Raw genomic sequence first — 71,696 nt, forward strand, 5'->3', positions numbered from 1 at the left:
ACAATATGAACGCGAGGAGAGGTGGCGGGCTGAATCGCGGGCTGAAGAGAGCAAGTGGCGGGCTGAAGAGGATAGGTGGCATCAGATTGCTGTTAGAAGGCAAGAGTCGATGCTCCAGCTGCTGGAGCATCAAACTGATATGCTCCAGCGTATGGTTGAGCTGCAGGAAAGGCAGCAGGAGCACAGACCGCCACTACAGCCCCTGTGTAACCAAAAGCCCTCCTCCCCAAGTTCCATTGCCTCCTCACCCAGACGCCCAAGAACGTGGGGGGGGGGGGCCCTCCAGCCACCCAGCCACTCCACCCCAGAGGATTGCCCAAGCCACACAAGGCTGGCCTTCAATAAGTTTTAAAGTGCAGTGTGTCCTTGTCCTTATCTCCTCCCCCACCCCACTGGCGCTTCCCTCCTCCTCCACCCCTCCCGGGCTACCTTGGCAGTTATCCCCCTATTTGTGTGATGAATTAATAAAGAATGCATGAATGTGAAGTAATAATGACTTTATTGCCTCTGCAAGCAGTGATCGAAGGGGGGAGGGAAGGGTGGTTAGCTTACAGGGAAGTAGAGTGAATGGAGGGGGGGTTCATCAAGGAGAAACAAACAACTTTCACACCGTAGCCTGGCCAATCATGAAACTGGGTTTCAAAGCTTCTCTGATGCGCACCGCACCCTGCTGTGCTCTTCTAACCGCCCTGGTTTCTGGCTGCGCGTAATCAGTGGCCAGGCTATTTGCCTCAACCTCCCACCCCGCCATAAATGTCTCCCCCTTACTCTCACAGATATTGTGGAGCGCACAGCAAGCAGTAATAACAATGGGAATATTGGTTCCGCTGAGGTCTATCCGAGTCAGTAAACTGCGCCAGCGCGCTTTTAAATGTCTACCACCATTCTGCACTTGCTCAGCCTATAGTTGAACAGGTCCTGACTACTGTCCAGGCTGCCTGTGTATGGCTTCATGAGCCATGGCATTAAGGGGTAGGCTGGGTCCCCAAGGATAACTATAGGCATTTCAACATCCCCAACAGTTATTTTCTGGTCTGGGAAGAAAGTACCTTCCTGCAGCTTTTGAAACAGACCAGAGTTCCTGAAGACGCGAGCATCATGTACCTTTCCCGGCCATCCCACGTTGATGTTAGTGAAACGTCCCTTGTGATCCACCAGTGCTTGCAGCAGCATTGAAAAGTACCCCTTGCGGTTTATGTACTCGCTGGCTTGGTGCCCCGGTGCCAAGATAGGGATATGGGTTCCGTCTATCACCCCACCACAGTTAGGGAATCCCATTGTAGCAAAGCCATCCACTATGACCTGCACGTTTCCCAGAGTCACTACCCTTGATACCAGCAGCTATTTGATTGCGTTGGCTACTTGGATCACAGCAGCCCCCACAGTAGATTTACCCACTCCAAATTGATTCCCGACTGACCGGTAGCTGTCTGGCGTTGCAAGCTTCCACAGGGCTATCACCACTCGCTTCTCAACTGTGAGGGCTGCTCTCATCTTGGTATTCTGGCGCTTCAGGGCAGGGGAAAGCAACTCACAAAGTTCCATGAAAGTGCCCTTACGCATGCGAAAGTTTCGCAGCCACTTGGAATCGTCCCACACCTGCAACACTATGCGGTCCCACCAGTCTGTGCTTGTTTCCCTGGCCCAGAATCGGCGTTCCACGGCATGAACCTGCCCCATTAACACCATGCTTTGCACATTGCTGAGGCCCATACTTTGTGAGAGGTCTATGTCCATGTCTATTTCCTCATCACTCTCGTCGCCGCGCTGCTGTCGCCTCCTTGCCTGGTTTTGCCTTGGCAGGTTCTGGTCCTGCATATACTCCAGGATAATGTGCGTGGTGTTTAAAGTGCTCATAATTGCCGCGGTGATCTGAGCGGGCTCCATGATCCCAGTGCTATGGCGTCTGGGCTCAAAAAAGGCATGAAACGATTGTCTGCCATTGCTTTCACGGCAGGGAGGGAGAGAGGGTGGGGCCTGATGACATGTACCCAGAATCACCCGCGACACTGTTTTTGCCCCATCAGGCATTGGGATCTCAACCCAGAATTCCAATGGGCGGCAGAGACTGCGGGAACTGTGGGATAGCTACCACAGTGCAACGCTCCGGAAGTCGAACGCAGTCCGCCGACTTAATGCACTTAGAGCATTTTATGTGGGGACACACACAATCGACCTTATAAAAATGATTTCTAAACAATCGACTTCTATAAATTCGACCTAATTTCGTAGTGTAGACATACCCTTTGTCTCATGTAGATAAGGGGTTAAATTTTCAAAAGTGCCTAAGTAACTTTGGAGTCTAAGTCTCAGCGAAAGTCAGTGGGACTCCCAAGGTTCCTAAGTCATTTAAAACATGACTAGGCATAATTCTAGCACAACTTTGTTCAGGGGGTCAGAAGGTTCAGAGAAGCATCTGAACTTTTGAGGCTTATTTTTAAATCAAATGGTCAAGTCTGTTCTTGAAATTCTTTTCATGTACGTAGGACCAGCTCACAAAGCATTCTAGGCACTTTATAGAGAGGTAAAAAGACAAGGGCTGTGATTCTTCGGCCCTTATTCGCATAAACAGTCTCAGCAGTAAGGGTTACAGGTCCCTGCCCTGAGAGACTTGCAGTCTATATAGAGAAGGTCCAAGTGAAGAAAGGGAATGGAATACAGCACAAGGAAAGCAACTCACTGGCAAAGTTTGGCACACATCTTTTCAGGTGTTTCCCCCCTCCCCACCCCCTGCTTTTTTTTTTTTTTTTTTTTGGCAAGATTTTCCTTACTGGTGTGTTTTATTTTTCTATTTTACCTCTTGAGTGTCACTCGTCACAAGTGCTCATCGCAGTGGAAGTGCAAACTGCATCAAATTGATTAGTGAGAGCGGCAGTCATAAGAATAATTAATATTTTCTTTGACACAATCAAGTACTCTTGAGGTTCTCAGTGCTGGTTTGGCAGAACACAAATCAGAGACACAATCATCAGTAGACTCTATTGAGACCTTCTGTTTGTATTCCTAGCCATATACAAGTCCTTTGCGATTTGGGATTTCTAAGTTCTTTACTGTGTTTGTCCACTGCCAGCCTTACTGCTTTAATCACTAAAATAGCTTTGCAGTACAGGAGCTTTTGAGAACCTGGCAGACCATAATTCAAAGTGAAAAAATTGCTCGGGTCCCAAAGAAGAACTCCAGTCACAAAGAATGCTTGGCAAACTCTACTATGACAAGCCAGTACAGAATCCCAGGGATGTCTATGGAGACTCTTTCATGTTCTGCATTACATTTTTGATTCAGTCATTACTGGAATATTGGCCTACTTCACTCATAGTTCTTTGGCCCTTTTGTTAAAATCTGCCACCAATGCACACACCCATTGGAGCAGCTCCACCCATGTTAGCAACATAAATGCAGCATTGCTCACTCACTTCACGCATTCACAGTACTCACCTGACCTTTCCCTTAGACCTTGTGCATTCTAGAGTATTGAACTGGTTGTATTAAAACAGTTTAAACACAAGTGCTTCATTCAGTACATCCACACTAGTCAGGGTGAATCTGTTGAAGTTTTGTTCTGTGCCTATGTTAGCACTGTCCTAAACTTTTCACTTGCAATGCCTTCGGGGTACCTGCCCCACAAATTTCAGCTCAGCTCCCAGAAGCAGTGCATTCTTTAAGATTTTGCAAGGCCACTATTGAACAGTAGCAGGACAACTAGTTGAACCATTTCGGCTCCTCTACATCAACCATGGCACTATACCAGTTTCAATTGGACCAGTTAAGCTTTAACCTGTTAGACCTGATGAAAAGCAATCTGTTTTTATGGGTTATTTCAACTAGAAGACAGACAGAAAGTTGCAGAAAAGGAGCAAAGCCATTTGATTGCCGCTAAGATGAGGGAATGAATCAACACACTGGAAAACAAACATGACATTCTTCAGAGGAAGATCTGAGTTAGCCTCCAAGAAGCCCTGCAGTTAAAGAGGAAGCTCCAGTAGCGGTGCAACCAGATGAAGACTGAGATGGTCCAAATGCCACATTTATCATCTGTAAGTTTCTCCTGCAAGTGCCAGGCACTGCACGACACGGATGGTCTGATGGCTGGGGTGGCCAGTTCTTAGGGTCAAAGACCTAGAGAAGAAGCAAGGCTAGGCTCAGCTGGAAGAGGAGCAGAACAACAACCAGATAGTGAATAACTAGCCTGAGAAAATAAACCTGCAGGTCAGCTAAGTAAATATGGACTTGACGACCAAATTTCAGGAATTGGAAAGAACAATGACGCCCGGGTACCAGTCTTCCCTTTGCAGCCATGGAATCAAGGATAGCCTGCTTGGAAAAGCCACTGGACTCCGAGTCCAAGAAATGCCAGGCCACCTGCCCCCAGGAAGCCAAGGTGGAAAAGGAGTTATACCAGGGGAGAACCTCCCCAAGAGTTGGAATTGGAAGGGTTTGGACAAGCCCAGAGCTTGAGAATGAGCAAACCCAGAATGAGCTGCAGGACATGAGTAGTGCAGTTAAAAGACTAGAAGAATGTGTACCAAAACTTACAGGCCTGCAGGTCCAGTTAGAGGAAAGTAACTGTGAAAATCAAGTAGCAAAACACTCAGCTCCTGGAACAATTTAGACACTGGAGGACTAAAGATGATGACTCTGGAGAGGACAGAGGTACACAACAAGAACACTAGTATGTGCAATGAGATGGAAAGCCCAGCAATAGCTTGCCAGGAGGCTGGTGTCCTTGCATAGATGAATACCATACAAGTTCAAAAATAAGAGGCCTTGCAAGAAAAGGAAGAGAGACGCTTCTCCAGGAACAATGTTTTGTCTCAGGCCATAAAAAAGAAGCAGGAGTTGGCCCACCTGAGGGTAAAAAAAAAAGAAAATGGTGAGGAAAAGTGTTTGCTGTTGGAGAGAGACCTGGAAGAGCTTCACAAGGAAATCCTCAGGCAGTACCAGATCATTGAGACCCAAGCTCAAAAGGTGGAACTCCTGGAGACAGAGAGGTCAGCCCTGAAGAAAAGTTTACATTCTGGGGAATGTCCAGTGAGAGGCTGTGTGAGGAAGTGTTTCAATTCACTGAAGGGAAAAGATACCATGTTAGTAATGTAGAAACACCCATGTAGGAAGAAACCAAAGTAGACAAGAAAAAGACAAGGGTCCACTCCCCAGCTGCAGGTCCAGACCAGCATCATGGGGCCCTAATCAGTGCCCAGTGTTAGAACATAAGAACGGCCGTACCGGGTCAGACCAAAGGTCCATCTAGCCCAGTATCCTGTCTACCAACAGTGGCCAATGCCAGGTGCCCCAGAGGGAATGGACCTAACAGGCAATGATCAAGTGATCTCTCTCCTGCCATCCATCTCCATCCTCTGACAACCAGAGGCTAGGGACACCATTCCTTACCCATCCTGGCTAATAGCCATTAATGGACTTAACCACCATGAATTTATCCAGTTCTCTTTTAAACGCTGTTATAGTCCTAGCCTTCACAACCTCCTCAGGCAAGGAGTTCCACACGTTGACTGTGCGCGGCGTGAAGAAGAACTTCCTTGTATTTGTTTTAAACCTGCTGCCTATTAATTTCATTTGATGGCCCCTAGTTCTTGTATTATGGGTATAAGTAAATAACTTTTCCTTATCCTTTCTCCACATCACTCATGATTTTATATACCTCTATCATATCCCCCCTTAGTCTCCTCTTTTCCAAGCTGAAGAGTCCTAGCCTCTTTAATCTCTCCTCATATGGGACCCGTTCCAAACCCCTAATCATTTAGTGTTCCCCAAATAAGTCCATCTCGAAAGAAAAGATGACTCCATAAGGGGAGGAGAATAAAGGTGGTTCCTTAGCTGATACCATCACTCTGATTCAAAAGGATCAGAAAGGGGCTGGCTCGCTTCAGTACTTTCCTGAAGCCTTCAGGAAAAAAGATGCAGTCAGTAGTGACTGGAAATCCTCACAGGGAGTTAAGCTGGATGAAAGACGATCATAACTCTGAAGGATTTGCCTGTGAGTGTATCTGGGGAGGCTGTGCTCGAAAAGCCTGGGAGGCAGCCTTATGCGGATCTACCAATGGTGCGAGCCTGGTGTTCTTAATTACCTCCAATGTGGCCTGACAGGATGGCTGGCCTTATAAGCTGTTCAGTTTGTTTTGAAGTATGACACATTAAAGACTGCGGAGCAAATTGTTTGCCAAACAAATTACAGAGGACATTGGGGAGCACAATTCCAGGTCTCTCTCTATATTGTAGTGATGAGAAAAAAATATGGCCAGGGTTTTTGCAGACATTCTTGGGGCTTCCAAGCAGGATGTGCCCCTTTGGTTGGAGGATATGGTTATGGGGAAGTGGCTAGACCAGCATCCCTGTTCCATCAGCTAGGAAGATTGTCTTGTTGGAGTGCACATATAGGCATGGACAAACAGTAGAACTTTCCCTAGGACTGAGCAAGTTTCTAGGGCAGGTGTGTGAAGGAGTGTACGCCCCCTTTACAGGACAGGCTGGAGCCTACAGCTGGGACAGCCTGGGGGTAATCAAGGAGGCTCTGCCCCACCCTAGGGCTGGGCTATACACACAGAAAGAGGAAGCTGAACCAGAGAGAAGGGGGTAGAAGCTATGTAGGCTGCAGTGGGTGGTGGTTGTTTCCTATCAGGCTCTAGGAGACCGTCCTAATCCGAGGCTTTGTTTGTGGGCTTTGGGAGCTGATCCAAAGCTCTGAGAGGAGAACCTTATGAACTGTTTATTTGAGCTGGTCCTGGCCTGAAGCCTTATATAAAAAGGACATGCTATTGTATTAGCATGTGTTGGCTTCTTCTCCCATCCCCTCAAGTTGTCAAAGCGAACCTGTTACCACCCCAACCAGGAGAAATTAAGGTGAGGCACACCTGCAGCACCACACCGGGCTGCAAGGGGGTGTGCCTGGATTGTCTGCACCTTTACATGCAAATAAATAACCATTTATATCATATGTTTGATTAGCACCTTTGTGCTGGGTATTTGTGCATGAACATCGGTGAGAGGTAACTGCACATACACATGTAAGCACAAACTCTTGTGCTCATTTTTTTGCACATGTAAGAAAGTCAGGGTTTGGGGCCTTGTGTGCACATGGACCTTTCCGCAGCTTAAGTGTGCCACACAAACGAGCACAAATACTGCGCCTAATTAGGGTACAGACACCCAGGCAAACATGACTACTATGCAGGCTCTAACAATATGGAACACATACCATGTATGCCGCCACAGTATGGTCTGTTGTCCTTGGAGGTGGAATGATTGCAGAAGCAGCTTCTTAAAGAAGGAGCAGCCCTAGTGTATGTTTATGGAAGTCTGTCCAAGACTCAAGGGGTTGAGGCTGCATTCAAGGTGGTAAAGAACTTTGAGTTCCCCATCTGGAAGACACCTTTGCACCCTTATTATTCCCCACCTCGTGGAGCGGGGCTATGGCTACACTAAAGAGACTATGCCATAGCCTGCTAGTGTAGATGCAGTGTATGTTGACAGAAGGGCTTTTTCTGCCAGTATAGGACCACCACCTCCCCAGATGAGTCTCTCAGTGAAGGTTGTGCACCAGTACCAGTAGATCGCGTGCCCATAATTTGTGCTGCATAGTCAGTAGATATGAATGTATGTGCTTTCCTAAGGTAATGTTTGTCCTTTTGTACATACAATGTAGCATCTAGTCTGCCTGGTAGAAGGTTTTAATTTGTGATTGCCAATGCATGCAGTACTCGCCTTTGAAATATTCTAGAAACTAGCTTTTTAATTCAATAACACTTATGCACAGGTCATTATTAGTGTTAGAGATGACAATACACAACTTCATATTATGAATAGCAAAAGCTCTGAAAGATGTGGCCTATCAAGAAGTAGTGAAGACAAAAATCCACAAACAAGTCCTTGCCCCTGCACCGAAGAGTGTGTTACAGCTCTTACCAACCATGTCATCAACAATATGACAAACCCATTTGACCCTGATCACCTCACATCAACATATCTATTGGACTGTATGTAATATCAGATGTACAAGAGTCTCTGCTTAAAATAGCAGATTGTTGGAGAAATTTGTGAGAGGTGTATTTGATTGTGATGGGACATGTAGCTTCTTCAGCCCAGACAAGAAATCTGGCATCAAAACATTTGCTGACATCAGCAAGAAACCAAATTTAAGTCTGACAAGGGAGGGACAATCACAGCAGCCAGCAATATAGAATTTGTTTTCCTCAGAGCCCTGTTCTTAGCAAAATGCAGAGATGATGTTTCAATGGCAACTCCTATTAGTCACCCAATTTATGTCCCTCTTCCATGCTGATGGAACAACAAGAAGAACAGACAACGCTGAATTAGAGCATCATCTGGAAACTCAATCTAAAAAAAATCCATGAGCTAAGAGCATGCAACAAAGAAACCATAGCGTAGATCAGAGATGCCATAACTGTCATACCAATGATGCCTGGAGATGAATTCCACACGTTGAATGAATTGTCTGCCGTGTATTTGAGGCAGATCCTAAAAAGATTTGGCAAAGCTAATGCTGTAATCAAAGTCTATGACAGATACGACAACAGTAACACTGCGAAAACTTCAGAAAGGCAGGGCCGGACAGGTTCTAAGGTCTGATGCAAGAAATACCAGCTCATCAGTGGATGCCTTGTGCCTCCATGGAAAGCTTCTTAAACATGGCATCTAACCAGCAGTCACTTGTAAAATTCCTCTGTGAATATATAGTTCAAAATGCACCCAGGAGTGTGCATTTTGCAAATGCACCCAGCATAAACACTCCTCCTTGCTGGAGGCTTTTCCAGTGGTGAAGTAGCAAAGTCCATCACAGTAGAGGTGTGGAAGAAGCCCAAGACTTGCATAATACTCAAGAGGAAGCAGACACAAGAATGTTTCTGCATGCTGTATGTGCCAATGTGGCTTTGGGGTCTCTTGGTGGCAAAGGAACCATAGTAATTAGATCACTTGATATAGATGTTCTGGTCCTTTCTGTTCACTACTTTCCAAAAATTGAACACGCAGAGAACATGTGAATTGAAAAGGGCACCCTTACAGGCACAATTGACAAGCATCTCATCATACCTGTGCACGCAACTTGTGACATGCTCACTCCTGACTTCTGCACCATACTTCCTGTTGTACGCGCATTAACAGTATATGACTCTGTATCATCCCTATTTGGTGGTGGTCGGGGGAGGGAGAATCTGTGTTGTCAAAACAAAGGGAGTTTACCGCTTCAGGGATCTTGGCAAATTGGGAGACAGTAATGGAGAAGCCGCAATTTCTGCAGCTAGGAAGCTGGTAGCTTGGTGAGATCACCATTGCAACCTGGATGGAAAAATGTGGATGATGAACTACTTCTTGTATTCTTTGAGGGCCCAATGGCATTTTAGCTTGTACAAGACATTATTTGTACCTGTACCAGTAGAGGTTGCCGCACAGTTAACTCTGTCAGTAGTCAGAACAATCTTCCCTGCTCAGAATTGTGTACATGCCAAGGCAATGAAGACTGTGGTAACCCATGCACTCTTGACAAAGTTCATAATGATGAACAAGATGATGATGATGATGTTGACTAAAAATGTCACCAGCCCTATTACATTTAAATTACACCTGTACAAATTTATTACTAGATTTTTTGTTGCTTTGAGGTCACAAAGCAATCCAGTTTGTATGTCTTGAAATAATGCATAGAGTCGTTAAACTAACAGAAACAAACGCAAATATTTCAAAGTGGCCATTTTAATGTGCTGATTGTCATTGTTTGTCCCTGTTTCTATGGTAACAGCAGCACTTGACAGCGCCACGTCATATCTCATCTTAAAGTAGCCATAATAAGCTTTCAAATAATCTCTGATGTCCGTGTGTTGAGAGAAAGAGAGTACATTGTTGACCAAATTGGTGCTGGCTGCCTGGCTTTTCCCTGAAGCACCTCCCATTAGCCACCCAAAGGCTGTGTTCACATGGAAGGGCTTCTCAGTGGTGTGGGAGGAATGGGAGGGTTACGTTGTAGACCCACTGCTCTCTGCCTGAACGCTTTCCATCCTTTTCCCCCTGCTCCTGTGCTCCCTTCCATGCCTTGGGACCAGCCCCCTCCCCCCCACCCCCCGTATGTGGCATAAGTCTGGCTGCCATCCCCTCCCCATAAAAAAGCTTACAAGCGCAGCAAGCAATGGATGAGCAGCTGGAACCAATTATTCCGGGAATTTGGTATCTGAGCCGAACTCTAAATGCATCTGGGTGGTTTGAATTGTATTGTTTTCATTGTGAGCAGAGCTCTTCCACTCCTGCTCTGTACCTCTTGCGCACGCTCCCTTTCTGCTGTGCATTTTCTCTTCCTCCAGTCTGGGATAATTGCTGCTCTTTGTGATGTGCTTGTGATTCTAATTTTTTATCATTGCTGCTGCTTTCCCTCTGCTCCCTGCTTTTGATTATTTGGTTATGTCATTCTCATTTGTCCTGACATTTCTATAAATGCATGCTTCATTATCTTTGTCCCTAGAGCTGTGCTTTAATCCCTCTTGTCTAATGTCTCTGCCGCAAAGCCTGATAATCTGTTTATTTTTCCTAATAGCTTTCCTTTTGGGCTGAGAGACAGACAGCAGAAAATGTCCTTGCCACCATAAATTGACCTAGTTGATGGCATTCCTTGTGGTAGAGTGCCCCCTTGTGGAGATCACTGGAAACATCATGTCTCCTTTTTTCCAGCTATAAAGAAAGTTGTTAAAATAGGATGTTGGATGTGTATTAGTTCCCTTGCATGGAGGGTGAGGCTTTACAAGAGGACTGTATTTAAAGGTTAGTGGGGAACCAGTTATCACAGTGGACATTTTAAGGTTTAGAATGCAAAGGGCTTCAATCTAGCCATTATCTTTGTGCAAACAACTTTGCGCACACACTTTGTCTGCCCGCACAGTGGATGGATTCTAACACTGGCTCCTGGGCAGTGGGCTGTATCTGTGTACTTTCTGTTTGGGGAAAATGGGTTCTGTGCCAGTGAATTCTAGTTAGTGCTCAAAAAAATGTATGCAGCGCATTTGGCCCCAACTGTGAAAACAAGGTTATCCTTTGCAATGGCTTATTAAAAGCCTAACGTTGACATTTTCTAGGTACTTGGTCCAGACTGTGTCTGCAATAATATGCTAAAGCATAGATAGATTCCTGCACCATCGAACTGCCTGAGAATTTGAGTTATGGTGTGACCTGTGACTTCAGTACAGGGACCCTCTGCCAAACAGGCTCTTTGAGATATTTATCCCATGGAAACTAGAATGTGAGCAATATAATTCTGAACTAGTCTTCATGCAAAGGGACAATATAGAAGGACTGTGTTAAGGGTAATATAAATTACCTGGGATCCTGAAAGCATCATTACATTGTTCCTGCTAATTCCAAGGCACTGTGGATAAGGTAAAGTGAGAAAATTACAGAGCGTGTTGTGTTGTTTTTTTAATGTTGTGCTTAATTATGACTTTCTTCATGTAAGAAAACAATATTATCTCTGTAGTACACTTTTATACAGCGTATCACAGCTCCTATTAGCATAATAAATAGATTGAACTGATGGACTCTCTTATGCCATTCAATACTCATTTTTGGTCCTTAGGAAAAAAATATCTAGTAGCTAATCAGTTTGGTTAGTCTTTGTTTCTTCTAGGCACCTTTGTAACAATTTGCATCTCTACAACCCCTTCCACGTGAGGATCTCAAAGCACTTTACAAATGTTTTTCAGTGAAGTCTCATAGCAGTCCTGGGAGATAGTATGGTATTTACCTTCCTGTTATACAGACAGCGAAACTGAGGAACAGTAAGGTTAAGTGACTTGGCTCAAGGTCCCACAGCAAATCAGTGATAGAGCCAGGAATAAAACCCAGCTCTTCTGTTTCAAGCCTTGTCTTTGCTTTACAGTTTTATCATGAGAGAACACAACATTGAAGAGTTGAGTTACCTAAGCTGAGGCAGACTCTGGTCAGTTTGTGGTCAGTGTATACAAGGACAAGCCCTGTTCATTGTCATTTCAGTTAGTCAGGGTGACATCCGGAGGTCAGTGAAAGGTGCTTTGTAAAGTGCAAAGTGTCAGAGTTTGGTCATTTGCCTGAAAGAGTAAGAGTAAGAGAAATAGGCATGCTTCTGCAATCAGCTCATTCATGCCCATAGTTAAAGTGTCAATATCATAGTGAGCATGGACAATTTCTTTGTGTTTTATGTTAATTGTAGGTTTAAACAGTAAATTATGTTGTCCCATGGCATAACGCTATTGTCACTGGGTGAATTTGGCTTTGGCTTTTTGAGAGTGAGGCAGTGCAGTCTGCCATAGCAATCGTACGACCTAGCAAATGATTGATAAACTACAGCAGAAAAGCCATAGCACAGAAAAAGGTAGTGCAGTGAGCTGACCATTATCTCCTGCAACTGCTTGACACTTGGCCCAGATTTCAATGGGACTGTGATGGAGTGGATTAGCTACAGAGGCCCCCTGCTGGAGGCCTTGTGTCCCTGCCTTACCCTGCCCCAGAAAAGAGCAGAGGATAAATCCTCCAGGCGGCCTAGAGTGGCTGTAGAGGAAGCAGCCAATCAGAGGGGCTGCTGGAATGACCAATCAGGTGCCAGGAGGGCCATATAAAAAGAAACAGCAGGGCCAGAGCAGTCAGTTACTGCCTGGATCTGAAAGAGAAGGAATTGGGATTCCTGGCTGGGTGGAAGAGCAGCAGGACCATGAGCAGCTCAGTTTGGGTAGGGCTGAGCCCGGGGAGGGCTGCCGAAGGCTGGGGGAGCTAAGACAGAGCTCCTGGCTGGCTGAGGGTGTTGAGCACAGACTGAGCCCAGTATCTAGCCAGACCAAGTAAGGGTACTGTGATGGGCTACTGCTGTTCATTAAAAGGCAGGGGCATAAGTAGATGAATGTTTCCTGGCAACATCAGGTTGTGGGGCTCTCATTTGGGAAACTAGCCTTTTGACGCCTTTTCTGCAGAAAGGCAAGAGCATAGGTTCTGAGAAGGCTGGGTTCAATCTGCCGCTGCAGGGATCTCAAGTGGTTTCAGGAAACTCAGATGGGCAGCTAAATGAGTAGCAGCCAGGGCTAGGTGAGGTTATTTATAAAAGAAGGGGAATCATTGAGTTATACAAAAGCTACCAGGAACTGTGCTGCCATGGAGTGGGCTGTAGGGGAGTACAGGAAGGAAGGCACAGATCTGCCCTGGTATAGCTGTACTCCTGCTGATGCCAAGGATTCCCAAGATTGTGGTTCCCAGACCTGTGGTTTGTTAAGCAAGGAGCGAGCCCCATCCTGCCAGACTAATTGAACATCCAGGGGAAGAGCCTTGCAAACAGGGGGGGCCTATCTTGATCCTGTGCTATCAGGTGCCAGCTGGTCCCTCTGCAACTAGCACCAGTGCTGAATCACAGCTGGCATTTGTGTGCATGCCGGGCTCACTGTAAGAGCAGCACTGAGCTGGATCACCCATTAAATTAACTACTGCCAAACGATAATTAATGCTTCAGGTAGTGGCCACTGTGAATTAGGTGCTGCCAAATACAGAGGCAGAGCCACTCCCTGCCCTGAAGTGCATATAAAAACAAATATAGCAGAGTGGCACCAATTTGCACTTTTAAGTCCATGCATCAAACTAGCCACCAGAGGGGGCTCATACACGCCACTGAATAGCTCGGCAGCGTAATAAGAAAGTGCTACAAAGGTACCGGGGCTAGTGGCAAGGTGCCAGTATGGATTATACTGGTGATTTTGTATAAGGGAAAGAACAGAAAAGGGCTGAAAGGAAGGCAGAAATAAAGCAACCACAGAAGAAAGTCCTGAGCTAAGGGGAAGAGATGAACAAGGGAGCCTAGCTGAGCAATGGGGGTAGGGGGAAATAATATGGGTGAAAGGTGAAGAGAAGCCATCTGATTGGAAACAGCCCCTGCTCCAAGTCCCAGCCGCAAGTGAGGGTTTGCCTCAGAAGAACCTGCTCGGGCGCTGGTAAGTGCAGCCCCGTTAAATGAGGTGCAGCTGAACTGTGGAGCCCAGTGTACAGGACAGCATGCTAGGTAAGCAGCTCCTTAGCCAGACGCTCACATAGGAATCTTCCCTGCCCGGGCACCTGTGCCTCACAGGCTTTACAAGCTAGCTGGAACACTACAGTCTTTGGCCATGATGCTCAAGGATGCCGCTCCTGCACTTGGAGCAGGAGTGGGAGATTTGAGGGGTAAGGGGCACCTTTAAGCCACCTTTGTGCTCCCACTGTTCTGGGGACATATAGAGGCCTACCCAGCCCCTAAAGTAAGATAGAGTGGCCCCTGCGAATAGCCATAGTGTGCTTGGATGATGCCTCCACGCCATCCAGTACGCCAGAGGCTGGGAGCAGGGCCACTGCAGAGCTTTTCCTCCAGTGGTTCTACAGCAGTTTGGGACAGTGTGAATGGGCCATATCTGCTGAATCTGAAGTGCATTTAAACTTCCACAATGGCATAAAGGGGCAATTGAGAATTATGGTGCTTGTCCCATTAAAAAAATGTTTTCTGTATGTAAAGTGTACTACATTAAAAAAATATAACAAGAACAAGATGTCAATTACCCTATGCAGCAACCACCTCTAGTGCGCCCTGTCCTCAGCTTACAAAACATGACCTGTAAATGAAGGCCAGTCAAGGAAAATGGCTCTAACACTTTACAGCATTTTATAAATAGCTTTTGGCCACCTCCCCATTAGTATCACCTGAGAGACATAGGTAACAGAAACTGGAGTTAAAGGCAGCCTGGAGAGTTTTCGGCTAGAGTTTTCCTGATGCAAGAGGATGATGTTAGGAACCCACCCATGGAATAATTCCTGTCACACCATGAGGAAGTCTAAAGTGTGAGGCTTAACTTCAAACTTGTGCATAGTCTCACTGCTGTGCGTTTACTGTTACACACGAGCACTGAAGCTGGCCCTAAACTGTTACCGGTAAATGGAAGGTGATGTCAACTTGGAAAATCTTAACCAATTTTTTGGTAACCCTCACAAGGTCCACAGTCCTTAAGCGGTGGGCATTTTGCTAAATGTGATTTTTTTTTTTAAACAAAGCCCGGTTTGAGGCCTGAGAGGGCCCTCTTTACCCCCCCCAAAAAGTAAAAATGTGACATACTTTTTTCCCTATGTTAAAAATAACTAAAAATGCCTTTATGGTTTTCCCATATATAAATACACACACACACACAAATTGGTTTTGAGTTGAGCATAAGCATGACCAATTACAACACAAAAGGTAAACTGGGGAATAACTTGAGTGTTTGAAAACAGGGGCTCAGAAAGGAGTACCTATCTCAATCTTAACTACAGTGTGACCACCCTGATGCAGGACTTCTGTACATGTTAATTGCAACTTCTTTTAACACATTTCATTTGCCTCTCCTCCTGTTTACCAGCACACAAGTGGACCCTGGTGATGTTACTTGAGAACAATTTATTAAGACAGGAGACTCTCAGGAGAGTCACCATCTGTGTTCACTTCAACCTAAACAGGAATTCAAAGATTAAGGGCTTGGAAAGCTCTTCAGGGGAAGGATGCAATGATTACTTCCACTTACTTTTAGTAAGTGTTTAACAATTAAAACACAAAGCAGTTGGTTAGAAATAATCTTTATTCTCCATACCTCCCATACAGTTTTTAGATGATGGTTCAGAAACAGGATGAGATACTGTCTATGCCCATGCCCATTTATACTTTAATAATACATTGTACCCAGATATTGACTACAATATTAGATCCGTTTTCCTTGTAAAAGGTACCATTTATTTCTGTTAGTGCATGAACAACTGGAAATCAGAATTTGGGACCAAGGCAAGGCAAGATCCTCATTTGAAGGGGCACTGTCAACTTGAAATCTAGTTAGTTTCTCCAAATGAATTAAAAGTAATTTCTCATCTGGCTCCCTGCCTATTTTGGAGGACTTTGTCACTCTCCTCCTCCCCTCCCCCATGCTGCTGTGTGTGAGATTCCCACGAAGTGGGAAACTTCCCAAGGCCCATGCTTAAGTGCTCTGCCTAAGGCTGGGAGTCTGCAATGAGCTCCCCTCAGGCCCCCTCCCTGCACCAGCACAGAACACCGCTGGAGTCACAAAGGTTCCGTGTGGGCACAGGTTTCAGACCATAAGGAGCTCACTGCAGGACTGAAGGATTTGGTGGACAGCCACGCTACACGGCAAGCAGTGCCAATACACAAAATACTGCCAGATGCACAAAGCCAAATGTCAAGAGTTGTCTCTATTTTCTTTCAATAATGGTGGTTTTAGAGTGTGTGATTATTTTGTTTAGCAGCAGCAGCTACACAATTTTCAGGGAACTTTGACAGTGCCCCTTTAAATTGTGTTTCCAGCTCTCCAGAACCGATAGCTTGAAATGATAAACGCTTCTTTGACAGTCCACAAATTTTAAATTGGAAAATCAAAGCTAATCAGTTGCTTTTATGTGCACTTGTCTCCGAGACTAGTTTTACAGAAAACAAACCATGTACCCTACTCAGTTACAATGCAGTGAAGAGGTTTTAAATTAGCATTAAAATGATAGAAATCTATTCCTACCCTGTTTGTAATAATAAATCATCTGCAACTAACCAACCATTCATCCACCTTGCAGGAAAAATCAGTATCTTATGCCACTGTAAATCAGTGTAGCTCCACTGACCTTACACCAGCTGGCATTCTGATTCGTTGTGCAGTGGCATATGTACTGTTCCTCCCCGATGTAGACTTTATATGTATAGCAATACATAACAGCATGGAAACAGCTTTGTTTGCTAACATAATGCCCATATTTAATCTTTTTAAACCTGTAAAATCAGAGGAACATTTCAATAAATTCATACAGTACGTTATATTAATCGTTCCGCAAAAGTCCCATCTACAGTGTCCTGCCTGAAGACGACTATCTCAGCATTTAACAAGTGTATAACCAGTGACACAGTAAAAGAAAGAGCTCACAAGACATGGCTAATGTCACTTTTGTTTGAAGTTCAGTTATGGAGCTCACAAAATAAGAGCCATTTTGAATAGCTTTTTCTTTTTCATCAAACCTTTCGGCATGAATCTGAGGTTTTTTCAGCTGATGTAAGTTCTGTTTGCATTACATGTAGGAAAATTTCATTCAAATGAAATTGCACAAGTCAGAATATCTATCTAGTGCATATATATTGAACCTAACTAAAATTTGAATAAGCAATACTTACACAGTCCTGGTTATACATTCCTAAAGGCTTAATAATAAAAGTTTTAAAAGAAAGAGAGAGGGAGATGGTGAAGAGGCCTCTATAAGAAGCCCAAAATCAGGGGTCAGTTTGACCGTCACTTTTGAAATAGGGTTTATGAAAGAGCCACCTTGCAGAAACAAATGATGCACTTGTGTCCTTTCATAAATGTGCATTTTAGAATATAAGTGAAGCTCTAAAACTAATATTGGTTGAATGCAGTGTTTACAGAAACGAGGGGGAAATGCCCTAGAAATGTAATCTGCTGAAAACATTTTAAAAAGGGGGGGCCGTTCTCCAGTGGTTGAAGTAGTTTGAAACAGGAGGAGAGCTCTCGCCCCACCAGCTGAGGAGGAGGGGGAGCTATTGGGAAAGGCTGCGCTCCTCTGCTTTTTGGCAAAGCAAGGATAGAGCTGCACTCTTTCCAGATCCCCTTTAGTCTGGCTCCCTTGCCATTCACTTTTGGGCAGAACTCATCACTTTCAACTGAGATTTCTGCTTAAGAACTGATGGCCCAATGTTCATGCTACAGTGCAACCTCTCACCCCACTGCCGTTAGCGGCAAAACTGCCATTGACTTGTATGGTGCAGAATCAGATCTCCAGGGCCTGATCCAAATCCCACTGAAGTCATTGGGAAGACTCGTATTGACGTCAACCGGCTTTGAAGCAGGTCCATAGCGTTTTGAACCTGCAAGGTTAATGGGAGTTCTGCCATCAGGTTTGCGGGATTGTACCCTTACACATCACATTAACCCTTTAGCAACAACCCTCTATCAGTTGACAACAGTTAGTGTTACACAATTTTAAGACCTTAGAGGGTCAAACTTGAACACAAGTCAACTAAACATGAAGGTAAAAAGAGCATTTTCCACTCCCACATTATATGACAGTAACATGACTATTTATAACATTACTGCTTTGGCATTTTAAATCACAAGTCTGTGGTGTCACTTCCTGCTATAACAGAAGAAACCCAACTCCACGAGGAACCCCCTTTCTAGGGTGGAAAGCAGCAGAATACAAAACAGACCCTCAAGTTTGGGAATTTGTGTGTCTGGAATAAATAGAGCCCCAAACCTCTGTTTTGTTAAGCGAGTCATGATATCCAACAATCGAGTGCACCTGTTTTGCGTACACAAAACATGTTCTTTAAAAAGCATGCAGCTCCAATATTTATATACATATTAATGTTGGGGGGAAAATAACATGAAAAGACAGAGGTGTCTCTCACAATTATGTATTCAAATCTTATTTAGCAGTCAAGTAGCAAATTGGTGTAGTGTAAGAAAGAAATGGTCACAGAACATATACATGCAAAAAAAAAAACAAAAAAAAAAAAACCTGTAATCTGGATATTAGATGGATACACTTTTCCTGAAATTTGTCCTTGATTCTTGAGGAGGAATTGATGGATTCTGTTGCTCATCTGGTAGTCAGCTGTGCTGAAGGCTTGAATAGTGTCCAACAGCTTTTTAACCACTATCAGCACAAGGTAAGAACCTTAGCTGCAACAAATAATCAATCTAACTAGTACCCTGAACAATTCTCTTTCAGTTAATAGTTCTCGTTATAAAGTTGGACCTGACTGCGATTCTGGTGCCACAGTATTTCTTATATTAACAAATATAGCATAGCAATGCAAATTTGCTGTTTTCTAAAAATTATAAATGGTCAGATAATTAGTTCAGTAATAGACAAAGTGCATCTATTTTGGTTCTTTCCATAGATCAGCTGCTTTTGCAAGTTTAACTCCTTCACAGTTTAAAATATTGTGAAGAAATTATGTCTATATTTTTATGTAGAACAATTTATATACATACACAAATATATATATATATGTACACACACAATTCTGTACTTTATATAGTCATTAACACCAACTATGTATCTATTTACATTATATACAGATGGCGTGTGTATGTGCACTAAATGATGACATGGACTGGAAATATTCCATGAAATTTCATGGAGTAAGAACAGTGAAACCATGAGTGAATTAGTAAGAGCTTTCCAGACAAGCAGGATTACATGAGTTAGATATGGGAAAGCCCAACTGTCATTTCTCTCATTTCCCACACAGCTACTATGCTTTTGATTTTCAACCAGCGGAAGCTGACAGGTCTTTCTGTTGAGTGAAAAACTTAACAGTCAACATACTGATGATTCTGGGTATCTTGACAAACTCTGAATGCCACATTGCTAACCACTGAAAGTACTCACTCTGAAGTGTTATTGCAGGGTTACGGAATATCTACCAATCACTCAGAGTCAATGAGGTTTTCTTCTCCAACAAGTGGTACAAAGATATATAAATAAATATTTTAGCACAAAATATATAGCTTAACATGAGGCAAGTTCATGTATAAATAAGAGCTAAAGGCCTATGGGTGAACTTTAAAGGCCAAGAGTTCCTCAGAGTGCATGTTGTTTAAGGAACGCAAGTCAGGTAATTTCAAAAGAAGTTTTGTAAAAATAGAGGCTTCGTTTGGATGGTTTTTCATAATTAAGGTCCTTAGTGCACGAATTAGTGTCTCCTGCAGCGCCTCCACAGAGTTAACATTTTCTATTCCAGATCGATCTAAAGGGAAAAAGAGGGTGGGAGAAAAGTCAGCTGTCCAAATCAACAAATATAGGAAAAAATGTAAGCCAAGACTTTCAAACCTGGGTGCCTCAAGCGAGTCTCCCCACATCCCTATTTACACCCTGATTCAGCAAAGCTCAGACATATTCAGCAAAGCAAAGCACTTATGTACTTTACTGAAGAGAGATGGATTTAAGCACATGCTTGAAGTAAAGTATGTGCTAAAGTGCTTTGCTGAATCAGGACCTTAGTTGCATAATGAAAGTAGCCTAACATTTTGGAGGTGCTGTGCACCCAGCAGCTTCCACTGACTTCAACAGGAACCGCAAGTGCTCAGCACTGCAGAAAATCAGGTCTAAGAAAGAATTTAAGAGCCGAGCTCTAAGGTCCTGTTTTTGAAAATCATCGTCTTGGGGAAGCTATTTGAGCCAGGTGTTTGTTGCCCAGATGTATGGAAGCAGAGCAAGTTCAACACTTTACAGGACTGGGCCCTATCTCCAGTTATAGTAAGTTAGCAAGCCCTGATAACAGAACACGTCACGGGAGACTGCTGCACTAGAACATGTTTACTATCTAAATTTCTCAACCTCCTTCCCTTTTTCAAGAAAAAATATTCCACTCAGATTCTGCCTGTCTCAAGTACAGAACGTGGGTGCACAGTTTGTGAGAGTGTATAAGGAGCCTTCTCCCCACACTCACATGGCTCAGGTATGGGACCAGGCAGAAATGCAGCCCTTGTACACTTGGGAGCACAAGGACTGCTCCCTCCCTACGCTCCTGGGGCATGTAGAATCAAAAGGTGGATGGGAAGGGAGCGCATGGCCACTGCTCCAGCTTCTCTTATGTATTGGCTAGCAAAATGGGGGACAGGGAGAGAATAAGCTGCATTCCCAAACAGCTGTAGAAGCTGGCCTGCAATCTCCACCTGCTGGTGCTGTTTTGGTTTTTTAAACACTTAATGTATCGCAGCAGCAACATTGGAGAGAATGGGATTACTCACCAGTGGGACTATTCAAGTGAATAACTGCTCACCCATGTGAGTAAGTAGTTTACCATGTGGCCCTTAGAAAATGAATTGCTAGGTCTGATGGTGAACTCAAAAATCAATAACCTGGGAACTGTTTAAGGGCCCAGTCCTGCATTCCTTGCACCCTGGAAACTCCCAGTGATACTAAGAACCCCATAGAGAGTTTGGGATGTGGCAGGAATACAACTTGGGGCCCAAATCTCAACTCTGACATTTTAGCATTTTATGGCAGCAGAAAACACAATTTGATGGTCTTTAAAGTATTTTGTCAAGTTCCAGACAGACTAAAAGTGACAACTTTAGGAAAACTGGGTCAGCTCCAGCAAAGAATTGAGTGTCTCAATTCCCACTGATTTCAATAGTTGAGGTTGTTCATCTTTTTAAAGATTTGATGGGCTCTTCCACTGCACAAGGTATGGTTCACTAAACCCTATTGTTAATACAGGTTTCAATCCAATTGCAGGATTGAGACCTTACCAAAAAAAGTGAAACTACTAAACTATGTACCAGGCTTTGAAGATATCTCTGAGGTAAAAAGGCACCTTGTTCTCCAATTACCTGCACTGGTCTAAGTCAGGAGTAACTTCCCACAAGTCAAGTTACACCTGTGTAAAACTGGATAAGTGAGGGGAAAATCAGGCCCATAGTTCCCACTCTTGACCTATTATTTGTCTGGCTGCGGACACTTTTCGGAAAGGATATTTTACTACAGCAGTGAGACAGCAGCAGCACAAGCTAGATATTTTTCTTTTTTTTTAAACAGAAGTTTGGGTTCCAGAGTAATAGCAGAAAAATCCTAAACATCTGCAAATCAGAACTGTTTTTCACATATGCAATTTCCCCCTTGCCGGAGCTGTAAAAGTTTAAACTACAGGCTGCCAGGAATTTAGAGAAGGCCCATTAAATCCTTCAAGCCAACTTAATTTGGCTTAATGGATATATTTTACAGGGGCCTTCGCTCTAATGACAAGTGTATTCGAAGTTTGGCAAAGGTATAGATTAACTTTCTTTCCTTACCAGCAGAGACCAGGACAACTGCCGTAAACAAACTCATTTCCTCATCATTAAGTTGCAGGCCACTTAGTTTCTCGCTAAATTCAAACATGGAGTTGAGTAGATCGCCAGCTCCCATTGAATGCAGATCATCCACACTGTACTTCTTTCCACTAAGAAAGGTGACAGTACGTTCCTTCGCATCAAATAAAGACGCAAACCGTACCATTAAAACCTGGCAAAAGAGAGAAAAGAAAATATAGGTAGATTTGTATAGCTCTAAAGAGAAAATAAAACTAATTTTACAACACTCAAATAGTTCATTCCTATCACTTAGCATCTTGATTAGAAATAGACAGTACCCCACTTAGCGCTAAAGAATGATGCAAGGTACATCCATGAAATCTGGAAGAATAAAGAAAATTAGCTGTTGTTTGACGGGGGAGGAGGAGGAGGGATAGCAGAGCTAAAACTTAAGCCTCAGACATCCTGAGCCATAAAGAAAACACTATTCACAAATGCACCAGTATGAGGGCTTGTTTATAGCTACTGAACAAACAAAAATATTCATGGTATTAGAAGAAATGTTTTCTTCGCCCTGTGTGTGTGGGTAGCAAGTAACAGTATCAAGCTAGATCCTCTCCTGCAGTAAACTGGAATAGCTCCATTGATTTCAATGGTGCTATGGTGACTTATATCAGCTGAGGAGGTAACCCACGGTGTGTTGTCTGTAAAAGTACTATGCCACTGCTGGGTTTTCACAGGCAATGTTAGTGAACCTCAGTGGAAAAGAACAGAATGTGTGTCCTTGGAAAGACTAACACAACAGAGCTTGAAATTACACCTTGTCCATAGCTACCAACTGGGGATATATTTTTGGTATCGGCACCTCTTTTTGAGCATTTACAACTGTCAAACTTTGCCTCCTTGTTCTCAGCTGCACTGTGAATTTTTTCCATGTGGAATGGTTAGTAAGGTTCCATTTGCTCAATGTTTAATAACTCCTGACATGTTCCACTGTTTAAATATAATGTGCAGAACTGCCACCTTCTGACTTGGATAAACTAAAACCAACTTCATTTTAAAACGTCCAACTTGCTTTGTGTTATGGCCTTGATTCCTCCCCCCCACACACACAAAAAACAAAACAGGCTGCTGGTGTGCAGAGACTGCCTGTCATCCTGACCAGTACTGTCTCACTGTTTACTTGCACTCCCCCCATCTGTCTGTATCTACCTGTCGTCTCTTGTCTTATGTTAGCGTGTAAGTTCTTTGGGCAGGGACTGTTGGTAGCACCAGGGCACCTGTACAATGCAAGGTTAGGTCCTTAGGAAAGGGATCCTTGAAGGCCGGGAAGCTGCCTGATGCAAAATGCTGGGGGGGGGAAGGGTGTTAGGACCAGACCCACACAGGCATTCGACTGCCTAACTCCTATTGATCTGGACCTTAAGCAACTGACTGACAGGCTAGAGCTAGGCACGTCCTTCAGCTCAGGATTCTCAGCTGGACTCTCTCCTGGAATTAAGCACCTAAGCCAGGTCAGCCCATGCCTCAGCAGCCCAAACCCAGACCTTTCTAGTAGAAAACGAGACACACCCTCACACAGCCGATCACCCAGTGGTCAGAGCAATTATCTGCGCTACGGGAGGCCTGATTTCAAGCCTCTGCTTTGTCTGATTTGGAGCAGGGGCATGTACCAACATCACCCACATCCCAGGTGCTTGCCCTAACCACCAGGCTCCTGGCTTTTCTGGGGACTTGCTCAATCTCTCCTCTTGAAGTTGTTCCACTTATCAGCTATTCACTGGAACAGGGATCTGAACCTGGGTCTCCCACATCCCAGGGGAGTGCCCTACTCACACAAACTTAATCCGGTCCCGGTTGTCTCTTATAACTAGCAGCGGATCTTAAGCGTGCTCTGAGAATGCCTCTTGGAGCGGGCCTTGCTGGGGACATCGGCTGGGGTGGGGGGGCTTAGTCTGAGAAACCCACGGAGGCTTCTGTTTAAGCAAGAGTTCGGTGCAGCTTGTTAGCTGTGGGACAGCATCAGGACCTAGGTGGCTCTGCTCACGCGTACAGGTGGAAACTCTATGTGGGTAGGCAACAGCTAAGCACTGATTTTGACAAGTTATAACTGGCACCTAAATAGTGGACTCAGGTGCCTAAAGAGGGAGTTAAGCACCTAAATACCCTTAAGGATCTGGCCCAGGAGCACTATAATATTATGGGTTCACTTTCAACACCCAAGAAATATATGCTGTGGTGAATTTTAGCACCATGCGGAAGCCTATGCAAAATAGTTTAAATGGGCTATGAATAGTGGACAGGTCTGGGGCTGGCTTTCTGCAATGGGGAATTTCACTGCAAGGTGCTGAACACCCCCTGCTGCCACAATTTTCCCTGGAAACTGAAAATGCTCAGAACTTCACAGGATTGAGCCCCAGAAGTGTGGAGTCACTAGCCTAAAATAATGACTCTTCTAGGTGAACAAGGCGTTAATTCTGGACTTCAAACCATATGGCCCACTCCTTAGCTGTTGTAAACCGGCACAGTTCAACTGAAGCGCTTGAGGCTATGCCTGTTTACACCAGGGGAGGATCTAGAGCTAAAATCCAGAGTGTAAAATAAAATCTAGACTCCACATAGGAATTTTAGACAGGAAGTCAAACTGGTGTTTTCAAAAGGGGCCTCAACCATTTGTGCTTGTGCGTGACTGTGTCTTGGAAGGCATCTCATTTGTACTCATGTACAAAACTACACACAAGTGATTGTACATGTACAAAGAGAGGCTGTACTTAGAGAATTTGGCTCCCTGGTGTTTCAATCTATATTAACGACAGCTCCAGTGACTCCTGGGATTGTCTTTCACTGGCTCATCACTTTCAACTATTGTAATTTTGGTTTTGCTTTTAAATTCTGGTCAGATGCCCAGAGGCCTTTTGACATTGGCACCGCCCCACTGACATCTAGCTATTCATTACATTGTTATGTATAAACAAGGGAATAAAGGTAAGCACGTGGCCAGCCAGGGCTATTTATTATTTTCCAAGGATATGTCTGAACACTGAGAGCACCTTTGCATATGGAAACATTTTATTGATGATGCTGATCACTGGTGTGAAGACAGAAGAATGGGGCTCACAAGTTCAGGTGCTGAAGTGCCAGAGGGAAGGTTTAAACTTGCTAATGTGGTTGTTCTATTTTAAGGAGTAATGGTCTCAAGTTGCAATGGGGGAGGTCTAGGTTGGATATTAGGAAAAACTTTTTCACTAGGAGGGTGGTGAAGCACTGGAATGGGTTACCTAGGGAGGTGGTGGAATCTCCTTCCTTAGAGGTTTTTAAGGTCAGGCTTGACAAAGCCCTGGCTGGGATGATTTAGTTGGGAATTGGTCCTGCTTTGAGCAGGGGGTTGGACTAGATGACCTCCCGAGGTCCCTTCCAACCCTGATATTCTATGATTCTAAATTATCCCCCCAGCTTGATGACGGTCTCCGCTCTGTGGAGCCTAAAACGTGTAGAATTTTTCAGACAGGAATCAGTCTTTTTGTATAATTCGAGCAAGAATTTTAATGGCTACTTCAGGAAAAGATGTGCTGGGGAGAGGTGATAGTGTAGGCTAAGTACAAGTATGGTAATGAAAACGTAAGATAGGGCACTGGAAGGGGGAGCAGTCAGAAATAAAGAGAAACTAACACAGAAGATGCCAGGACCTGGATCTGAGTTTCACAGTGTAACACGTGCCTCTCACTCCAACAATTGACCATTCTAGTACTGTGCAATTTAATGCATTATCAGTGAAGAAAGCAAGGGACCCAACAACTTTCAAGAGAAAATGATTTCTTCAATGCAAGTAAACCCACAGTCCAATATCCCTGCTTAAAAATAAGTGTTATAGAAACCAGACCTGTCTGAATGAGACCTTGAATTCTGTGGGGTCAGGTCTCCTCCAGTCATGCAAGCTTAACTCCACTAATAATAGTGTGCATCACACACAGAGGAGGACACGCCCCTAAATAAAGGTCATCAAGTGAGGGACACTGACTAGTTGTAACACCACATCAGAAGTCCTTGCATTATTAACCAGCTGATACCAATTTACGTACAGTACATAATGACCATATGCAAGCATGACTTGTCATTAAGAGCTGGTGGTGCTAAGGCCCACTACTAATGACCCAGCTATCAGCCACGTTGTAGACACTATGTAGTATCTACAGTGTAGCTACTGTATTGCTGAGTAAAGTTACAGCTAGTGACACCAGGGGATACTGGAGGCTCCAGTGACTGCAGTACCCCCGGTTACCACCGGAGGGACTCCTGTGCAGATGGAATCACTCTAGCCCCATCAGCTCTTTCTGCAGGAGAGACTTCAGGCAGCAGAGGAAACAGGTGCAGAACAGAGAACATGAGCCTCTATGGGGCAAATAATTCAGATTAGACCCACGGAAGCAAGGTTGCTGCCTGCGGCCTCTCCCTACTGCCCCCTAGTTCTGGGCTAAGCAACAGGTAGCTATTTAAAAGAAATAATTGATGAGTTCTGGGGTGAGGGAGGAGGTGGAGCAGGGTTCTCAGCTGTTTAAGTCTGGGAAAAGGGTTTCTGGTTGAAAGGTTTTGCTGAGCGGACACAAAACGATGAACCCTGCTGGGGCTTAAGTGAAGTTAACAGGCTCCAGATGTGAACAAGATTCTCAGCTGGTGTAACCTGCTATAGCTTTATTGACATTAATATGCCATTATACCCATTGAGGATCTGGCTCCATCTCTCTAATGGAGCAATCGCATACCCTGGGGGAAGTTTGATTCCAGATCGAGACACATGCATCTCTATTAATAAGGCATAAGATTGCTGCACAGTCAGCCCAACATCTAAAGCATGAAGGATGTTGGCAAGGCATTTGCTGAGATTCTCACCTCAAAGGTCCCAGCCTTTAGAAGATTGACCTGGTCGTGCTCGGAAAGATCTCGGAACCCTGGAATGCGTTTTGCGAACTCCACCACTTCTTTCACTGCAGGGGTGAAGCTCATCGAAAATTCTTCCCAGACTTCATGGCCAGTCTTACTTGGGTCCACAAAGGGAGTCTTGCTCATTGGACAAACCTAGAATTTACACACACACACAAAAAAACCCTCTTCAAATTATATTCCACATTTTAACCAATCTTTGAAAGAAGCCGACTCGTTGTTTAGGACACCATCACGCTAATCATACAACAGATAAAATAGGAATATTCATTAGTTAAGTAACAGGGATATTTTATGCAGCTCCATTAAATATCAGTTTAAAATTTTGCTAACTTTGGCTGCTCCAACAATGAAATTAGGGAAAGCTACTACCATGCAGGGAATCGAAACTGAACACCCCATTTCTGATCTCACTCTCTCTGGCTTCTACAGTTATCCCTGAATCTGCCCTCACTTACTCCACTGTAAACCAGGATCAAAGAATCTAAACTGCTCTTTTACTCCTGGAATGGGTGGGGAAGAGAATGCTGGTGAGAAAGCATGTTCAGACACTGGCTGTCATCCTGTTGTCATCTCAGGGACAGCTGTGACAAACTCCAGAGAAAGACAAACACCAGTGTCAAGCAAGATCTTGCTCAGCGTTTAGGAGAGTAACCATGATACACCAGTCTTGTCTGAAATCTAGGCAGACTAGCAAGACTGGGAATTATTAGTAACGCTGTAGGGCCTACAGCCACAACTGGAGGTCTGAGCCCCACTGGGCTAGGCACTGGCCACACACAATAAAGAAGTCCCTGCCCCAAAGAGCTTACAAATAAGGGGATTCTCAGGGAGCTGAGAAAAGCTTGAAGGATCGTCAGAAACTAGGAAGTGGAAAAGTTTAGCCAATTTGTACTTGAAGGTTTGCAATTATGGAGCATAACAGAACAAGAACTGGAGTATTTCCTATGTTCCCCCTCCCCAGTCTGTTCCATCTGGCAAAGATAGAAAGAGAGAGAGTCTACTTTAAGGGAAAAAAAGGCAGCTACTGCAAGGTAAAGGTGGGGGGGCTTATTTAAAAATGGGGCAAAGGGAGGGAAATATGCACCATTGTTGCTTGACTTAAATCAGTTAGGGTGATCAAAGAGGCTGCAACAAGGAAATGCTTTCTGGTATGCTGCTGCTACTGGACAGTCCTAGATGAGTGGGGATAAAGAAAGGGAGGGACCCGTCCTTGTAAATCCTATCACTGGCTCAGAGTTTAAATTGCTGTAGGGGTAGAAGGACAGGTTTGTTGTGAACAGCCCAGAAGCCTCCAAATCCAAATGTTTTAAGTGGTTTCCATAAAAACACCTGATCTCAAATAAATAAATAAATAAACCTAGCCCTAAAAAAAATAAAATTAAATAAAAAAATGACCTTTCTGATAAGATGAGCAAGTACTAAAAGACCCTGGTAAAAACAGACTTAAATCAACTAGACTGACTCTAGGGACGAAATCCTGACCCCACTGAAGTCCTCACTGACTTCCGGGGATCAAAGTTGCACCTCAGAACTTGTGCTTGGATACTTTTTAATATATACTTCAAGTTAGTGTATCTACCTTTGTAAATTATTTTAAAGGTTTTATCCCCAAGAGGAAAAGGGTGGAAAAGGACTTAGTGATTCATAGGGCTCACTTTTCCAAGAAACCTACTGTAACCTGATTTTCAACTATATCTTTTATGTGCTTTAGTTGAAAACAGACTATCTGGCAGCTAAAAGCATTGTTAGACGAACCATCTCAATTACTTGATTTCAAATCCCATAAACAGTGTAAGCCGTTGATCTCTATCTAGTAGTTCTTTGCCCTAAACTCCGTTGGGTGCTATCTGGGTCTCCACTATGGACCAAATTAATCTGTGTGCAACTTCACTGATTCTGGGGCTACACTTGGCCCCATCTGTATTTATAGATCATTAAAAACACATGGCAAAAAAGTCTCCCTGAACCAGCAACAACAGACATTACTGTACCAGGTGCATTCTCCCTCCAGTGTTGCATGAGTAAATATTCATGTTCTCATTTGCCGAAAACCCATCTTCTGGGATCCTTTCACACATTCTTTGAGTATAACCATTGGTAAAGTTCATACAGTGGCCATTTGTGAAACAAACGGTGCGCCCATTTGGATAATGCATTACATTTCTCTCTTTGTATTGTCCAGCAAGATGTTGCTCACTCTCGGTATAATGGGTGTCACTAAGCCCACTGCTACAATGGTCACTATTTAAACTATATTGCTCAGGGTTCTTTGGAATTCTTTCCCCGCTCTGTGGCTGCCTGGCCTCAGCTGGGTTTTCTGATTGCTCCTGGTTGTACATGAAGGTGTCCTTGTGGGCTCTGGTCACCATACCAATCACTTCTTCCTTTGCAATGTCAGAGGGAGGAGGAGGAGATGGACTTTTGATGTTTTCCAGCTCTTGTTGGGGTTTGGATGTAAGCTCTTCTTGAGACGACAGGGGCGCTTGTTCCTGATGCTCTGTTAATGTTTCATTTGGCAAGTGACCATTGAACTGGCTGTTCATCATGGTCTTCATGGCACTTTGCATTTCAATCAGCATCCTCTGTTTTTCACGTTTAGGAATGCGGCCAAATCGAACAGCTAAGGAAGAAAAAAAGGGTTTTAGTTACACAGGTGCACACCAAATTCAGTCATGAAAACCACTACACACAAAACTGATAATCTTGCCTTTTTATGCTCGGGCACTAATCCTGATCTCATCTGCATGGCTGTATATCAGCAGTAATGTTAATCCAGTGTAAAGCTGGTGTCAGATTAGAATCAGGTCCAAGATCATGTTATGCACCACTGTTTATATGTAAAATGAAGGCAGCGAAAAATATAACAAAAGTATCTGTATGTCCCTTTTCTTGGTTATTCCAAACTAGGTCTGGTCTATACACACAGTTGCACTCAAATGTGTGCTTTAAAACTGATGTAGTTAAATCAGTGCAACTTTGACTGTGGACACTCTGAAACTGATTTAAACCTGGTTTATATCACGTTAGCTTACATTTGTAGGGCTAGTTCACCCAACATAGCGAGTTTTAAACCAACGTAAGCGTGCTTGCCCAGGAGTTTGGCATTTAATTAAACTGGTTTACTTAAATCAATCGGGTACCAGCCTGAGTGTAGACAGCCCCTTAGGGGTTGTTGTCAGTGATACTCAGAATGACAGCACAATTCTTTTAAATAAAGTTCTAGGTTAAATTTGCCCAATGAGTGTTAAATTTGTTCCTGTTCAGTATGAATCTGAGGGAAATAAAAAGTGAAACAAGGTGGGGGGGAGAAGTTCTCAGCTCAATTAAATTTGTGCTTTGGAAGCCAAACAGTCTATATTTTCAGCACCTCACTGAAAACCACTGCACGAGGCAGACTTTCAGTGAGGCGTTCAGAGATTTAGCGGTGCAGTTTCAGTTACCATTAAACTTGTGCAGCTCTGTGCTTTCTCCTTGCACTGAAAACTTACTCCTGTAACTCTACTCTCTGTAATAGCCTTACGTGAAGTGACAATAAGAAGATAGTGTGCTATGGGCCTGACCCAGCTCCTATTAAGTCTTTCCACTGACTTCAGTGAGAGCTACATTGGGCACTATTTCCTCTTGTTTAAAAATAAAACCTAGGAAATGTATGCAATACACTGGACAGGATGGTTCAGATTCTTATCTCAGTTACACCACAATAACCCCACTGCCACCAAGAATGTCATTTTGGATTTACACCAGTGTAACTGAGATCAAAAACTGGCCTAATACCCCAGAGGAGTTTAAAATATTGTTTAACTCAGTAAAATAAACTAAGACTGTTACATCAAGTCCGTCCATCTAGCAGCTGTCGCACGTCCTATTGTATTAATCCCAACTCCAGATGCTCAGAGAAGGGAGGGCTTTCTTGGCTACTTTATATATGGTGCTCAGTATAGCCACACAGTGAGAAGACATAGCTAATCCACATGTAAGAGACAACATTAGCGTCCAAGTACAACAGGATTCAACTGTCTGTTTCTGCCTCCTTACGATCTTTGGCACATTCTCTTTTGAGACGGGAGGCATGTGCAGCACAATTCACTTTTACAATGTCATTATTCAATTCAGGAACATACCATCTCTTGACATTCCAACAGACAAACATTTTTTGAAGCGGCATTGCTGGCATCTGTTCCTATTCATTCTCATTATAGAGCAGTTGTTATTCTTCAAGCACTTCTTATACTGGATGTTTTGCTGAATGCTTCTTCTGAAAAAACCCTGCCGATAAAAACCACAACCCATTACCGTACAGGTCAAATCTTCTATCAAGATCCGGCCATTTGCAAATAAGCTTCACTTCCTCATATACACTTTCAGAGCCATAAGAAGTAGGTGCCACTCCTGGCACCTTACAACTTCTCGTGACTGACTCGTCTGACTCCCTCAGACAGTTTTGCTAGCACAGTGAAGCATAATGTGCAAGGAAGAACATGGTAGGATCAATACAATAAACTGGTTGTTTCTAACTATAATAAATTCTACAAGTTTCCCCAGCAGCCAAAACTTAAGATCCATTATTATCCTCATTATACTGATGGGGGAAACCAGCAGAGCTGAGAGGTTAACTGACTTACCCAAGATCACACAGGATATCTGTGGCAGGGATGGAAATAGAATCCAGCTCTCCTGACTCCCAGCCCCGTATTTTAGCCACCAGACCACCTCTTGCACAATGTCTAGCCTCCTCCATTCAAGAAAATGGCTTTCACATAATTACCAAAAGCTCCTTCACAAAATGGGTCATTCATGGTGTTCCAGTGTCTGAGAACAGACCTTTGATCAATCAGTGGTGACACGTAGGCCACCAGTTTAGTTGTTCCCATGGGAAGGCATGGTGTATTCCCAAGCAGCTTGTCTTTTTAAAGCAACTTGCATATATTTTGAACCTTCTCAGATTCATGTTTTATTAGATTAATATAAATTTAACTTTTCAACATCATCATCCGCTTACCCCATGATTGCAATTATTAACTACCCAGTGATTTGAAAACTAGTCAGCATCCACAACAGAAAGGAGACTATTATACTTTACCTTACAACCCTCACAAGCGTGAACACCGTAGTGAAATCCTGAAGCGACATCCCCACAGACTTTACACAGGAGGACCATGCCATTAAATTCTAGAAATAGAACAGAAGAAAGTGGGCATGAAAATCCAATGGTAACATTCTGCCTCATAGGCCTTGTCTACACTGGTGGCAGGGTATGTAGGGTACATGTAGCTACACACCCCAGTGAGAGTGCGCACCTGCTGGAGCCTTTCCCTGCAGTGAGGAAAGGCTCTGGCAGTGGGACATACATTGCAATGTAGATAGGGAGGCACTGCTTAGGCACGTAGAGAGCCGCATAAGGTATATACCCTAAGGTTCAGCCGGGTGTCTACTCTACTTGTCTAAGCAGTGCCTCATTGTCTCCACTGCTTTTTATACCTGTGCTAGCTGGGCATGCAGTGTATGTATTCTACATGCCACTGCAAGTGCAGACCTACCCATAGAATACACTTCTGCCCCTTAAAATGTGCTTTGCAAATGAGATACTGCAAATCAGTTCAATGTACAAGAAAGAGAGGAGACAAAAACAAGAACACAGGAAAACCCTGCACAACTCAGCAGGGATTAATTTCGGAAGAATCGCTGGATAGAATGGGGAGAACACACATACACTGGGCTAACAGTGAATTTTTAATAAAAGTAGCATTGCACTCAATGGTAGAAAAAAAAGTCTGCTTACATTTATGAATTTTTAAAAGGATCATTTAGGAAACTAGGTCACCAAAGTTTGGGCTCAATCTGTCTTCCCATCAGGACAAGGAAGCCCATATAAATGTTGCAGTTTCCCCAACTGAGAATAAAGATCTTTTCTTAAAAACAGAAATATTAAAAGACACTGTTAACTTCAAAATCACAAGTTGCAAACAAATACGTTATTTTACCCTTTTTACTAATAAAAACTTTGGTCACATCCTGCAATTGACTCCATGCAGGCAGTCCTCCACAGCCACACAGAGCCTCCCCATTGGGATGCATTTGCAGAAACAGGACCTTACATTCTTAAAGGTGAAAGGATTTTCTAAGTTCAATTTGCTTGCCACTTTTTATGCTCTTTCTTTATATTTTGCATGTTTTGTTCCAGCTTGGATAGTAAAGAATGGGACTTTCCAAAGTGTTCAGCATTGCCAACTCTGCCAATGACTTCAGGGGAGCAGAGTTGGACTAATGCTGAGCGCTAGAGTGGGTTGGAAAAATTTCAGAGGAACCATTTGCCATCTGAGACTGCAGTTTCATTAAAGTTCATATTTAGTCCCTAAACAGAACACGAACAAATGTCAATCTTGAAATCCTTTGTGAAAGGGAATTTCTGTCCTCTGCATAGCTCTGCTAAGCGCTTTTAAAAATCCCACCCTAAAAATCAGTTAAATCAGTCTCAATTTTGTTTTCAGCCAATTTCACTGTCAGGTTCTTATGCCCTGATTCTGCAAACACTTAAGTGCACCAGCAGCTTTCTGTACATGAGCAGTCCCGTTGAGTGCTTCCGTGTTTGCCAAACAATGTACAAAGCAGAAGAGGAGGGGAAAGGTCTTACTAAGATCTTGGGTTTATTTATTTTGGGTGGGGGTTGGGTGGGAGAGAAGTATTTTTTTAAATAATTTGAAGGCTTTTTAAAGTACAATGATCAGACTTTAGTGTTGGCTTCATAATGCCATCAAAACACAAAATATGAGCATAGGTGCTGGAACTAGGGGTTCTGGGGGTGCTGCTGCATCCCCTGGCTTGAAGTGGTTTCCATCATATACAGGGTTTACCGTTTGGTTCAATGTCTCTCAGCACCCCCACTATACAAATTGTTCCAGCGCCCCTGAATAGGAGGGTTGTCCAGAAAGTTTGACTGGCAAAAATAATTTTGTCTCGGGTAGAAGAAAAACATCTAAATTCAAATTAAAAGCTTATTGAAATACCCTCTGATCCATATATCGCTGCAGTCACTATTCAATGTTAACATTCTTGTAAAAAAACAAAAAACAACCGGGGATCACTTTTAACTTGTAAAGATTGCTTTAAAAAATTCCTTTATTGCTAAACTTCTGATTATCAAAGAATATATAATGCAGAAACACAGTAACTAAAGCAAGTCGGCCCCACCTCTTCCCTGCCTCCTCTCCTGAGTGCGCTACGTTCCCGCTTCTCCCCCCTCCCTCCCACAGCTTTTTACGCTGTGAAACAGCTGTTTCGCAGCAGCAAGCGCTGGGAGAAGCGGGGACGGCGCGCTCAGGGGAAGAGGCGGAGGCAGAGGTGAGCTAGGGCAGGGCTCTTGGCTACTGGTGGGTGCAGAGCACCCACCAATTTTTCCCCGTGGGTGCTCCAGCCCCGGAGCACGCACGGAGTCGGCGCCTATGTCGAAGCCTACAATATAGTTGCAATGACCAGCACCCCTGTAGTTCTGGCCATACCAACTTTTAATTTTATTTTATTTGTGGTTTATAAAAAATAAAATCACTTGTAACTGGAACTTAGTGCACACGTTCTGAACACATTTTTACTGGTGTCTGTCTGGAGTAGTTCCTGGTGAAGGAACTTGTGTGCATGTATAGTAGCTAGCGCAATGAGGTCCTGGGCCCTGACTGGGATTCCTAAGTGCTATCACACTATAAACTTATAAAATGATTCCACTGATCTCTATAGTCATTAAACAGAAACACTGATGGAAATAAGAATTTGTTCCTAGGTTTGAGCCTGTGGACTAAACTGTCTTTTAAAATGACATTTGGCCAGGTTTCAGTGAAAGGAGCACAAAGAGAGACTTGTAGCAGACTTTGTTTTAGCACTTACATAATTTCAAAACTGCTGGGGCTTTTTATAAAAAAAAAAAATTAGTGAGAGTTCTTGATTTAAACTTACTTGTGGGCCAAAGGACAATATGGCCTGTTGGCACCACTTTGCACTGTGAGGAAGCAGTTCCAGGTCTGGGAGTGGCATCAGTGCATTTCATATCCTGGATCAGTAAAACTCAGGCACATAGCAGAGGTGATGAGCTTGAGCTCAAGGAGTAGGGTTGAAAAAAGATTGGAAAGATGGCTGATTCAGGCTGAAGTTGTGGCTTCTGTCTAGCAAGAGGCTGTTTGCTCAACATCTTGGCCAGAGGATGAGCACCATAGCTACCGCTGTCTAGAAGGAAGGAAGTTAGAGATTAAGCGTGGAGGGAAAATTGTGGTCACCAGAATGAAGGCTGGGAATGTTCTCAGGCCAGGTAAGACCAGCCATCAGTTTGAGACAGTGGAGCATGACAGTGCATGTTTATCTGCCTGATAATACCTCAAAACATACATACTTGTAAGTCCACCATGGCCCTTGGTCAATCCAGCAGCACTCGACCGGCTTGTTTTAACGGCATCATCTAGCTGATCATTCTTTGGTGCACCGTCAGAACCCTCGCTGCTCCTACTGTTACAGCTGCTCTCGGAGGTGGAACTGTTTGGTGAAGATGGTACAGGCGAAGAGGATGACTGGAAACTACTCTCTGAGCTCTCACTGTGACAAGAGGCTGGGCTAGACGCTGAGCTTGAAGAGCTGATGTAAGCAATCACACCCCCTGGGGGAAGGAAAGCAAAGACTGTAATGACGAAATACCAAATGTAGGTACACAGCTCGCAAGTGATCCACTTCCTGAGCCAGCACCACCTAGGGTGACCAGATGTCCTGATTTTATAGGGACAGTCCCGATATTTGGGGCTTTTTCTTACATGGGTGCCTATTACCCCCCACTCTCTGTCCCGATTTTTCACTTGCTATCTGGTCACCCTAGCACCACCTGACACAGCATGCCATGTGTCTTTACATGTGGCTCTTTCAAACCCCTCCCCCAAACTCATTTCTTTCCATTAGCTTTCAATGACTGACCTCCCCTTCCACCCCATCTTCCCTTGCCTCCTAAAATGGAAAATGAGATTAGATAAAAGAGGGAGCAGGGGATGGGATCAACAGCAAGGGTAAAAAGCTTGCATCTGATGTGGTGGATGATGGGGAGTCACCGGAGGGACTCAAAGCTGGGAGGATATAACCTAATCAAAACCTGATCTCAGAAGCAGTGTTCTGAAGGGAGTTCAGGGTAGGAGGTGCAAATTGGAGGGGGAGAAAAGACTAGATCTTAGAGGTGTTATGAAGACAGAAGCAGAGATTAGATAAGGGTAAGAGAAAGGGCAAAGTGAAAGATGACACCCAGGATACAGGCCTGAGATAGGGAGGAGGTTGGTGGTGTCCACAGTAATGGAGAAAGGGGATGGGGCGTGAAGATAAGGAGTTCAGTCCTGGCCTGTTTTTATATTAAGTACCACTTGTCACATTACAACTCTTTGTAGCGCATTTAAATATAGTTTCAGTTGCCAGGCTCTTTGCAAGGCACTGCACTCCCACTTGCAGAACCGGGAGACTGTTTAGTCTTAAACTCTGGAGATACTTTTGGAGAAAACAGCTTCTTGCTCTCTTTTAGGCATGGAAACTGATTTGTTTTTTCATAGGGTCCCTTCCCCAGGTTATATGCCCAAGGAATGATCTCGCAAGGGACACAACAATTCTTTACTCTTCTTTTGAGAACCAAGTCAATTGTCATCTCCAAGACCTAATATTTTAAAAGCCATTACAAAGTATTTGCTATTTCACACTAAAATCGGTAAATGTAAAAGCTCATTAGCAAAACCCAAGCTATTTAAAAACTGTGTTTAATTCCCTTTCTGCTCCCTTTGTACTGCTGTGGAAGATCCCTTTACATATGACTCATTACAGACCAGAATAAGATGATGCATATGCCTTAAATCAGTAAAAGCTACAAACGACAAGGAGTGCTTGCTCAACAGATTAAGTCGGTACAGCGGGTCCTGGGTCATAGTGCCTTATGTTAATTATAGTACATTTGAGGATAAATGCTGCCACTCTGTCCTACTACTCTATTATACCTTTGTGATACATAAATAATTTCTAGAACACTGAGTGATCCTCTGCAACATACAAATTGAAATACTTGGCACAAGAATCAAAGACAGATAGTAAACTCGGAATTTCATTGCTTTTGTAAATTTAATTAAACCTGTTAGCATTGCTGTAGCAGCTTTACTGGACCTATTTTACTTTTTAATAGCGGTGTCAAAACATTAAAATTAATTCAAACTTAAATCTCCCATTCACTATGTAAAAGTTTTTTTACCTTCTACCTAGTCCTTCAGCAAAACTTTGTTCAGGTGGAATTCTATATCAAGTGCTTACTTAAGTATGCACCTTACAGGGATTACTTTTCAAGTCCTGAAATGCAATGCTATATGTAATGGTATATTCCTTAACATCATTCCTGTAGGGTTATTATTATAAACCATATATACTGCAATGATCAGTTCATCCAGGGGTAAGTTTTCAGTGTAGTGTGTGAGAGAGAGAGGTGGCACCTGACACAAGTCATGTTATCGTAATGGAAGCTGTGCACCAGATTCCACCAAAGAAGCGCTAAAATATTACATAAGCCCCATATTAACCAGTTGGGGGACACATAGGCCTAGTCTATGCTTAAAACTTAGTTTGACATAGCTACAGTAGCCAGGAGTGTGAAAAATCCACACACCTGCATGCTGCAGCTATGGCAACCTAACCCCCCAGGGCAGATGCAGCTAGGTCAATGGAAAAATGCTTCCATCAACCTAGCTACTGTCACTTGGGGAGGTGGAGTTTCTACAGTGATGGAAAAAAGTGCATCTTAGCTATGCCACTGTAGACATGGCCCAAGTGTCCTGCAATTCATAGGACAGACCCATGTTTTCCCTGAGTGTCCTGCTTACTGTTGTACCTGACATTAAGTCACATTACTGAGTTAGCAAAGGAAGGGAAGCATGCTTCTTTCCATGTGAGCCCAAGCAGAGCAAGTGAAATGCCAATCAAAGGAGACCTCCCACCTTAATCACAGCGGGGAACACTAAGCAATTGAACCCAGTACCATATAGAAACGATCATGTCTCCTCCAGTGAAGGAGACTCATCCTCACACCCTATAGCAGTGGTGGGCAACCTGAGGCCCGGATGCGGCCCGTCAGGGTAATCCTGTGGCGGGCCGCGAGACCATTTGTTTACGTTGACCATCCGGAGGCACGGCCGCTTGCAGCTCCCAGTGGCTGCAGTTCGCTGTTCCCGGCCAACAGGAGCTGCGGGATGCCGCGGGACGTGCTGGACGCCGCTTCCCACAGCTCCCATTAGCCAGGAACGGCGAACCACGGTCACTGGGAGCTGCGGGAGGTCATGCCTGCAGACAATCAATGTAAACAAACTGTCTCGCGGACTGCCACCGGATTACCTTGAGGGGCAGCAGGTTGCCCACCACTGTCCTATAGGATAGAGGGTACTGAGCTGTGCCTTCTCCCCTGAACTGGTGGAAGATAGGACCTAACCGAGGAGTATTGTACAGCAAATTCATTTTACCTTTGCCCCTCCTAATGAGGTTTTCAAAACCAAAAGACCCAGGGCTAGATTCACAATCTAGCATTACAATGCCTAACATCCTACTGCCTAGTAGAATTCACAGGCCCGAGTTAGGCTCTCAGGTTCCCTGTACACACATAGTGAGAGGCCCTTAAAAAGAGTTTCACAGACACCAGCACACTGAACAAGAGCCATGATTTGGAGCAGGGACTTAAAGCCAGGTGAGTGCCTTAACCACTAGGCCGGTCATCCTCATGCTTTCTTTGGCCCAATGACTATTTAATTATTTATACAACATGGAACTGCTTCACCAGGACAGACTGAAAGACAGCCACCCCAGAATACTCAGTAGCCCAGTTGTTCAGGAACTCATCTGGGCAGGGGGAGGCCTGGTCCCTGCTCCATAGCAGGCAGAGTGGGGATTTGAACCAGGCGAATATAAGCACACCTCCTCCTTGGTCTTCTGGTGTGGGGCAGGTGTACTCAGAACACAGCTACCAGATTGGGCTCAGCAGCTGAGAGAGGCAAGGGAATTCCTCGTTTGTGAATGCCGCTGGAGATTAGGCCAGAATTAGGTGCTGAGCTGCTCAGCAGTGCCAGGCCTTAGGCAGATTTGCACATGCCCACCCACAGAAACCTAGGTGGCTTGGGGACTTTACCAGTGGAGACTTGAATGCCTAGGGACTTTGGCAGCTACAGGATCAGGTGGCAGCTGAGCCCTAATTCTGTGAAAGCCAGTTGTGCCTAAATGTTGGACTTGGGCAGTTAGGTGCCTGAGTCCCCATTGAAAATCTAAGACCCACTGGGTATACTAACTATTTCTGTATGCTAGGAACTTCTTGGTTACTTGTCATATTACTGAGAAATATATTAAAATTGAGACTATCCTGGAAGATTCTGTGGCTCCTCAGAAATCCTTTGCTCAGATTTTAATATTCTTTTCTATTTGACTAGAAGTACTAGGTTATAGCTGCATTTCAGAAAAACCCACGTATGCAGTGCAGAAAAAACACATTTCACAGAAGCAGCAGGTCCTGATATTGTATGGACGAGTCAGCGCTGCAGACACAAACTTCTTGACTCTTAAAATAGAATTTGCTAACATAGAAGACAAAGGAATTTTATTTTATCCTAAACTGAATTGTTGTGATGTGAAACTAGTTCTGGATGTTCATTTTAGTCATATTCACAAAGGATTCTGAAAGAAATTTAGAATTCCAAATGATATACTACCACCAGCTCACGGTGAACATGTATTTTGAGCAGGAAGTTATATAACTTCTTAATGATGACTCCCGTTATTTATATTTCAACAGATTATTAAATCTTTGCAAAAAACAGAGTTCAGCCTACCCAGATGCTATTTTAGTACCAGTCTCCATTGTTGTTGCAATAGTTTAGATTATTTGCCTTTCATCTTTGACATAAAAGTTTAACAGTGAAAATAACTGAAATGATATAGGGTACAAAGAGAAGACTTTAGTCAAGAGAAGGAAAGCTAACTGTTCTTTCTGCTATGAAGAATTTTCTACTGTACAAGATTATCACATTTAGGTTCAATTAAAAGGGAACCATCCCATTCTAGGGCAAAGGAACAGTCTTGAAAATAGCAAAACTGGCACATTAAATTATCAGCTCTTGCTGAAATAATTTATAGATGCACAGTCACACCAAGGGTTATTTAGCTGCCGGCACAGCAAATACGTCCTTCCAAAGTCAATTTAATTCTGTTTCATAAAGCACTGCCCAATGTTTTTCACTAGAGCCACAGGAACTGTTACATAATCAGCCGCTATTATATATAGAATAATAAAACCCAGCCTTTTCACTCAATTTATTTTAAGGGAGGATGCAGGAGCCATTGTGTCCTTACGTGGCAATTACTTTTCTGCTATTTTTGTAAAGCCAGAACTCCCCCACCTTCCCATAAAGCCCAGACAGACATTCTAATTCCCATACGCTCAGGTGGGACCCAAGATCTTTTTGTGTAACATGCTGTAATCTGGACGTGTCCAGCCATCTGACTTGCTGGGCTCATTAGGTGAGCGCAACCATCAGCGAAGGCGAGTCTGCCCCCCTCTTTCACCTGTTATAGTCCTGCTGTTGCAAGAGCCTGTCCACGTGAGAAGAATTTTAAACGTGTCTTCATTCCAATCACATGGGCAGGCACACAAATACAACATGCTATGCTGCAATGAGCCAGTAAGACTGCTGCCTGGGGGCCAACCCTACGCCAGGGGAGAGTGACCAGATGTCCCGATTTTATATGGACAGTCCTGATATTTGGGGCTTACATAAGCACTTATTCCTCCCCATTTTCCACACTTACTATCTGGTCACCGTACTTCAGGGATCCTAAATACCTAGCACTTTTACTCGCCAAAGCTCTGGGCAAGCACCAGGCACTGGGGGGTCGGAGAGGGGAACAAGGGCAACACCTCTCCCCTGCCCCATCCTCTCCTCCTGGCCCCCTGCCCAGCCACAATCACCTGGTGAATGGAAGGGGCAACGACCCCCAGCCCCACTCTGCGGTCATTCTAACCACGCCCCATCGGGACGAAGCCGCCCTCCGTGTTCCAAGGTTCTAGCCACGCCCTCTTCCGAAGGGAAAAAGAACACCTTCTCCCGCCCCCGCCTGCAATGCAACGCCTAGAGGCGGCGCCTCCCGCTCCAAAAGGCGAGCGGTAAGAACCTTGGAAAACCTGTGGGGGCGGGGTCAGAACGGTGCAAACCCCTCCCTCCCGGCGATCCGGTGGGCGTGGTCAGAAGAGCCGCAGCGATCGGGCGTCCTCTGCCCCACGTGTCCCCTGCGCGCCCCGTCCCGTCACCCCCGATGAATGTAGGTCACCAAAACAACGGCCTCCTGCGGGCCTCACGTGTCGGCGCCAGCAGCCACCCAGCTGGCCCGCCCCAGCCGTATTATGCAATCGTCACGTCACAGCCCCGCACGGCCAATAAGCGAGCACGCAGTGCGGAACGTAAACAGAAGGCACACATGGCTCGGCAAGCGGCTCCATGTGAGGAAGGGCAGACACCGGCCACAGGCTCCGCAGGGAAGGGGCGGGGGGGAGCGGGTATCAGTCCGTGGGAGGCAGCCGTAGCAACCCAGGTTCCCCAACATCCACCACACAAATGGGACAGAGCAGCCGAGGAGTGTGTATGTGTGGGGGGTGACTTTAAACCCCCACAGGCTAGGAATAAGAATAACCCCCCCCCAAACGGGGATCAAACCCCACAACATGGGGGCAGCTGCCCAGCCCACACGCGAGACGCTCTACTAGATACGCTACCCTGACAGCGACAGCCGCCCTCCGGTGCCCTCATTCCCCGGTCAGGCACTCACCCACCCGACACTAACATGGGGGGTGCTCATCATCCACCCCAGATCCCCCCAGTGACCAACATAGCGCGCTCCTCCTTGACTCCAAAGCATCCACCCTGGGGCTTCCCCCCTCCCCACACCAGCACCCCGTACTAGCAGCTGAGCTTAGCAAGTCTCTTACCTGCATTGACCTCCATAGTTTCCTCCTCCGACGAGACGGCACCAGGGACCGTGAAACTCCCGACTGGGGGACGCGGTACTCTGCGACCAAGCAGGACTAGCACCCCGACTCTCCTGCTCCCCGCCGCTGGTGCTGCCGCTGCCCCTCTACATGTGCCCCCAGGCTCCCCGCCAGTCGGCACAGTACAGCGGCTATCTGTGCAACGAGGGCGCTTCTTCCCCAGCCCTGGCTGGGCGTGTGTCTGCAAAGCAGCAGCAGCAGCAGAAGAGCCTGGCTGGGAAGGTTTCCTGCTGGGCTGGCTCCTGGCACGGCGGCTGCTGCTGCTGCTTCGCTCCTCGGCTTCCTCCCCTTTACAACAAAAGCGATTGAGACACAGGAGAGTCACAGAGTGCGGCACTGATCACGTGACTCACCTCCTCCCTTCCCTCCCTGCGCGGGCCCCTTCTCTCCTCGCGCTCTGGGCAGTGCAGTCCCCTCTCCTCCCCCTGGCAGGCAGCTCCTCCCCCGGCCGCTGCCTCCCTCCTCCTACCCTGGCTCTATCTCTTTACCCAGTGACACACTTCCCTGCAGTCCCGAGTGGGGGGCTGCGGGGAGCGCAGGCCGCACACACGTGCGTGGGTGGTGCGCACGTGCTTCTGGGGGTGCATAGGGGCCAGCAATTGGGGGGGACGGGGGTATTACCCTCCCCGACTTGCAGCCCTTTACTGCCCCTCTCAGTGCGGCTGCAGAACTTTTTGCACTCCTGCTTGCTCGCCCCATTCCCAACTTGTTATATACGGTCACGGTTGGGGGGAGAGATCAGGCCAGGGAGCAGGCACCAGCACTCAGAGTCCTGACAGCCGCGGGGAGAGCACAGCAGAATTGATGGTGGACACACTCACACTCTCTCTCTCGCGCACACACACACACACACACCCTCTGTCCTTTCCCTGATTGCCCTGACACCAAACTGAAAGATAACGTTCGTTTTGCCACTTCCCTGTGGCGTAGTAAGAAGTCTCATCCCTTGTTTATATTTGAAACAGCAGCCCAAGGGTTAAAACAAGAGTCCAGGGCCAGGGGTAAATAAATAGTGTTGGAGCCTTTCCGTCCTTTGCCTATATCAGGTTGTCAAATTAGGCCCCCACACTACAGCACATAGACTCTCAGTAAGGGTTGCTAAATCAGAGCATATTGTTGCAAAGGGCAGTGCCATCCTCCACCAAGAAGCATGTGTCCACACACAACAGTACTTGCAACAGTGCAGCAAAGCTAAGCGCTGTGTCATCTGCCACCATGTCACTGTAATGCTGCAGCACACCAGAGTGAATGGAAATGTGAATACTGGGACTGCCTCTGCAAGAGTGCACTTACTCCTCCCTGTGCAATCCTTCCCACTGGTTCTCTCACCTGTTAAGCTACTCCCTTGCCAGCCAGTTACATGTAGATGGAAAAATCGGAAAAGGCTCCTAGGTTACATGACCCACCTATCCTGAAATAAATCCACTTACTTTCCTCCCCTATGCTGCCCCCACCAGTTCCCCTTAAGGAGTGAAGTATCCTTTGTGGCTGCATTGCATTAGGTGGGAAAGTGGACATCGGGGGGCTTGTTGGGAGAGGGAGGCGAGGTTGAGTCCAGGGGCAATACTCTGGACAATGTTGCCTAGTAGCAAGAGTCTGTGGCCAGGAGGTAGGGGAACTCAGGCCCTCCCTGCTCCACCAGGATCCAATCAAGGACCCAAAGAAACAATCATTCAAAACCCATGGCCTAGGACAGTGGTTTTCAAACTTTTTTTCTGGGGACCCAGTTGAAGAAAATTGTTGATGCCCGCGACCCAAGGGAGCTGGGGATGAGGAGTTTGGAGTGTGGGAGGGGCTCAGGGTTGGGGCACAGGATTGCAGTGCGGGGGTGAGGGCTGCGGGGTGGGGCCAGTAATGAGGGGTTCAGAGTGTGGAAATGGGCTCTGGGCTGGGGCAGGGGGTTGGGGTATAGGAGGGGGGTCAGGGCTCTGGGCTGGGGGTGCAGGTTCTGGGGTGGGGCCGGGGATGAGGGGTTTGGGGTGCAGGAATGGGTTCCAGGTTTGGGGGGGTTCAGGGTTGGGGCAGGAGATTGGGGCGCAGGGTTGGGGTGCAGACTTACCTCTGGCGGCTCCCTGCCTAGAAGCTGAACCCGCTGCTAGCCGCTTCCGGGGTGCAGTGCGGTGTCGAAACAGGTAGGCACTGGCCTGCCTTAGCTGGGCAGCACCGTCGACGGGACTTTTAATGACCAGAGCAACCCAGTGCCTGACATGCTGCGACCCAAACTTTGAAAACCACTGGCCTAGGAGACAGGTGCCCCTTTGCCTGCTCCGTGGTCCTATTCCTTCCCCAGCTTTGGATCCTCTGCTGGTGCCACTAATCTGTCTTGGAGTCCCCCTTGGAGTTCTCTCAGGCCACTCTCTGGACAGTCTCCCTCTATCTGTGGTGGTTTGTCATACACAGCCCCTGCATCTGAATTGTCTGTTGTGGCTTGAATGTAGGGTCTGGTCCCGGCTTAGAGGTGCCTTGACAGCTTCTCTGCAGGAGGCTACAACACCCAAGAGCTCTCCTGCTCTGTCTGGGAGACTGAGCTGAGCTGCTCCCCGTTGAACTCTGTCTCCACTGTGATCATGCCCAGAAGGGGTGGGGCATGCCTCCTGTGTCCAGAGCAACCCCTTAACCCTCACTTCAATGGCGTGGGGTTCAAACACCCCATCACACTCCCTCCCCTCAGGCTAGAACTGGACAGTGAGCATTCCTCATCTCTCCTCCTCCCTCCTACAAGAAGAAATCAGTGTTAGCGTGCGCCTTTCCTGGGCAGTGGAGCACTTGAAAGTCATAGGGTTGCAGGTACCACCTCTGAATCTGGATGTTGATGTCTTTCATCAAGTTTAGCCAGTGTAGAGGGGTGTAGCCCATGACAAGTAAAAAGGATTTTCCTAACAGGTAGTAATGTAAGACCTCTATGGCCCACTTCACTGCCAGTTCCTCCTTCTCAATCGTAGTAGAGTAGTTTGTTTCTCTGGGGAACAGCTTCCTACTCAAAAACAACACCAGATGTTCTTCACAATCTACCTCTTGGGACAATATGGTCCCATGGCCCACGTCTGAGGTGTCCATCTAAAGGATAAATGGTTTTGCAAAATCAGGGTAAAAGAGAACGGATCCCCAAGTTAGCCAGACCTTCAAGCCCTGGAAGGCTCTGTCACACCTCACATGCCTCGGTCCATTGCACCTTCATGGGTCGGGTACTTTTCACAAGTTTAGAAAGGGGGTCGGCTGTTGTAGCAAAGCCAGGAACAAAGCACCTATACTAGCCCGCCAGTCCAAGGAACCACCTCACCTGTCTTTTGGTTGAGGGGGCCAGGCAGTTGGTTTGCACCTGGACTTCATCCCCCAGGGGTTGTAGCCATCCCTGCCCCATGTACCCACAGAATGTTACTCCCTTCTGGCCCAGGCAGCATTTGGCCAGGTTTTCAGGCAGTCCCGCCTTCTTGAGGGCTCGGGTAACCTCTGAGAGGTGACATAGTCATCTATAGTGCCAACTGGGAGGATGACCTATGTCATTAATGTATGTAGCAGCATACTCTTTGTGGGGTCACAGTAGTTGATCCATCAGTCACTGGAAGGTGGTGGTCTCTCCATGCAGGCTGAATGGCATGGTTACACATTGGTAGAGGCCATAGGTAGTAGGGAAAGCCGTCTTCCCCAGGGATGCCCTCGTTAGAGGGATTTACCAGTACCCTTTGGTAAGGTTCAACATGGATATGTATTTGGCATTTCCCAGTCTCTCCAATAACTCATCCACCCAGGGCATAGGGTAGGTGTCAAAACACAATATCTCATTGACCTTTCTAAAATCAATGAAGAACCTCATTGATCCATCAGGCTTTGGCACCAGTATGATAAGGCTCCTTCATTCACTGAGGGATTCTTCAATGACCTCCCCCCCCAGAGCCAGCATAGCCTGGAGTTCTTCATGGATGACATCCCACATTTTCCTTGGCAGGGGTCAATGGTTCTCTTGAACCTTCTGTCCAAATGTCATAGCAATGTGGTGATGGGCTAAGTGTGTCCTCCCTGGGAGAGCCGAGAACACCGCAGGGAAGGCCTGAGTCATTTTATTATTTGGGCTTGTTGTCTCAGGCTGAGCTTTGGCCCCATCAGTAGGGGGGTTGGATCTGGGGGGGCCAATGCCTGAGGCCTGAGGTTTGGTTCTAGGGGGTACGGGGCTATCAGTAAGGTCTCCTGAGCCTTCCAGGCCTCCAGGAGGTTGATGTGATAGATTTTAGTCTCCTTCCATCTCCTAGGCTGTTGGATCTCATAGTCAATACGTCCTAGCTACCCTCCTGACCACCTCACACAGAGCTTTCCATTGGGCCAAGAGCTTTTATTTGGAGGACAGGAGCAGCAGTAACACCCTGTCACTCAGTCTGAATATTCGCAATCAGGCCCCTGGTTGTATGTGCTCTCCTGTGTCTGCTGGGCTCTCAACAGGTTTTCTTTAGCAAATCCCCCTAGCGTTTTGAGTCACTCCCATAATTGGAGCATGTACAACATTGCGCCCACGACTCAGGATTCTTATTCTTCACAGGTCTCCCGGAGGAGATCCAAGATCCCCCTGGGCTGCCTCCTCAAAAGGGAAAGCCTGGTGAAGGCTTGGGGGACTTCGCATGTGGCGAACAACAATGACAGCAACCAGTCCCAGCACAATGGATCAGTGTCAATGAATTTCTTCAACATGGACTTCAGGGTCCTATTGAACTGCTCCACCAGCTCCACGGTCTGTGGGTGGTAGACAGACATCTAAGAGTGTTGATCTTCAGCATCTCGCACAGTTCTCTCATCATTTTGGATAAGAAGTTGGATTCCCTGTCTGTCCATATTTCCTTCAGTATCCCAACCCTGGCAAAGACCTGATCGCCCGCTAGGGTGGCTGCGTTTTTTGTATGTAGTGGGATGGCTTTGGGATACCACGTAGCATAATCCACTACCACCGGTATATATCAGAACCCAGATGCACTGTTCCCTAGGGGTCCCATCAGATCCATCCCTATTCATTCGAAGGGTACTCCAACCACTGGGAGTGGGATCGGGGGGCCTTGGGTGTCCCTTTGGGCCCTGTTAGCTGGCATTCAGGACACAAGGCACAGAAACCGCTCCCATCCCTGGTTCCTAGAGGGAAACTAAAGAAAGAAAGAAACCATTAGTTCAACTACAAAACTGCACAAGAAAAAAGCAGAGACTGAAAAATGTAAACTTATAAAAATATACAGCAGAGTAAATGAATTAAAAGAATAAAATTAAGCGCCTTACCTCCCGGACCAACAACATCCCAAAAGGGGCGCGGGGACAGAGAGGATTATAGCTGTGTTCATAATATATTCTGGCCCCGAAGGCTTATATCTAGTCTGAGAGGGTGAGATGGGAGCCCTTAATTTTCTGTCATGGCATCTGCAAATGTGAGCGCATAACCCTGTCTCTCATGATGATCCTCATGCAGGACAGAACCTTTCAAAACAGACAATAGAGCAAACCAAGAGAGAGAGACAAATGTGTTAACTATTTATGCTAAACATTCTGTTCCATCTTGTTTTAGCTGTGACACTCTGAGTTTCCCAGACCTGAAGAAGAGCTCTGTGTAAGCTCAAAAGCTTGTCTCTCTCACCAACAGAAGTGTGTCCTATAAAAGATATCACCTCACTCACCTTGTCTCTCAGTTATGTACTAACAGGCATATAAGAGAAGTTTCTTCCTAATCCACGTGACTAGTGGTTGGTATATGGCATGAAGCATGAGAGTTTATATCCCTCAGACATTTTTATCCTATGTAATGTTACTATGTTGTTACTCTTATAAACATCTAATGCAAATGGACTCACTAGGCCAATCAAAATGAAGGGTACAAATCATTTTATATTGTGATAAAATGACTCCCATCTACTTTAGCCATAATAAAAAGACTCACATAAGATCACCAAGTTCCTGAACAATACAAGTAGCCTTAGCTGTCACCGCAGATTTCACTGGAAGACCAGGATATGGGCCTCTATTTTTAGGAGTTAAAGACAAGATATATTACTTTTGTATTAATTGATCCTATGTAATAACATCATCATGGCTCAGTTTTTTTCAGCCATATCTTTCTTTCATTGTAATAAATTACTTGGCCTCCAAACTCAATTTATTTACCAGAGGACTGAATTATTGCTTTGTAAGAGAGAAATAATGCTATTATAATTTAATTATGTTGATTGTGGTTTACTGGGGAGAAGCATAATGGATTATGCGAGCACAATAAACTACCCATAACTTTCTCTCATGCACTGTTGCACCAATATTTGCATTTCTTACAACAGCTGATTTCTAACAATACATTTTACTTTCCCTGAGAAATATCACAACAGTTTTATTGAAGTCATACAGTCAGTACACAACCATGTGATGCTGATGCTGCTCTATGTGTAGAACAGCTGCATTTCTTTTCTCCTCCTTCTCTGAATTCTCTCCAGGAGAGGCCTCCATGTAATATAATTTGTGAAACAATAAATATTCCACATATGTCCTCTTCTCCTTTGATTTTTTTCAAACTGTCTTATGTCAGTTTGCTGGAGAGTCTTAAATTAAAGCACCAAGACTCACCAGTGAAGTACATAAACTATAGGCTTTATTGATCATTACTGCACTGCATGAGTATGCATGCAAGTACTCACTAAATCGCACAAAGTCCTGTCCCTACATGCAACTAGGCTCAGGATAAAACCTGAGATGGATTCCCTTGAGGCCATCTCTTTGGTCAGAGTCTCCCATGCAGTAGTATTGATGTCACAGGGGCAAAATAATTGTTGACCAATTACATTAATTCTGTTCAACTGCCCTGAGATATTTCCCTCCTCAGGCCTGGCTGCCACCAGTTTAAATTCATTTTGTTTCTCTTCTTTGTTAACCTAGTTGATCCTTGGATAAGGTACCTACAGAAAGGCAACATCGTAGAATAACATTAGCTCAAGGCCTAAGTAGAACAAAAATAAATCCCCAAATTTTGCCAAAGTTCCTCACACGTTTCTATTATTCCTGCATATCATCTGTGCTTTTCCCTTCTGGAGCCATGCAGCACTATCATGCTAGTGCAGCCAAAGCCCGAACCCCACCACCCAGGCCAAAGCCAAAACCCAAGGGCTTCAGCCCTGGATGGCGGGGCTCAAGTTACAAGCCTCTGCCAGGGGCTGAACCCCTTGGGCTTCGGCTTTGCCACCCCCCACCCGGGGTGGTAGGATCATGCTTTGGCTTTGGACCCCCCGCATGGTGCTCCGGGACTCAGACGGGGTCAGGCTTTGGTCCCCCTTCCTGGGGTCATGTAGTAACTTTTGTTGTCAGAAGGGGGTCGCAGTACAATGAAGTTTGAGAATCCCTGGACTAGTGTAATCTACTAGAGAATCAATAGACAAAATTCAGCCCAGTCTTAAACAGATGAAACTCTCATTTACACCTGGGCTGAAAATGGCTTAATAAGGCAGAAAGCACAGCCCTCCCAATTCTGTATACCAGTGGTCCCCAAACTGTGGTCCACGGCACACTTGCTGGTGTTCCATGGAGAGCAGGCCGGTCACGTGGTGCTGGCTCTCCTCCTTGGTTCCAGTGCTGAAGCAGATTAAAAGAGGCTAAAAATACATTCAGGGAGGTTATATGATTTTGACTGGGAAGAGAAGTGGTCTGCACAGTCCCACGAGGAAGGGATAGTGTCTGTGAGACAATCTGTCTACTTAGCTCTGATCTAAACAAATCCAAGGGCTGTTCTTGAGACTGCAAGAAACTAATGCTTCAACTGATGATGATGTTGTTGTTATTTATATTATCGTTGACTTTTTTTTCCTGTTACAGTTAAATAGAATGGCCCAGCTCCTCAGCTGGTGTTAATCAGCATACCTCCATTTACTTCAATGGAGCTACATCAATTTACACCAGCCAAAGAGCTGGCCAGGTAGGTCAAATTCTGCTCCTTTACACCATTGTAAGCACAACGCAGCTTTAATGGAGTTACTCTGAGTTTTACACCAGTGTAAGAGAGCTTAATTTGGCCCAGAGAGTTCCTATAAATGAATATCTTAAAGCAGTGGTTTTCAAACTGGGTTACGCGTACCCCTAGGGGTATGCGAACTCTTGTCAGGGGGTATACGAGAAAAATCCTGTAATGGCAGACAACACACTTTATTTAGTAAGACTTGGCAAGCTAATCATAGGTATATTATGACCCTATCTCAGATGGGGGTACGAGGTAGACTCATTATTTGGAAAAGGGTACGCAGCCTAGAAAGTTTGAAAACCACTGCCTTTAAAGGTCAGGGAGGTGATTAGTTGGCAATACAGGAATTATAATCGCTTCAGTTTCTTATCATCTCTATTTACTGCGTCATTTTCACGTGAACTCCCTCTTAATGTGGCTAACCTGGGAAATAAGAGGTCTAAATGAGAATAGAGAATTTAAGACCTAAAGCTGCGGGGGGCTGAGTGCCATCCATCATCAGGAATTGAAGACACTCAGCACCTCACAGGAGCTGCTCAGCACTTCACAGGATTGATCTATTTGGTTTGCTCTCCATCCTATTAAAAGCAACTAAGAGTTAAAGGAATTAATTTGCTTCTGTTTCTTCAGAGTAAAATGCATTAGAAATTTATATGATTTAGGATAAGCCTTTTAAATGGATAAAAATGCCATTACCAGTGGTAAAATATGACTGTGTGACCTTTTAAATAAATAAGCCTGCTATGCACCAAATTGTCAGAGAAGAAGCTTTATAAATGATTATGTCATGCAGGTTTCAAATATTTAGTTATTCAATCAAATATTCTCTAGTCACAAAGAAATGCTCTGAAATGCTAAAGAAAATTGCTTCCAGCTATAAAACCTTAACTGTTAAAACCATGTAACATCTCTTATGAAAGCATGCACAAGACTTTGTTGGTATGAGCCAAAGCTTGTTAGAAATAATTCCTAGCTATGAAACAAACTATTTTGCAAATATAGAGCCCAATACTAGTCTCATTTGGGCAAGCATAAATCAGGAATAATTCCACTGAAATCAATGGAGTTACAATGGTGTAAAACCAGTGAGAGATCCAAATTACACTCATAGAGCCTGGACATACATTTTTGGCTACGTCCGTTATTTCATCTTCCGAAAGAAGCTCTGGGTCCAAACAAATCCAAAGCTAAACTCCCTTCCCCAGGAGTGCAGATACCATCCTCAACAACTCTTCTGGGGGCATCTTCCAGGCCACATCACTACTTCAGTCCTCTCTGGATTAGTCCTTAGCCAACTTGTCCTCTTTCATCTCCTACATCAGGCTATTCATGCAACTGGACCAGACTGGGTTGATGTGATAGAAAGAGTTGGGTATCAGCATCTTATTAAATTCATATAGCACACATTTCCCCACTCATTAATCTAGCAGCCTCAGCTTTGGGAAAACTGAGCCCTGCAATATCCCAGATAAAGGTGGTTCGGGGCAATTGCTACCTTTGAGATTTCCCAACTAAGAACGAATGGAACTCAAGTGCAACTTCATTCACTCTTACTGGTGACCACTGGCATCCCAACAGAACTTCACTGTCACTGGTACTGAAGGCAGCTGACGGATCTAATAAAATCATCATGGACTCTTTATTCATTGCTAGGAGATCAATCAATGCAAATAACCACAGTTTCTACTCAAAATCAGGGTCTAAAACAACTCCAAAGATTCCCAACGTTGCCAGATCTGATCTGCCACAATCCTCTCAATTAATTTCTCCCAAAATGGGATATTTGATAACATCAGTAGTTAGCAAGAATGTCAGTGTCAAAGTAATTTTTTTTTTTACTGGGACAACACAATAGCTTTTTAAAGGGTTATGGACAGCTTGCCTGCCCACTTCCATATGTTCCAGTATTTGGGCCTGGATCCGCAAACGGACTTAGGCATTGCAACATCTAACTTCAAGGTGCCTAGAAGATCACTGGAACAACATAATTCACTAAGCATGACTTAGGCACCTATACAATGCACAGTGATAGATAGATAGATAGATAGATAGATAGATAGATAGATAGATAGATAGATAGATAGATAGATACCTTAGAATGAGATCCACAAAAGCCAGGAAGCTAGGCTGGGAGCTGCCTGAGCTAACCATTGAAAGATGCTGACAAAAGGGGTGTGTCCTAACCCCCGCCTCCTCACAGAGGTTGGCACCTAAATCAGGGCTGCAAGGAAGTGCCTATCTTTGTTAGCAAGCCACAAATTGAGAACCCCCCCCCCCCTCCTGGAATCAGGCGGCATAGGCACGAAGGTGTTTCTTGTGTGAATGAGTTAGGCAGCTGCCTAACTCCACACAAAACAGACTGGGGCAAGAGGTGGAGGAAGGAGGAGGCAGCATCCATCATAATCTTTAGCTCAGTGGTTAGGGTATCTATCTGTGATGTGGGGAACCCCTGTTTAAATCCCTTCTCCTCATCAGGCAGAGGGAGAGAAATTAACTGGGGTTTCCCACATCCCAGGTGAGTACCCTAATCACTGGGCTAAAGGTTGTGAGAGAGGCTTCCTCCTCCTCACCCCCCAGCCCCCACACTGACCATTTTGTGTGGTGCTAGGTGTGCTCAGACAACCTACAGGATCAGGCCCCAGGGGAAGGGGGAGGAACACCTATCTTCTTCTGCTTTGGGGATCCACTGGGGCTTAGGCAGGAGATAGGTGCCTGGACACCTAGAGAGAAGCTGCAGCATGCATGCCTAGAGGCAGGAATTTAGATGCCTACGGAATTTTTACAACAAATTTAGGCACAGAGTGAGTCTGGGCATCAGCTAAGCAGAGGTTTTGTGGATTGCACTGGTGCCTAAAACTGGGACACAGGTACTTAAGTCCCTTCATGGATCTGGGCCTTGGTATCACCTGGGCTTTAATCCCAATTTCCCATCCAGCTCATTCCTATCTAGTAATAGCTTTCAGGCTAAATTTGGCTAAAAAAATCACTCCTGTGACTCAAACATCATCTCTCATTTCCTTACATTGAAATCATTTTTTCTCCTTTAAGTGCATTTTTAGGACTCATGAAGGTTGCCAGAATGACTCCCACTGAAAAGCGAAATCTTCTATTTAGACAGAAATAGTAAGAGCAGTGGTAGCGTAAGCTTCCTTATACCTCTGCTAAGGTACCTCAACCCTGATATAGTGGGACCATCACTTGCAACAAATGGTCATTCGGTCTCCAGCCTTATGTAATCTTTGCCTGTTCACTGAGATATCCTGTAGAAGTACCCATTACAGTGTTTTTTGTTGTAATACTTTCCACAACCAACTCTCTGTATAACTTTTCATGAGTGATGTACCCAAATACTTGGATGCTAATATCTAAATTGTATTGTTAAATTTATTCACCTAAATCTGGGTGATTGCTGATTGTGTACTATATGTATTTTATGACTTTTAAAACAAACTTTGTATTTGTGGATAATCTAAGCACTATACCCAGATCTACAGACAACTCTTTTCTTAACCTGTGGATTATATAATTTTTTAACATTAGCTTTAATAAAAATTTAAATCAGTACAGATTTCAAGCTGTTTCAGTTGGACACATTTTTGTTTAGTGATTGGATGAGTGTGAATCTTAGAATCCAGTTACTAGGTAAATATTCACAGTAATACATCTGATGTGTTTCCCATGGCTATTCTAAAATGACTGCTTAAAATTTGCTGGTTTAGTGAACAGCCCTGTGAATATTCAGAGAAAGTGAACATAAAAGGACACAAATCCAAGCCTGGCAAATTTGTTTTAAAATTTTGCAAGATTTGTTCAGTTGTAGTCACCACCATGTTCCAAATGCAAATCAGTGACCTAAACACAGAAAACTTAGTATCCTTTTACCAAACTGATCTCACTTAGTTCTATTGAGAATGGACAACTAGACATCAATCAGATGTATCTGCTTAAACTGCTATGGGAACCTACCATCTCCAAATCAATAAAAATCATTTGAATCGTGTCTGTTTCATTCTTGCAAGTAATTAAGGAAGTTTTGCTTAACATATGTATTCTTAAAGTTTTGTAGAAATATAAATTAGTTTATTTCTAAAACTATTCTGATCTTTTATTACATATAGTTTACACCTTTTTCTAACAAAGGCTTTCCCCTACCGCCCCACATAGAAAAAGTTTACTGTAAACAGAGGTTCTCTATAACTCAAACAGCAGCAGGTCCACTATAATAAACTATGCTGAAATAATTTGGAGCTTACTACTTCACTATAAAGTTTCACTATAAGCTTGTTTCACTGTACATTCAATAATCATTGATTCCCAATTAAATATTTGTGAACACCAAAGCATCTTCTTGAATTTTAGTTCAGCCTTTCTATATACAGTTCTCATTTTATTAATGATATTTGTTATAAACATTGGGTTTTTATCCAGGCAGTAAAGACAATATAAGGATCATGTAACGCAGTAGCTCCCTTTAGCTGGCTAATGATGCCATTAGTGAGAGACAGGCATTATCACAGCAGGGGCTCTGTGTACTGTTTCTTATGAGAAAAAGGACTCAACCAATTGCTTGTTAGTCATGAAAATGAACAATGCCAGAAGATGGTGTACATTAGAGGAAAATGATTGTATGAATGAACATGGACCTAAGATGTAGTTAGGTTGTAAGCTCTTTGGGGCAGGAATTCTTTTCTCATTATGTATAGCCTAGTAGCTTAATACACACTGCCTAGTATATTAAGAGCCCTAATTCCTGTGACTGGGCATCTAGGAGCTACTGGCATACAACTGATTATTAATATTTAAAGGTCTCAAGGTTTGATTAAAACTGTGAAGATGTAGCAGAACTTGTACACTCAAAATAACTCACAAAGTATATCTTGCAGGAGACAATTTTCAGAGCTGATACTAAGGTAGTTCTGCTTGGCTCTTTCTCGCTGAAATATGAAATACATAGCCAAGTCTGCTTTGGTTGTCATTAGCTAGATCTCATTCTGCTTACCTCTCAGACAAATGCATGTTCCTTATGTAGCAGTCTTTACTTACATGATAACATACCATTTGTTACATGGGACCCCTGCCTCATTCATTGCACAATGCAATAAAGACAGGAGGTCTGCAGGAGCAGAAAAAGATGTTCCCCTGATAAGGCACTGAACTAGGACCCAGGAGAGCCAGGGTCTGTTCCTGGCTCTGCTACAGACCTCCTAAGTGATGCTGAACAACACTATTATAATGTACAAGAAGGCTGAATTAAATTTGCACAAGCAGCTTAGTTCAGGCATTTCCTAACTTGTTTTACTCTGCAACCTTAACATTCTGTATGTAATTAGACCTGATTCAGAAACATCTGGGTTAGGAAGAGGAGAGCAACCTTCAGAACTGTGGATCCCTTTAGAGAGCTATAATTTTCAAAACTTAGTCTGGAAGAATGGGTTCAAGCAGCCCCTAAGTTCACTCGCAGCACCTGATTGGGTTCAGATCCAAGTTGTTTTGATCCTAAAAGGTTCCAAAGAGCTAAATATTTCAATTTGATAGCCTGATGTATTACCATTCTGGCTGTGTAATAGACAATATTTGCAGGAGGACAGAGATTATATTTCTCCCAATTTAGTCAAAGGGCCAATAAGAAAATTTGAGATTCATCAGATGGATCAACTGGACTAATCGCCTGCTTGTTGCTTTTCTCACTGTGTGTCAGCAACTAGACAGGCAAGTGACTGTTGCATTGTATTTTAAAGGTGAGAGATGAGAGAACAGATTAGGATATTACCCTGCTCCCAAGTCAGTTGCCTCATCTTGCACAAATGCCAATACTGAAACAGAAAGAATTACACTTCCACGGGTCTGCTCAACTTAAGGTGACCAGATGTCCCAGGACTGTCCCAATATTTAATCCTTTGTCCCGATATTCAGGTAAAGAGGTGAGCAGGAGGGAGGCACCGACTCCGTGGGTGCTCCAGGGTTGGAGCACCCATGGGGAAAAATTGCAACCAAACTCCCCCCTCCTCACCTCCTTTTCTCCCCCACCCCCCAGCACGCCACATCCCCGCTCCTCCCCCCACCCCCAGTGCTTCCCGCTGCCTAACAGCTGTTTGGCAGCACTTAGCACTTTCCAGGAGGGAGGGGGGAGGAGCGGGGATGCAGCACACTCAGGGGAAGAGGTGGAGAAGAGGCAGGGCAGGGACTTGGGGGTGGAATGGGAGCAGAGTAAGGGTAGATGCTTGGGCGGGAAGAGGCGGGGGGTGGGCGAGCACTCACCCAGCAGAGGGGAAGTCGGTGCCATAGGGGTGAGTGGCGGGCTAGGGGGTGAAGAGGCAAGTGAGCAAGCGGCAGGCAGGCGGGGGGGGAGGTGAGGAGGCGAGTGGTGGGTGGGGGACTGAGGAGGGACACAAGTCAGCAGGGGGCTGGGGGATGAGGAAGGGTGTGGGGGAGGGCACGAGCAGGGAGGGAGCAGAACCTGGGGCAGAGCCTGGAAGGAGCGAGGGTGGACTGTGGGCAGGGCTGACGGCACCCCAATGTGTCCCAATTAATGCTGGTTCCCAATTCTCTTCCCCCAAACATCAGCTCATTTGACCCCATTAAATGTAAATCTATAAGCCTTACATTCTACATAACTATATTATAGAAAGGCTCTCAGTGATTAGAAAACAATGTATGGAAACAATAACTTAAACTCACTGTTGATTAGTGTGGCCTGCAGTTTTCAGCCTAACCAGCATTGCCAAGTAACGAGCATCTCTATCAACTGCAGGGCAGCCAGCAAGCTCTTCTAACTTGGTCAGAGCACCAGCTAAATTACACCACTTCATCAATTTTAACACTTTTTTTTTTTTTTTTTTTAAACACACTTACCAACCTTAGAGAGGAATGAATTAAGTCTGAATCATAGTTAAAATTAAGTTGCGTTTCTAGCACTTACCTTTAACTTTATGCTAAGTGAGTAGTTAACACATGAGGCTTAAAACGCATCTGATACTACTTCAGGTGGTAAAAGCTTACAATTGACTACTTTTGATGGTACTTGGCAACAGCAGAGAGAGATTTTTGCTACAAAGTGCTATTGTTCTGGAATTTAATTGCTGTACCCATTCTTTCTGGTCTAAAAAGTACCAGACAGTTTGTTCTCAACTACATGTAAAAGAAAAAAAAATCTGTTTAGAGTCAGACTGACTTAAAAAGACTGAGATTTTTCACACTCCTATCCCAGTTTCTTTAACTGTATTCATGTGATTCCTTAAAACGGTATGTAAATATTGATACTGGAGAGAAAAAGCACATAATATTGATCATGTACCTTCCCTCTGCCCCATACATACCTATAATATATGAATTGGAAAGGGAGAGGGAATTTAAGATAATAACTAGGTTTAACAGAGGGTAGCCGTGTTAGTCTGCATCCACAAAAACAACAAGGAGTCCGGTGGCACCTTAAAGACTAACATTTATTTGGACATAAGCTTTCGTGAGTAAAAAACCTCACTTCAGATGCAAGATGTTTTTTACCCACAAAAGCTTATGTCCCTAGCTACTTTCAGGCTGTCAGTTAACCTGGACTTCCATGGCCTAAGGGGGGGGGGGGGTGGGGATAGCTGAGTGTTTTGAGCATTGGCCTGCTAAACCCAGGGTTGTGAGCTCAATCCTTGAGGGGGACCATTTAGGGAACTGGGGCAAAAATCTATCTGGGGATTGGTCCTGCTTTGAGCAGGGGGTTGGACTAGATGACCTCCTGAGGTCCCTTCCAACCCTGATATTCTATGATTCTATGGCTCTGAACCACATTCCCTGTGGTCCGGTCCTAGGCTCCGGTGGGCATCAGAGTCCAAAATAGAGCCCAGTTTTGTGGCACATTTCTGTGAGAATGCATCATTACTCTCTCTACTCCCAGTGTAATGAATGAATGAAGTATACTAGGAAAGCAGATTACATTTCTTGTGTGTGTGTGTTAGGTTGCATTGTTCCAAAACAGGTGAATGAATACATCTGTTCCATGTAGATTAGGTACATCAAAGTAAATAAATCAGAAGAAAATGCCAGAAGACCTATAAAGAGCAACAGAGTTCCAGTCTGGAAAAGCTGAGCAGACACTGAAGAACTGTAGTAAATACTCACCAAGCCTGTATCTTTGAACGTAACTGTGTGAACTTATTAAATGTGCATTTTAAATGCACAATATTTTAATGAAAAGAACAAGTATCTTCATACTGGATTTTAAATCCAGGTATAGATTTAAGCACCTTATTTGAGGCACCTAGGCTTGAAAATTTCTAAAAGTATTAATTCATATTCAACAATTACAACTAAAAATGCTTTGGCTCACTCACACTTAAGGACCAAACATCACTCCCAAGCAAATTATGTTTTAAGCATCTTTCAGTGTACCATCTGATACCAATATAAAACAAATCTGGTATTTGGTTCACTTCACAGTGCGTGCATCACAGCTGGCCTCGTTAGCAGCCTCAGCAGAGAACACTGAATAGACATGGAAACCACGTCACCCTTTTTGACCAGAATAGAATGGAGAAGCTTGCACTATTGCTCCTACTTTATCTGTTGTGATTAGAGTTCTTCTCTCCAAGGATGTCATTCTAGCACCCAATCACCACGTTAAATTTTTTTGCCAATCCTTTAAAATAAGGCAATACAACTAAGAACATAAGAACGGCTGTACCGGGTCAGACCAAAGGTCCATCTAGCCCAGTATCCTGTCTACAGACAGTGGCCAATGCCAGGTGCCCCAGAGGGCGTGAACCTAACAGGCAATGATCAAGTGATCTCTCTCCTGCCATCCATCTCCATCCTCTGACAACCAGAGGCTAGGGACACCATTCCTTACCCATCCTGGCTAATAGCCATTAATGGACTTAACCACCATGAATTTATCCAGTTCTCACAACCTCCTCAGGTAAGGAGTTCTACAAGTTGACTGTCCGCTGCGTGAAGAAGAACTTTCTTTTATTTGTTTTAAACCTGCTGCCTATTAATTTCATTTGGTGATCCCTAGTTCTTGTATTATGGGTATAAGTAAATAACTTTTCCTTATCCACTTTCTCCACATCACTCATGATTTTATATACCTCTATCATATTCCCCCCTTTTCCAAGATGAAGAGTCCTAGCCTCTTTAATCTCTCCTCATATGGGACCCGTTCCAAACCCCTAATCATTTTAGTTGCCCTTTTCTGAACCTTTTCTAGTGCCAGTATATCTTTTTTGAGATGAGACCACATCTATACGTAGTATTCGAGATGTGGGCGTAGCATTGATAGTACCAACTATGACCGCCTTGAGAAAACCTGACTTCCCATTTTAACCAATTAAGTAGAGACAGGCAGTGGTAAATTCAAGTTCTCTCTCAAGCTTTATTAGACAGTGACATTTACAAGAATTAGCGGTAACGGTGGAGCTGCAGGGTATTGCGTCTTCTCCATGCAGCGCGGCGAGAGCCACCAATGGTGTGATGGAATTTGTGGCCCTTGCCAAGGCCACGACTCTTCCTGCCAGCTGATGTCAGCCCACGCATCTCTCTGTGTTTGTGAACTGGTTTGGTGATCCATTGGGTGTCAGGGTTGCGTCTGATGGCCTTGTGGAATGGATCAATCAGGATTACCTCAAAGAACTTGTATGTGGAATCTTCACCCACCCAGTAGGAGTTCAACACTCTCAGAGCCCCACAGTGGCGACCAGCACGCTCCTAGACAACAGGGTAAAAAAAAAAAAAAAAAGTTCACACAAGGGTTGAAGGAGAAGAATTCTTTACGACTGTGCACAGGGCTTTAACTAGAAATATAAAATTAAGAAAGGGACAATTGAAATTCGTGGCACTTAACTCAGGTTCTCTTCCCCAAAAAACCCTGAAGAGGACAGAATACAACAACAAAAAAGGGACAACAGTTAGCAAAAGAATTTGAGACTGGAGAGCAGTTTGGAAGGATTCTCGGGTGTGAGTTTTAACTAAGAATTAAGAGGAAAAGCGTTTGGTGGACAAAAGGAAGGAGACTGCTTCACAGCACAGACACACAATGATGGCAAAGAGTAGGAATAGAAAAAAAATCAAGGATACATTAAGGAGATGTGCAGGAAGAGTGCAAGGAATGAAAGACTGAATAGGAGGAAGTGACAGCAAAGGTGTGGCTGGGGGCAAGATTATATGCTACAGTAACAGGCACCAAAACAAAAGCCCAAATGTGGCAGACAGCAAGTCAGTTTAGGCAGTGGTGCACAACTTTTCCAGTTGCAAACCCCTCCCCAACGCCCCCATTAATGAAATCTTGTCCATGTCCCCTCCCCCCCATTATTGCACAGCCAAGGCTTCCTCACAGCCGCGGGCTGCTTCTACCTTGCAGCCAGGAGGCACTGCTAGGGCAGGGCCAATACCTGCTTTTCTGCTCCTCCCACCTTGGGTTTTCTGTGTGGGGGGAAGACGTGTGTGATGGTCTCTGGTGGTGGAGCCAGGGCGGGGCACAGAAGCTGCCTGGAGTGGAAATCGCAGAGCACACTGACCCACAGGCTGGGTGACCTGCTGAGGTGAGTCAGGAGGTGGAGGAGGAGCTGGTGCTCCGTCCCAGCCCCCTTCCCCTATGGGGGCTGGCATGAGCCACCTGGCATCACTGCTTGCTCCCAGAACGTTCCTCCATGCCCACCTGTTTGTGCACCACCGAGTTAAGGAATTTAAAGGAGGAGGACTATATGAATCGAGTGTCATCAGGTTACTGGACGTGTATTAGGCTGTGAAAGTCTTCTGAGGGAAGTGATGGAAGCCTCATTAATAGACACCATGTTATAGTAGAGAAAACATACACAAAAATCACTACAGGGAATAATCCCGTATTGGCTGGAAGGGAGGATAGGAAGAGGTAAGTGTTTTCCATCTCTCAAACTTCTATGGAGGTCTGCTGCCCACTTTGTCTGAGAAACAACATCCTCTCTCCATTAACTGATGTCCAAGAACACTGCAGCTCAGTTTTCACAGAAACAAGAGAAAGAAAAGACCTACTGGGTCACCAAATCCTGCCCCCTCCCCTGCGAGTTTAGGACTGTTCTCTTTTTACTTTTGTTAGTGCTGTTCAGTTTAATTTTAAGCATGTGTAACCAGAAGACATTCATCACTACCCATGAAAGATTATTCCACAGGCCAATAGATCTCCCCAACATCCCACTCCATTTCCAGTCCTGCAGCAAGAAGTGAGGATCTAGTATGACTATTATATATGAAACAAAAAGCAAGGACATGAAGCCATGTTTCAATATAAAAAAGAGCAGTAAAGGGCATTACATTAGTTTTTCCGTGCAGTTAAATCAATTCAATATTCATCTTCTTTACACTCCACCCAAATGTTAGAACACTGCAACGCAAGCATTCCTGCCTATAGACAAAGCCTCAATAATGATTGAAATAGATTAGCAGTAAAAGTTGTCTATGCAAAAAAGTATACAAAATTAAGTAAACTGGGGTCTGAAGAGCTGGAAACCTGGTTAGTCCTTTAAAGTGACCAGAACTACTCTGATTAGCATGAGGCAGACAGATCTGAAGACATTACAATTTTTTAAAAAATAAACAGTGACTTGCTCAAAGACAACCTGGATCTCAGTTTAGGTTGCCAAAAAGGAAATAAATTCTTTTCCTCCACAAAAGTGACACTTTACAGGAAAGAGGGAAGTTGGAACATTCTTGATATACAGAAATACTTTTCAGAGTAAAGATAGACAACACACACAACAGGAGACAATTTCAGACAGGCTTTGACTTCTAAAGAACAAGCAACTGTTTTCTTAGACATTCTTTTCTTGGCATTGCAAACCCCCTCCTTCTCACCTCTGCCCATGGTCAAGAGAAGCACTGGAGGAGTGTCCCCTCAAGGAAACTACAAGTATAGTGTCAGACACACAGCACTCCCATTCTCACAATGTTGTCTTTTGTTTTTAGAAAGATTTGCTGGCATGAACTTACTGTAGAAAGGCAGTTCACTCTGCTCATCACTATGTAAAATAATGTATAGTTAAGGCTCTGATTTGGAAAGGGTGGTTGCGCAGATGGAATTCAAGGCCTCTCCGTATGATAGCTGGGATGACCCATGAACATCACATTTCAAGAGCACATCATGAGTGCATAACCAATGGAAGCACTTTTTTTTTTTTTGTAAAGTTGGCTAACCCATTATAAGCCTAGGTGAAATGTTCTACCAGTTGATACAATGGATACCCCACAGCTTCTTCGTTTCTTGTATTAAAATGTGTGCAAATAAGTAACATTCTACTCTTTGACACTGTATATAAGTGTATGTGGTATCAACTGAAGCTACCAAATAGTCTGAAGTTTCTTTAGAACCGTCTAGTGCTCGAAGGCTCCAATAATGGAAAAAGGCTACCTTTCAAAACCAATTTAAAAGGTTTAATGGCATATCAGGCAGTTTGTTTGCAACAAACATATCTTTTTGGGTTGTTGGACAATTGGATATTTTTCTAACTCGGAGGATGAAGTTCCATATATAACACACAGTTTTAACGTCTCCTCATAACGTTCTTTTGACAGTAATTAGGTTTAACTGAGCTCTCAACTATCGTTCAGCCAAACTTTTTTCTATTAGCAATTTCTGGCATCACTATAGCTTCAGTATTTCAGTAGCCAGTCATCAAATCCAGAGCTAAGTTAACCCACACATAGACTTTCAAGCTCTCAGGGTATCATAGAATATCAGGGTTGGAAGGGACCTCAGGAGGTCATCTAGTCCAACCCCCTGCTCAAAGCAGGACCTATCCCCAGACAGATTTTTACCCCAGTTCCCTAAATGGCCCCCTCAAGGATTGAACTCACAACCCTGGGTTTAGCAGGCCAATGCTCAAACCCACTGAGCTACTCCTCCCGCTTCCCCCACCCGTTAGGGACACTTGTTTAATACAGCCTCCCCACACCAAGTAAGGCAGGTCAGACAGTGTCTAGCTAACTGATTCATCAGCAGTTTTTTGTTAAACATTAGAGATGTTTCGTTGGGTGTACTGTAAATGAGAACTTTACAGGGAAGGAATGGAGAGATACAAAACACCTTTCAACTATCAATTCAGTAAGATTGGGGCGTTCTGAAGCTATGGGACACAGCGAATGCCCTGATCAGATGGTGTTAGCTCTTATACTGTATAAAGCACAACAATCCATGCCCTGAGGTGGTTACAATCTAAATCTGATCATACATGATAAACAGTATGTAATGAACTATGACAATGGTAGGAAATACTGAGCAAAATAATTATGTTTTAGGGTGGAATTTGATAGGTGTTCTAATCTATTTCCTGTTCTCTTATTATGCATAAGCCTATCCTTTCCTTGTATTCTAGGATTCTCACCAGGTACCATTGTGTTGTTCCATTAGTGTAGCAAGATGAAACTGACTTAGGATCACGTCAGTTTCATAAAAATTATTTTACTACTTGGCAAGCAGAGTATTGGGAAGCAACAACTCAGATTGAATTCTTCTGCAGGAAAGTGATTAAGATTGCAGAATAAATATGCATACCATACCATGCATGTCACAGCAAGTTTAAACATCAGGGTGGGTTTGTTTGGACAGTCTAGGTTACAGAGACCAAAAGCATAGGTGAAAACATGCACCATAACATATTTGAAGTTTCTTGATGTCAAACCCCCTTATTTGATGTAGGCTATATTGCTGGGCATAGGACAGCTGCATTGACACATTAGGTGCATATATACATTAGGTGACTGTTCTGCCATTAATGTGCAGTGCAAATGACTTGCTCACGTTAACTTCTCTGAACACTAGTGTTCCCATCTGTAAAATAAGAAATGGATAAAGAATCCTATACAAGTACTCTGGTACTATCATTAGTCGTGATCTTCTACGTTACAGAGGAAATCACTTTTTGGTAAAGAAGGATATTCAGAACCAGTGCAACTCAGCCCCCCAAAGAAGTTGCTACTGAGTGACACCAAGGAAAGACAGATGATGTCTGTGGAAAGGAAGATGCAAACGAATGGACATAATACCAAAAGGAAAGACACTTACCTCTGCTACAGATTGCAGGCTCCGGGCAAATTTCAGCTGGTTAACACCATGATTTACAGGTTTACCATAGGTAGCACCTTTTGGGACTGGGCGTTTACGACCACCACGGCGAACACGAATGCGGTAGATAACATAACCTGCAAACATCATTTTTTAAAAACTGAGTTTCTTGGAACTACAAACTTCTTAGAACCTTTCAGTCACTAATTATGCTATTACGCTTCCCCACCAAGGGCTATACTTCTATGCTACCACAAGTACTGCTTTCAATAATCTTCACGCATTGCTCACCAAGTAGTACAGAACATTAAGAGCTTGTCTGCGTGAGAAAGTTTTGTTGTTTTACGTATACTGGTACAGTTAAAGCAGCAAAACTCCCCAAGTATAGACCGTTCCACTGGCATAGAGTATTCTGGTTTGGGAATTGAAATAAGCTACCAATAATATAGAGTACACTTATACAGGCTCTTACCTGGGTGTTGCCCCCTAAATTCCCTCCTATCCCCACACAAATGCTTCACCCAAGTTTAGTGTTTTTAACTCTGGCTAGCGGGTCTAGCTAGGAATGTGGAATAGAACCCAGGTTTCACTTGGCAGTTTGCAGCAAGGATATAGTCTATATCAGTGGTTCTCAAAGCCAGTCCGCCGCTTGTTCAGGGAAAGCCCCTGGCGGGCCGGGCTGTTTACCTGCCGCGTCCTCAGGTTCGGCCGATCGCGGACTGCAGCCAGTGGAAGCCGCAATCAGCCGAACCTGCGGACGCGGCAGGTAAACAAACCGCCCCGCCAGGGGCTTTCCCTGAAGAAGCGGCGGACCAGCTTTGAGAACCACTGGTCTATGCCACTCAAGTGCCTTCCCATAATTCCTTCTGTGCCCAGAAGGACAGACAAGGTCTCCCACAATTCACTGGGAAAGAATCGGGGCTCATTTCATTGCAGCACATAGAACCACGGGATCTGTCCCCAGAAGTGCTGGTGACACAAGGAGGAATGCAGCACCAGTGAAAACACAGTAACTTGACTGTGGCTGGTCTATACCTAGCTAGGCTAAACCAGATGCTGAACACCCAGGCTAACTCAGTAGTGAAGATATACCGTAAGAATGAGAGGATTTCAGTTTCCATACATATTTAGGCTATGGCTATGGCTAGCTTCTCTACCCAAAATGCCAACATGGGTGCCAATTAAGAGTTAACCTAGGTTCTACTTCTTGTATGTGCCCACAACTCATATGGTAACTTGGTATGATACCAAACTAATTTCACACAGGAAACAAAAATTTAAACTCTCAGTGACGAGCATGATTAAGTATGCAGCATGCTCCCAGTTACACGGATTCATTAATATTCAATCATGGAAGGACCTATCAAAAACCATAACACCACTAAAGCATGCTGACCTCACACCTTTTTAGTTCTAGTTACCTTGTTTAGCCTTATATCCCAGTCTACGGGCTTTGTCTGGCCTGGTTGGTCGGGGAGCTCGATGGAGGGCAGACAACTGGCGATACTGCCAACAGCGGACACGCAGGAGGAAACGCATCACGTCTGACTGCTTCTTCCTCCATAGCTCTTGGATGTATTTGTAGGCACCCATGTTTGTTTACCTGTGAATTAGAGATCTGTGTAAGCTTGCAGCATCTTTCCAACCAAAAAAACAAAACAACATCACACAAAGGGAATAAAAAATATGCTGCCTTATGTGAACTCATCTCCAAGGCGCGCGCTCTCTCTCTATATATGTGTATGTCAAGCATGGCTACACTATTAAAGAAGCACACATTTGGGATTCTGGAGATCTGTAACTAACCCACACATTCTGATTACCATCATGAAGTTTCCTCCTCTTTTCATCTGTTTATGTCTTTATACCTCAAACTCTTCAGCCCAGAGACTTTTTTCCTTTGTGAACATGCTCAACATGTTTTGGCTGCTTCCACAAACTAAATAATATCTGACCTGAATTTTAGTTATTGCTCTGTAAAACAAAACTTCAGGGAAGTCATGCTGGGTCTCAGTTTCTTCATCTAACAAAAAGCTTACTTTATTGGTATCTCACGTTCTTTGAAAGCTCCAGAAGAGCATCATTCAAATTCTGCAAAATATTCAAGAAGCCACTTATCCCATGCAGCATAGTTTTGCAGGTCTCATGGGAAGTCAAAAAGCAAATTTAATTCAGCCACGTCAAATTCAACCCTAAAAAATATCTCAACCTGAGCTTGATTAGAAACAAACCACATTTTGGTTATCTTCCCCTCTTGTGTTAAGAGCTCTGTCTTCCAGTCTACCTATATGGGGTGGCATTCCTACACCATTCCCTCACTGCTTTCAATGGGGCAGTTTAAGAAGCCCTTGCTGATCCACAGGGTGCAAATGTCTGTATAGAACAACACAAACTAGTAAAAGCAAAGCCAAGCTGAATAACTGGAGTCAGTATCTAGCCCCTATCCAAGCTCCTCCTCAGTGAGGCTCCCCCACGATACAGCCCTAAGGCTTGGCTGCCCCTGGACCCTAGGGCGACACGCCCCCCCCACCCCATACGTGTCAGTCAGAAGCTGTCACCCCCATCCCTTACACTCTAAGGGCTGTCCCACAGCAGCCAGCCCAGAGAGGCCTAGGCACCCGCTGCGCCCCTTTCCTCACGCTGTCATGGCCGTTCAGAGGTTCAGTCACCCGTACCCGGCCGCCCAATGGGGCTCCCCACTCAGCACGCCGCTGCCTGCGCCCCAGGTAGCCCCCACGCAGGGGGGAGGCCCGGCCCAGCTCGCGCCAACGCCACTCAGGGGGCCGGCCCGACCCGTCCCCTGCCGCCCTGTCCCTGCCTCAGAGCCCGGGCCCTAGGGGCCTGGGCCGCGCAGGGAGCGAAGAAGGAAAGACGGATGGGCGGCTCCAATCTCCGATGGGGTCGGATGAAGCCAACAGCCCAGCACGGCACAAACCCTCACCTGATGGCGCCCGAAGCCGGAAAGGAAGAGGCCTAGCTCCCACAGTCCTTTGCGGCCCCCTATCGCTTCCGGCGCTAGCGCTGGAGCCTGCTGGGAAACGTAGTTCTGAGGGGGCCAACTGCTCTGATTGGCCTAGCCTCCTCCGCACCGCCCCCCTCACCCCATGGCCAATAAAAGGAGGGGGCGGGGCTGTGATTACAAACTGGGCTGTGGATGGGCAGGGCTTGAGGAAGTGCCCTAGGAGCTCCACCCCCAAGGTGGGAGGAGCATCGTTCTGTGCGAGTGGAGGTCCGAGGTCCCGCCGCGTTCCAGGGGCCGGGCGTGTGGGCGGAGCCCAGACCGAGAGCTCAGAGCGGCTGGGCGGGGTTTGCGGCGCACGCGGCAGTTGCTCCGTCAGCTCGGGGTCCCCGACCCTTCTTGCCAGGGGCGCCCCCTGTCGCTGGGCTAGTAGCCGTAGGGAAAGGCGGGCCTGGGGCCAGCTCGCTGGGCTAATTGCCCTGGAGAGAGCCTCCCCCCAGCCTCGGGCCCAGCTGGCATCTGCATGCCTACGGTGCCTTCTCCGCCCCGTCTCCGGGCCAGGGGCCCCTGCCCATCGAGCCAGCGGTTTTGGGTGGTGCCTTGGCATGGCCACCTCCAGCCATGTCAAAATCGCACGTCAGGCCCCCCCAGCCTGAGAGTGCCCAGCACGCAGTGGGAGAGGGCGAGGGGTAGCTCAGTGGTTTGAGCATTGGCCTGCTAAACCCAGGGTTGTGAGTTCTAAGCCTTGAGGGGGGCCACTTAGGGATCTGGGGCAAAAATCAGTACTTGGTCCTGCTAGTGAAGGCAAGGGGCTGGACTTGATGACCTTTTGGAGTCCTTTCCAGCTCTATGAGATAGGTATATCTCCATATATTAATGATATATATATATATGAAACCCACAGTGGTAGAGATGGGAGTTGGCAGCACTGCACAGGCAATGTGCTGGGTGCTGTATAAACACAAAAGCAGGCACAGTCCCTGCCCTGAAGAGGCTGCAAGGCCTTAATCCTGCAAGTAGTAAGCAGGTGTGTAACTCTACTTATGTGAACAGCCCCCTGGAAGTGGAGGGAATTGCTTGCCTAAGTAAATTTAAATGTGTGTAAACATTGGCAGGCTTAAAAAGTGGAGGTGGGAGCAAATTGCATTGTCCTGGAAATACCAGCTGCTAGTGACCTCTTCAGAGAGAGCTCTGCTTCAAAATCAACTCCATGGCTTGTTGAACTATATAATTAAAATATACTGAAGCACTAAATGTTTCAGTGGCTTTGCTTTAGACTGTCTTCAGAGTTCTGTTAATGTAATGTCTTAAATATAACAGATCTCTGTGCTTGAACAGGATTTATTTGCTGACTTTGCCATCCTGAAAGAAGATGGGAAAGGGCTACAAAATAGTGATTTGTGGAATGGCATCAGTGGGAAAAACAGCAATTTTGGAGCAGCTTCTCTATGGAAAACATACTGTTGGTGAGATATGTTTTCCTTTTTTATGAGCCAACAAGTTTTAGGGGTACCAATCTGGGCTTAATTTCTTACCTTTACTGAGGTGAAGGGGGAGAATGAACATGGTCTTGGTTTTTGGCAGCGATCAGTTTTCTGGAACGCTTCTAAATTCTGTTTCAAGCCTTCTATACCACCTCTTAATGGACACTTGCAAAGTAACAATAAAATTGGCTGTGTGGGTGGGTGTGTGTAGTGGTGGTGGTGGGAGGTTATTTGTTTGTTCTTCTTGCTGCTTAACATAAAAGTTTAAAAGGGAAAAAAGATGAAGAGTGGAGGGGGCAATATGTTTTCTTTCTGCCTGTTTTTTGACACTAGAAATTCTGGTCTTCCACCTGGGAGACTATATAGATGACTGTAGAAAGAGTAGACTTATTACATCTGAAATGTAATAGATACAGATACCTAGAATAGGAATCCTGCTAAATTGAAAAGGGAGGTGATTTCACTTTTGTAGACTCTTTAAAACTTAGTTTTAGTTGTGGTTGACACCTATTTAGCTGAACATCTGGTAGGTAGGGTGTGAATTCCATAGCACCTGGGGCTCTTTAGCCTGACTTGTCTTGTGAGAGCAGACTAGAGCATTGACTGGTTAATTTCTCCTAAAGACGTCTGGAAAAGCTTTTGAAATGTTCCCTCTGTTCAGTGATGTCTCAGATGGAGGTCAGCCCTGTACTTCGAGGTGCCTATGGCCCCTCTATTTCTGCCAAAGCTTATCAGCTATGAGAAGTTAAGGAAAATTAATTTCCCCAATACTAATTTCTCCCTACTGTCACTTACACCTTCTTGTCAACTGTCTGTAATCGGCCACTCTCTTGCCACTTCAAAAGTTATTTCTCTTCCCTCGGTATCCTGCTGTTAATTGATTTATCTCGTTAGACTGACTTAACACTTAGTAAAGCACCCCACATCCTTTCATGTATTTATACCTGCTCCTGTATCTTTTTCATACATCTGATGAAGTGGGTTCTAGCCCATGAAAGCTTATGCCCAAATAAATTTGTTAACGTGAGATGGGATTTTCAAAAAGTGCCCAAGGAACACAATGGGAGCACGGATCCCATTAAAGGACAATGGCACTTATGCTCCTAAGTCACTTGGACATTTCTGAAAACCCCACTTTTTAGTAATCTGCTTTCCGTATTTGCAGTTTCTTTGTGCATTGTCTAAGTTTACTATGTAATATTCACTGTCAAATATTTATTGGTAAATGGCATTCAGTATCTTTGATCCTTACTCTTCACATTTCTAAATTGCAAAACCATTTACACTAAACTTGAGCAGAATTTACAGTGTGCCTTGTCTGCTACAAATGAAATTTGCGAGCACGTTTCTTGCATGGTGCTGATTTGCAATGTAAACAAGGATTCTTCCTCCCCACCCCCTGGACTCTCTGAGACTTAGGCTAGTTACTAATGCTATAAATGATGTGCCTGTCCTCCCCCAGTAATCTTTAGCATTGTTTTATAACAGTTGTAACAAGGTTCTAAGAAAAATGTCTGTAGGCAGATTGTACTAGCCAACAACTGTAAATACTCTTGGCAGCATGGTTTCAACCATAGCATTGTCAGGTGGTTCTGTCCTCTTTCTCTAGCTGATGCATGCAAGTCTAAGCTTACTAATCATCTTCAAAGGTGGGTTATTCTAACTGGGGGAAATTCCCACTACATTAATGACCAGCAGGAGGCCTATGTGCCACCAGAAGCTGGGAATGAGTGACAAGGAATGGATCACTTGATGATTACCTGTTCTGTTCATTCCCTCTGGGGCACCTGGCACTGGCCACTGTCGGAAGACAGGATACTGGGCTAGATGGACCTTTGGTCTGACCCAGTATGGCCGTTCTTATGTTCTAACCCCTGTTTTGAGTGGCACATAGGCCTTGTGCTGCCCTTTTTCAGAGGCCTGAATTTCACCCATTGAGACTACTGCTGTGTAAATTCCTATGCCTCAGAGAGGTCCTTAAGGTCCTCCATCATGGTTACTTATTCTCACTCCCACCCTCAGCTCTTTCCAGCATGAAAGACTTCTTCATTTCCACCCCTTTCTCATCAGGTAAGATGGTACAGACATATCTGTCGCTGCTTCCATTATGTTGGTTGGGAGGAACTGCCACATGTACAGTGGCTGGAGGCAGAGAGCAGGAAGAAATTATTGTTCCCAGAAGGGACTCAATTAGCCACCTAGTTTTTAAAAATGCCCCAGCATACCCTCCTGCTACCACTTTCCTGAATCAGATCTACAACCTTATTTCGCACTCATTCTCTTTTTATTAATCTGTCCAGTCTTCCTCATGCTGTTAATCTTATGTCCTCATGTCAGTGTGGCTATAGTTGGAGGCAAGATCAAATAGTCTGGTCAGAGTTTGCTGTGAATCTAATAGGAGTTGGATTTATGAAGACTAGAAAAAGAGGGAGGGAGTAGCAAGGAGAGCTTGTGCCACTTTTTTTCTGAAAACAAAGGTTGCATGCAGCAGGGGAAATAATCAGCACACGTGTGGGTGGAATACTTAAGCATCTTTGTTGTTATGAAGGGTTTCAAATAGTGTTATTCAACATAGTAAAATCCTTATTTTCTAACACAATGTGTCAATATTGTCTGAAAATCAACAGAAAGCTAGCTATCCTACAAGAACCAACAAGCGTATGTTTGTGGGTGTGCAACAGAGGCAGGAGATGACAAACTTTGGTAACAGAAGGCTTGTTTGAAAATTTGAAACTACTACTAAAACCAGTGAGCTAGACTTGAAATTCTGAGATCTCCATCATGTCCTTAAGTTATGTAGATTCTCTGCACTCAAACATCCTTCAACCTTGCTGCTTATAGCATCATATGGCCTGAGTCTACCTGTTGGGTTGTTAGTACTTTACACAAGTAGTCCCATAGACTTCACGTATTAGTCCCCCTACTCTACTTGTGGAGAAAGGTACTATTCAATATGAGGAAGAGTGGCAACATTAGGGCTATAGGGACTAGATAGGGTGCTAAAGAAAACTTAATTAAGCCTTACACTAGTAATTTCTTTAGTACTCCTTTTTCCTCCATTATGCTGCCTGAGGGGCAAATTCTGACTCCTCCACAGCTGGCTTTATACTTAGCACAACTGGTACAGTTCTGGTGGGCAGGATTTGGGGAATCTGTGGGAAGGGCCACCTAAGTGATATCATCCTAAACTTATGCCCATAAAAATGCATTACATATATTCATGTACTGAATGTGTATATGACATGGTCTCATTACTGTAAATAGCTGGCCTGTTGGTCTTGCTGAGAACACAATAGGATCTGAGTTCAAATCCTGATCAAAACCATCCAAAAAAGCAATTTTTTAAAAATTGATTGAAATGTACTGTTGAAAGCCGAGTGTTAGTAGTTTTACTGCAGTATGAATAAATACTTACATCATCACTTTACAGAATTTATTATAAGT

General features: G+C 44.7%; 3 protein-coding genes across 3 annotated transcripts in view; 1 reads left to right on the top strand and 2 right to left on the bottom strand.

Moving 5' to 3' along the window:
* Nucleotides 1–15,589: 15,589 nt before the first annotated feature.
* NR1D2 (nuclear receptor subfamily 1 group D member 2) lies at nucleotides 15,590–42,003 on the bottom strand. Its single transcript, XM_065398173.1, has 8 exons — nucleotides 41,770–42,003; nucleotides 35,143–35,403; nucleotides 31,849–31,937; nucleotides 30,890–31,034; nucleotides 28,760–29,388; nucleotides 26,715–26,900; nucleotides 21,828–22,038; nucleotides 15,590–19,780 (listed from the first exon to the last, which is right to left on the bottom strand). Exons 1-8 carry the CDS (start codon nucleotides 41,783–41,785, stop codon nucleotides 19,584–19,586), a joined length of 1,734 nt encoding a protein of 577 aa, XP_065254245.1. The 5' UTR covers nucleotides 41,786–42,003; the 3' UTR covers nucleotides 15,590–19,583.
* A 17,123-nt stretch (nucleotides 42,004–59,126) lies between these two features.
* Nucleotides 59,127–66,826, bottom strand: RPL15 (ribosomal protein L15). Its single transcript, XM_065397729.1, has 4 exons — nucleotides 66,751–66,826; nucleotides 65,231–65,412; nucleotides 63,810–63,946; nucleotides 59,127–59,482 (listed from the first exon to the last, which is right to left on the bottom strand). Exons 2-4 carry the CDS (start codon nucleotides 65,400–65,402, stop codon nucleotides 59,177–59,179), a joined length of 615 nt encoding a protein of 204 aa, XP_065253801.1. The 5' UTR covers nucleotides 65,403–65,412; nucleotides 66,751–66,826; the 3' UTR covers nucleotides 59,127–59,176.
* Nucleotides 66,827–68,140: 1,314 nt separating this feature from the next.
* The window catches only part of NKIRAS1 (NFKB inhibitor interacting Ras like 1), a 10,241-nt gene continuing 6,685 nt past the window's right edge, over nucleotides 68,141–71,696 (top strand). The window contains exon 1 of the mRNA XM_065398179.1: nucleotides 68,141–68,234. Within this exon, the coding sequence (XP_065254251.1) occupies nucleotides 68,141–68,234 (94 nt within the window). The remainder of the gene's footprint in view (nucleotides 68,235–71,696) is intronic.

This window comes from Emys orbicularis, chromosome 2, assembly GCF_028017835.1.
Source record: "Emys orbicularis isolate rEmyOrb1 chromosome 2, rEmyOrb1.hap1, whole genome shotgun sequence".
NCBI lineage: Eukaryota > Metazoa > Chordata > Testudines > Emydidae > Emys > Emys orbicularis.

Bases quoted from the DNA above. Each gene is read 5' to 3' on its own strand.
- NR1D2 (XM_065398173.1), bottom strand. The intron at 31,035-31,848 runs GTAAAGTATAAT...TTTTATCGGCAG, and splicing joins ACGCTTGTGAGGGTTGTAAG to GGTTTTTTCAGAAGAAGCAT. The intron at 26,901-28,759 runs GTACAGTAATGT...TGTAAATTCTAG, and splicing joins CTGGAGGGAGAATGCACCTG to GTTTGTCCAATGAGCAAGAC.
- RPL15 (XM_065397729.1), bottom strand. From the start codon at position 65,402: ATGGGTGCCTACAAATACATCCAAGAGCTATGGAGGAAGAAGCAGTCA. The intron at 63,947-65,230 runs GTAACTAGAACT...TGATGTTTGCAG, and splicing joins GGGATATAAGGCTAAACAAG to GTTATGTTATCTACCGCATT. The intron at 59,483-63,809 runs GTAAGTGTCTTT...CCTGTTGTCTAG, and splicing joins GCCTGCAATCTGTAGCAGAG to GAGCGTGCTGGTCGCCACTG.